This window comes from Rattus rattus, chromosome 11, assembly GCF_011064425.1.
Source record: "Rattus rattus isolate New Zealand chromosome 11, Rrattus_CSIRO_v1, whole genome shotgun sequence".
Classification (NCBI taxonomy): Eukaryota; Metazoa; Chordata; class Mammalia; order Rodentia; family Muridae; genus Rattus; species Rattus rattus.
In genome coordinates this window covers 1,412,526-1,484,028 of record NC_046164.1, presented here as the reverse complement: position 1 = coordinate 1,484,028, position 71,503 = coordinate 1,412,526, and the positions used below count along the sequence as shown (strand labels likewise).

Here is a 71,503-nt window from a genome sequence, read left to right as displayed (position 1 = left end):
TATGACCATTTTCTTTAAGGTACTGTTAGATCTCTTGCTTTGCCTGTAGGATTGTAACAGAAGAGATATCCGCAAGATTTTTTTATGCTATAATGTTTACAAAAAATGTTGCATGTTATTGATACATCTGCTAAAGTGTCATCAGCTTCAACCCTCAAAGACATTTCCAAAATAGCTGTCTCTTATGGATTTGGTCTAACGCTTGTGTTATGTTAATTAGGTCCCCAAAATTATATAGGAATACTCAAGTCTGCATGTAAGATTCTGAGGGCGCCTGCAACCCCCCTCCCCCACCGCATTGGTTATTAACGTTGCTGGCAGTCAATGGCTGGGCAGAGAGATAGAGACAGGACTTTAGATTTCCAAGGCAAGATGGGACAGAACCATGGCTGGAAAGGACTAATGACCAGGTCTGAAAGATGCAGAAGAGAACATACCAATCAGGTAAGAGCAGGGGAAGAGCAGCCCTAGGGACCCTCGATTGGGACTAGGGCAACAAAGATGGAATATAAATTTTAATATGCAATAACTCAGGAATATCAGAGAGGAAATTTTGCCACGTGGAGGTTTGGAAGTACCCAGCCATTGAGCTGTTTAAGGCATATTAAAATATAAGGCTGCTCTCTCTCTCTCTCTCTCTCTCTCTCTCTCTCTCTCTCTCTGTGTGTGTGTGTGTGTGTGTGTGTGTGTGTGTGTGTGTGTGTGTGTGTGTGTGTGAACCACACACGGGATGTGTGTGTCTTTCATTCAGGAACCCAGAACATTGGGGCAGGTAGTAAGGAACATGCCACCACCACCACTGGGGTGATTAGAGTAGCATTAATCACCTACTGTAAGAGTTATCATCTTTAATAAATATACACATCTTAGACTTACCGTTTTCAGAATTCAAGGCAAAAGCTCAATGGAATTCTGAATATGTATCAATAGTATGATGTATTAGCATGTGTATATAGTTTAAATTTTCAAACTCCACAAATGAAACATATAATCTATTGTATGACATTGCTCTATGGTGACTTTATTAAACTGAATCCATAGGTTTACCTCAGTATATTGAATCTCTATGGGTTGCCACTCTAATTTCTTAAGCCTCGGTGGATTTTTCTTAACTGGAACTACCTTTTTTGCTGATATTGTAGATTTTAGATTGGATTCTTTTGACGATTCTTTATTCTGATTTAAAGAATCCTGCAATATCTGTTCTATAATCTCCAATCTAGCATTTAATTTTTTAGTCTTCTTTTTCTCTATGTTTGCTTTGTTGTGTTTTTCTCTTAAAGCTATATAAAATTGTAATTATTACTGGACATATATTTATTTTTATGGTGACAGGCAAAACAAAACTTTATGGGCCCCTAATGCCCTCTTCTACAATGTTTCTCAAATTTTTAACATGGAAAATATTTTCTTCTTTAATCTTTCTAACTGCATTTCAGTTTTGTTGTTGTTATTGTTTTTGTTTTCCTCTTCTTTCTTTCTCTTTCCTTTGGAGACTTTATTTTTATTTTTCTCTCTTTTCTTTGCAGACTTTATTTTCCATGCATATTTATTTATTCTTCTTTTATTGTTCTCTATAATTAATATGTTTTTGTACTTAATTTTCTCCAAAATCTTTCCTCTGGAGATTTCTTTTAGAAATGTTGTTTAATTCTCTTGTTAAGAATTTTATTTTATTATTTTCAAACTAAATGCGTGTTTCTCTTCTGTTGTTTTCAAACTTATACATTAAGAGTTCAGAAATTTGGGACTTTTCATTCCCACTGCAGCTCTGAGAAAATATGTTTTCTGTGCTTTTGAGTGTTTGCAGTTTTCGCAGGCCAGATCGTGTTCGTGGTGGCTAGCTCCACCCTGTTAGCTCAGTCTATCAGACTGCCCTTGCCAGTTTTGGGGCTGGAACATTGTTTGCCCCTCCGTGAGAGCTGAGCCTCATACCTACAACATTGCTGACTCAGCCCATCCACCTCAGCTCTGGAAAGTTTTTCATCTGCTGGGCATACTTTGAGGCTCCTGTTCTCAATCTACTACCATCTCACAGGCCTCCTCCTGCTCTCTTAAAGGGATTTAGCCTCCTCCCAGCTGGGAAATTGTTCTGGGAGGTATTTATTTGCCCTTCTTACGTGGGGCTTTTCTAATACCTGAATCTTGTTTGAAGATTAGATTTTTAAAATTTAATGATGATGATGATGGTCGTGGTGATGATGATGATGACGACGATGATGACGATGACAATGATGATGATGATGATGATGGTGGTGGTGGTGGTAATTTACTTGTTCATTTTACATCTGGATCACTGCCCCCTCCCAGTTACCATCTCCCACAATCCTTCTTCCCATCCCTCCTCCCCTTTTTTCTCTGAGTGTAGGCCTTGCCCTGAGTATCCCCAGGACTATCCCAAAAGTTGTTGCTTGTATGTAGGCTATGTCCTTCTAGCTGGATTACTCTGTCTGGCCTCAGGGGAAGAGGATACACCTGGCCTCAGTAAGCTTGAATTTTTAACTAAATTTGGATGACATGCCTAATGCAATGGATGTCATTTGTAACCATAGACTTTTCCACTCGTGCCGCAGTTAACAAATAATGACTTGGATATTTAATTGTTTATGAATAAATGCCTAGGCCATATGCTTGGGCTTGTTTCCGGTCTAACTCATAACTTATATAACCTATTTATTCTATTTTGTGTGTGCCATGTGGTTGGTTACCTCTCCTCGGCTTTATATGTCTGTCTCCTCTGAGTCAGGAATAAAATCTTTCCTGGGCCTGATACTTTCCCAGAATTCCTATCTCTTCCTGGTGGCAGGGAGATGTCCTACCTTCCAATCCTGCCTGAGCTCGTTGTCATCAGCTTTCTATTGACAGGTGATACTTCCACACAGTACATGATAAATTTTCTCTACACTGAAGACACCACGCCCACAGAGTGGTGCATATCACAACTCCATCAGAGAATATTCTTCCAGTAGATGAGGAAAAAGTTAGCAGACACTCTTCTGGGAATTAGTTCTAAGAAGCTGTTCAATAAACAAAACCAGGGAGGAATAATAAGAAGAACTATTAATAAAAATAATAACGAAAAATTAAAATAATAGAAATAATATGAACATCCCATTTTATATGTAATATAATTAAATGTGTAATGTTTGTGAAAAAGTAAATAAAAGGCCAGATGCAATCAACATGGAATAGTATTAGATTCCTGTCTTTCTTGAGTAAAACTGACCTGTAATTTTATCAATATGTCTTTCTTAACTATTACAGAAGTTGCCTGTAAACCAAATAGTAGTAATATTTCTTGGTACTTTACAGGGTCCTTGAATTATATCTTAAAATTTTCAGTTTAACAGTTTTATTGAACATAACTATTTTGTGAATGCACTTAATGTTGTTGCCTCAATTTCTCCTTCCTAGGGTGTACCATATCTTTTACTCATACAGTAGTTCAATTAAAAAAATCATCTGACAAACATAAAATTCTTGAATAATTTTTACCACTTTATCTTACATTGATTGACATAGTTTCTTCTCCACTAATGCTGCACTTTCCACATCACTCATGAGTTTAACTAAAATAATTCAGCAATTGGAAATTACTCTTTCTGTACCTAAAGGAAAAGAATATTAATATAAAAATTTCAAGAAAAGATATATATGATATTTTATACATGTTAATTATATATTATATAAACATATTAAAATTTAAAGGTGTATAGAGCACACCCTTGGAAAGGTGGTCAATTAGAATAAGTCAGATATGACAGTTGTGTTACAATAGCTTATTGTGTATTTGCTAATATTTTTGTCCATTTGTTCAATCAATTGAAAGATACATTAAAGCATCCAACTTTGATTTAATACTTTTCAAAAGGTGATCAATTATATTAGTAGACACTTGCTACTTCAACTGATGATGTATTTTCTTGTACATTGAAATTATAAGGATAAGTCTCTATCATAATTATAGTGCTATCTTTTCTGTTTCCAGTTTGTCAGGTATGAATATAGAATGATGATATTTAATGATAACTAGTGGGACAAAGAATATTGACTCTTCTGCTCAATATTTGTCTAACCACTGTAGAAAGAGAATCCAGCTACTAATATGGTAGTTCTCGTCCACATCTAGTTATCAGGTGAATAACCATTGTGGCAGTTACAGCTTTCAATTCACCTTTGTCAGAATTGCTCTATGTTCTCTTGCTCAAGTATTTTATGTCCAAAAGAACCCCAAGCCTCTACTAATGGTTACCTTAAGAGGAGTCAGTACCCAGCACTAGGGTATCCATTGCTAACATTTGAGATGCAAATAAATGAAAATTTTGAAATAATTTTATTTGCTCTACCTATTTTTAATTTTCTTCATTTCAAAATTTGTTTTGCTAAATATCAAATGAAGACCCTGACAATGTTAATGATGCCCCAAATAGTTCAATATTTATCTTTATGAACATGGAACCTTGGAATATATATTATAACATATTACACACATCTTACACAAATAATGTAGGTGGGAACCTATTAGCATGTCTTTAAGACTTATCATGTAATACCTAATGTATTTAACAAATGAGTCAAAACAGAAAAGTATTAGTTGTGCAATGTGTTCCTGAAGTAGTTAACTAAATTTCAGGTGTTGTTTTGAAAATAAAATTTATTATTCTCTAAGCTTTGTCCCCTATCTCAAGGGTGTCTGACACCTTTAACCCACATATTTAAATTAAAGATATTTTTGATATATTAAAGACACAACTTTATAAAGAAAGCATTTTGATCATCAGTGTTTATTGTTCGCCTGCAATATAATTAAATTTTTAAGTAAAATAGAAGTGAATGAGTAAAACAGAACGGGAGAGAATTCATGAATTTCATGCTTTCCTTCCTGAGACTTAGCTGATCGGTTGCCAACAGGCATTCCCTAAATATCCTTGAAGGAGCCCAGAAATTGCGTAATGGTAATGAGTTTTCTTCATACCCTCTATGAGGGGCCTTTGCATTTGTAATTTCTCTTTTCTCAACTTCTCTTACTTTCCTAATTTGTACCATATCTCTGCCTATTGAGAAGGATCTGATGTTTTCAAATGTCACCTTATTAGGCAAATATTTTTTGGCTAATTATTACAAGTCTATCACACAGTCATTGACCTTCATTCTTCTTCAGTCATGCCGCTTTACTGTCATCATAGCTCATGATTCTAGCTTAAATATTTCAGTAAGATAAAGCTTACCCTATTTCAGCCTACAAGTTATGCCTGGGAATAGAAAACCTCAGAGAGAAGACATGTAAATTAGGTCAATTTTATATTTTATATTATCTTATACTTTGAGCTATTAAAGATAAGTATCTGAGGCTCTACATAACTTCTTTGTCTTGTTCCCATTTGATAGAACATTGATACTTAATGGAAATTAATTGACTCAATTAATTAATTGATCACCTTTTTAAAAAATATTAAATCACAGTTGGATGCTTTAATGTGTCTTTCAACTGATTGAACAAAAATATTAGCAAATACACAATTGAAACTAATATAACACAACTGTCATATCTGACTTGTTCTAATTGACCACATTTCTAAGGGTGTGCTCTATATACCTTAAAATTTTAATATGTTTATATAATATATAAATAACAAGTATAATATATCATATATATCTTCTCTTGAAGTTTTTATATTAATATTCTTTTCCTTTAGATACAGAAAGAGTAATTTTCAATTGCTGAATTATTTTAGTTAAACCCATGAGTTATGTTGAAAGTGATGCAGCATTAGTGGAGAAGAAATTGTCCACTAATCCAACATTGAGATAATTACTGCAGAAATTGAAAGATAGCTATGTTAATGTATCAATTATGAATATATTTCTGGAAAGCACACGAATAATTATCAGCGTTGCTTCAGAAAGATGTCCAACACTATGTTCATCTTTCTCAAAATTTCTATTTACCATATCCCTTTCTTCAAGAGCTGCATTTCCAAAGGAACTGCATGCCTCTTTCTTATAGTATATAACGATAAACCAGGACCTAAGTAGTAATACATGAGAGTGATAGGGTAGCTCCTTTATAATAACTTTTATCAGAAAATATCTCAAATACTTCAAATAGGCCAAACTTTTGCCATACATTTCAACCAGGTTAATAATATGGGTTATATTTAATTGAGTGGTTGGCCAAAGAGGTTCCATGACAATCACCAAACAACTCTGGCTACTTCCAAGTCTATTGGTCACTCTTCACAAACTGATGGTGATGTCCTGTTGCTGAAGACAGTGCCTACATCATTCATTGAACATGTAAAAGTTAAGCTGGTGCTTACCTAGAGCTTTTACCCTTGTAGAATAGTATTCATGGTACTGGGAGACATTCTGCATGCTAACAGAAGATAAGATAATCCCCAACCCAGTTACAAACACTGATCTGCAAAGGTGATTGGACTGTATAGTATGCTTATTCAGTAATTTCACAAACCTTGTGTTAGTAACCCACCATTCTTTGATAAGATTTAAGGCCCATTCTAGGAGGTAGAAGGTTCGTTCTCTGTCAGTGGATGGGTCGATAAGAACCTGAGACTGGATAGGGCGTGGAGCTGGGGAAAAACAAATATTATTGTTCTGTGCAAAGAAGATGATAATGATCCTAATGATATTCTACTATAGCCCATGATCAGTGTCTCAGCCATCATTAATCATCCTCTTGCAGGAACAAATACAGGGTCCCAAAACTGGGCAATATATAGAGAATGAAAGACTTTGGAAGACTCAATCCTAAGTGAGATGTCATCATAAAATTCTTTCCCTCAAGACTCCGGGAACTCTGTGAAAGTAAAAGCAGAAAGTTTTTAAGAGCAAGAGAGAATAGATGACATCATACAAACAGTGTCTTGCAGATACAACAGGACTGATGCACATATGAACTCATACAGACTGTGGAAGCATGCACAGGGCCTGCACAAATTCAAACAAGATGAGTTCTAAGTGCTCAGAGGTGGACACAAGCTCCCATGCTTAAACAAGAAACTATCTCTAAATAACAAGTGTTGCAAAGGGAAATTGTTTTTTCCCAGTAGAATCTCAGAGGACATGCAAACCACATTTAAGTATAGTCTTCATGCCAAGCTGTAGATGACCAACGCAAAACAAACTCAGTGGTTGTTTTTAGTAGATTTTTTAATTTTTATCTCATATTGCTTTGTTTTGGGCATTTTTGTATTACTGTCTTTTGTTTTTTCTTTTTATTGTGGTGTCTAATTTTGAATTTTATGAATTTTGTGTATTTCTTTTGCTTTTCCCTTGAGGATTTTATTAAGTCTCTCTGTTTTTTTTTAACACAAGAAGTCACGGAGTTGTTTGAGTAGGGGGTAGAAAAGACTTGGAGGAGATGAGAGTGGGTAAATGATGCTCAGAATATATTACATGAATTTTTAATAAAAGAAACATGCCTTGAGTTAATTTAGAACTATGTGTTCAATTTGCTATCTTATAGTGTACTTAGCCTGTTGAAGTTTAACCTGCCATCAAGAAAACAATGAAATCAACCTCAATATGCCAGGTAATCAGCTTCCAAAACTTAAGATAAACATGCAGCTTTAATATTAAACTATGTGGTATTCTATGCCTGTGATTCAGAGTACTATATGTGTGTACCATATATGTATATGTATATATTGTGGTATTCATTTTCTGCAAACAGAAAACAGACTGGCATCAATCTTAACAGACAAAAATATCTTAAATTGAGAGCACAACATATGAACATGGGTTGATAATGTCAATGTGCAGCTCTGGGTTTTGTTTTATGTCTCTTGATATCAATGTAATCAAAGTAATGCCTTTCCTTGTGAAATTCCATTAAAGATTTTTGTTATCATATCCCTAATACTTTCCTATGCCATTTTGTGTTTTGTTCTAAATATAGAACAAAGTCCTTTGTAAGGAACAGACAGGAAATATGGGAAGGCAACAGGGGCAGACTCAGATAAGACACACAACAACCAGGCCAAAGAGCACAAATTATAGATAAACTGAAAGTACAGTAAGAGATGTGGGACATTCGAATTTGGGCTCACTCTTGTTCTAAACTATAAGAAGAAGCCTCTCTCTCTCTCTCTCTCTCTCTCTCTCTCTCTCTCTCTCTCTCTCTCTCATGATATTGACACAATTATTGCCTATGGACCTACAACATTTCAGATGCTAATAAATGCACTTTGAAATAATATTATATGCCTTAGCTATTTCTATTTTCTTTTAATTTCAAAATTTTTTTACTAAATATTAAAAGGGAACCTAAAACATTTCTGCATTATCAGATGCTTTGATGTTGATCTTCATCAAATTGAGCAGTGGAATGTGTATATTTTAAATAATTTATATAAAAATGTAGGACAAAATCTTCTATCAGTATCCCTACATTGTTTACCCTTTACTTGCCTGCATATTTTAAATAGGGGTTAATTTAGAAACTACTAGTAGTGAACCTTGTCCATGAAGTAATGACCAAATTTCATATTTTTTTCAAAATTAAATTCATGATTCCTCATTTGGTTTCAAATCTCTATAGTGTTTGTTTAGTTCTAGGTTTAAGAATTATATTTGAAATTAAAGAAGCAAATGTCCAAGATTTTAAAGATATAGAATGTTACCTTAACTATGGATTTAAACATGACTTCTAGACTGTCTGTTTGAAATATTTTGAATACAGAGAATTTGAAAGTTGCAAGAATCAGTTGTGAAGAAAAATATAAATGCATAACTATTTTTCCCATTAACTAATGTATTTATTGTCTTTACATCCTGATCAAACGGCCCTCCCTCCTCTCATCACTACCCTCACATGACCTCTCCTTCCCACCTCCTCCTCTTCATCTCTGAAAAGTGTAGCCCACGCCAGAAATGCTCCTTTGCCCAGAGCATGTTCAGGAAATCTCAACTTGCTTCTCCTTTTACTGGTAATTTTCCATTTACTAATAGCTGTTCAGCCCTCCTTTATTCCTAACTCAGCACTAAATTGTTTAAAGAAACTATATTGGAATTGCCTAGTTACTAGCACTTATGCAAAAGGAAAATGTGTATGCATACTAAATATTCTAAAGTTTTATAAAACAGACAGAATTACCTTGCAACAACTAATACACAATGCTGAGATAGATAAAATTCTTTCTCTTATGACACACAACCTTAGATCACCCAATAGCTCTCAAAGGAATTGTTCATATTAGTGATTCATCAGTAATAGATCTATTGGTATCACATTACAGAAAGAAAGAAAAGCACTTCCCTTTGGAGTCTTTTAACCAAGAGTGAATTAGATTTGAATACTTTTCTTCAAGCTCCCTGTATTTTCTGTCAGCTGTTGCATGAATCTGAATCTGCCTACCTGAGGACTCTGTCCTTGTATCTCTGTGTCTTTACTGAACAGCATAGCAAACATAACCTTGAAAGGAATGGGATATTTTTAAGAAATGTTTTAGAGTTTTACAAAGATTGAATCACTGGCTCCAACTTATCTCAGCTGATTAGGACAACAAAGAGTACCAAAAATATCATTAGTTATCAACTAATATCTGTTTGTGATTACTTTCAATCTTTATGGTGAGTTTAGGAAATTGCTTTCAACCTCTGTGTTTACTACTTTCAACAAATGATACATACACCTGTGTTGACTGTGTCAGGAGCATAGAAGGGTATATAATTTAAGATTAGAGCCATGTGTTAACTTAAGTTGTAAAAGTTGATTATATGGGAAATCCAAAGCAAATGACGTTAATTTTTTTTCTAAAGTCAGGTTGAACAAACAGGTTTAATACATGGAAGTTTAGTAGTCTTAAGGATTAAGTAACCTCAAGGTGTATCATTAACTCTGCCTGAGTGTGATGTCTAGGAAAAGTTCCAGTCTCTTTGAATGTGAGAGATATTTTTAGAATATTGCATTGCTCTACTCACTCTCTTTCTTTCTCTCCTTCACAGGGTTGGGATAAACAGAGAAGCAGAGTTTTATTTTCCAACAAGAAAGCGTAGCCTGACATACAGACTGGTAGAAATCCAACCACATCTAGGGAATGTTGAGACATAGAGATGCAGCTCCCAGGCAAGATTAAGTAAGGACTGGTGACAGGTGCAAGTAGTGGCTGGAATGATGTCCTTGAGAAGAAAACGTTTTTCTCACTTGGCCTTAAACTATGTTTTGCTGTGTCCTGTTTCTTTGGAAGTGATTCTTATGCTCTCTTGGTTATGGCGCGTATATTTTGATAATAAGAAGAGGGGTGATTTGTTATATGAATATTTTGAGAAGAAACCTTTGTTTAGTCTTATTTCTTTTTTTAGTCTTGCCTCAGTTGTTCCTGGTATCATGGGAAAAATGATCTTCTGGTATCTTGCCAAAATGGAAATTGAGGTAATGCATATTCATATCTATATAAGGATTAATAAAGCTTGCAACTGCGTGCAGTTGCTTTTGCCTTTGCTCTGCATCCCCTGTGTCCTGGTGATATGTGACCACACCCAGGGCCCCCAACTAGATGTTGACAAGGGGATGGGACCGGTACCAGATGAGATTATATATACAAATGGCCCCAGGTGCTTGGCCCCTGCGTAGTGCATGATAAACTCAGTGTAGAAGATGGCTATGTCTAGATGCTTTATAGACTAGATAAAGTGAACGGCTGACAATGATAATGTATTCTCTATTTCTTAAAGGAAAATAAAATACATATCATGTAACATGAATTAGATAATGCAAGGGTTTTTATAATTAATAAAGAGGAGTACATAAAAAGTGTAAAGAAAGTATTCTATCCAACCTTAATTATAGAGGTCTTAGCATATAGGCTTCAACTAGAACACCCAGGATATAAACACAAAAATATACAGAAAACCATTTCTAAGATACAGACTAGACCTATAAGTCTTCAAAGCTAAACAAACAAAATAAGAATGAACTATTGATCATTTGTGGATATAAAGTTTGAGGTAGCGGATAAGAAATCATTAATATACTAGTGTAAAGTTCACAATTCAGAGACAGGAGGCAACTCCCTTTCAAGTTTCCACTGTAGTTTTTAGGCAAGCAAGGATAAGAAGGAACTGGAATTGAGGTTGCACTAACCTCTCACTATAGATTAATTATTATTAACTATAAATGTGAATGGCCTATATTGCTTACAATAAGTGTATGGGATTATAACTTAATACTTACCAACAAAATCAAACAATGTAGACCTTTTTTAAGAAGCAAAAAGAAAAAAATCTTGAAGTGTCAATACTACTCTAGTCTTTTCACATAGCCAGACACTTTGTAAGAAACAAAAGCAAAACAATAATAATAAAGCCAAAGATTTTTTGTTACAGTCCCTCATAGTCTGATTTAACTGTGCCTGTATTTTGGCCTCAACCCTTATTTTTATTCTCTTTTCATTCAGGTAAGAACTAACCAATAACAATTATATAGCAAATAGATAAGGGAATATATAAATAAATAAAATGACCTAAGGACAGAGCTCAGTGATAGAGTTTGCCTATAATGCCGAAAGAAAGACAGACAGAAAGAAAGAAAGAAAGAAAGAAAGAAAGAAAGAAAGAAAGAAAGAAAGAAAGAAGAGGAAAAGAAAAGGAAAAAACAAAAATCTGCGTTCAAACATTGGACAAAAGAATAAGTAGGTATGCAAACACTAAAATGATTATACTTACAAAGGATTGTTAATCAAAACTTTAATGCACTGAGAAAAATCTATAATTCACAGTGCTCTGCTATCGAATCCTACAGCTACTCCTTCAGCCACAATGTAAGCAACATTATCACGTTGGTCCCCAAGCAAAGAATGCCATCCATAGGGATGCCATGGTGGATGGCTCCACCATGAGTTACAAGATTTTTAGTTTTTGAGTAGCCTAGGATCAGAATGAGGGTCTAGGAGTTAGACAGACCCCTGACAGGGTTTTTTTTGTTGTTTTTCCTTTTTTTAAAATTTTTGAGAGAGAAGGAAAATGAATTTAAGTGGGCAGTGGGATTGTGAGGATCTAGCAAGAATTAAGGAAGGGGCAAATGACCAAAATATGATGCATGACAAATGTAGAGGTGAATGTTAGCAGCGAACCATTGAAATGAGAACAAACCCCCACTGGAGGAGTTAGAGAAAGGATTGAAGGAACTAAGTGGGGTTTGCAACCCCATAAGAACAACAATACCAACCAACCAGAGCTCCTAGGGACTAAACCACCACCCAAAGAATACACATAGACAGACCCATGGCTCCAGCTGTATATGTAGCAGAGGTTGGCCTCATTGAGCACCAATGGGAGGAGAAGCCCTTGGTCCTGATAGATGCCCCAGTGTAGGGGAATGTCAGGACTGGGATGTGGAAAGTGGAGTGGTTGGGGAGAGGGACCAACCTTATAGAATGTGGAGTGGGATGGAATAGGGGGCTCATGGACAGGAAACCTGGAAAGGGAATAACATTTGAAATGTAAATAAAAATATCCAATAACAAAAATAAATTAAAAATTCTATTCAATAAAAATATTTTTTGAAAATCAAAAAGAATTCATGCTGGTAATATCTGCAACACTAGAGAAACAGAAAAGTTCATTTTTATTAGATAAGTTTCATCTCACAATACACTAAGTTCCTGTGGTTGTTCTTAGACAATATGATAGGCTTGTGACATTGACTCTAGGAGATCCTGATACATCAATAATATTCATATTATATGCCTTCCCAGAGGTCTAACATATTGTTATTCATCACTTCATTTCTATAGACTATATTTAGAAGTCACGGTTTCCATATCTGAGGAAAGAGAGAGGAGAACGCCTACAAGATAGAAGAATGGAATACACTAGAAGTTAATCATTATGTTACATGTCTATGTTTGTTTCCTGTCTGAAACAGAACAGCTTATTTGAAAATAGGACTAAAGCAGATAGTTGTAGGCTTCTTGTGGTTAGAATTAATATAATGTCACTCAGGACTTTCCCAAATCTAAAAAAGACCTAGTTCTTCTTCTTTCTATTACCCTTTTTCTTCTTTTCTCTCAAACAAAATTTTCTACATGTAAACAGACAACATTTAGTGATGACGAATGTCAGAGTTACAACACAGACCAGGAGGAACCCAATCACGTCCAGAGAGTGGTACTGAAACCAGCTGAGGTCATGTGCAGCCACACGAAGGTGCTTGGCTCCTTTGTGACGCATGACAAACTCAATCCAGAAGACGGCTCTGTCCAGGGGCTTCACTGGCTGATCGTGGTGGAGTCTTGATAGTCGCATGGCATTCTCCTTATAGCTAAAAGATGAACACACAGAACTATTTTGTTGCTTGTTTATGGAACATCAGATAATATACAAACCACGGGTCACATATAAGTTCATAAGTTCAGGAATTGCTTAATAATTTCTTAGACTTTCTTGGTTTCAGGGATCTTCAGGAATTTAAAGGAAATATCGTGGAAGCAATCTGTTCCCAAGACAATGTGGTCTAACGCAGACATAAAAAAAAGTAATATCCAGTATTAAATCAATACTCTCATCTTTTTGAAATAATTTTGATACCAAGCAACTACAGTGTTCAAGATTGTTTAAGATAAAAATAGGGAAAGATGCATGAATATATGACCTCTAGCATGTAGGTAGTTCATGTTACTGACCCAGAGAACGTGTAGTCAGCATAAGTCAGTCAATATAGAGTTCAGAGATCTTTCATTTCTTTAATGTGTTGAGGGCTCGGGGGTTCTTGTACTCACACAAAGCACTAAAAGAACTAGGCATGTTAGTTACACAGGGAGTCTCCTCCAGAGAGGAGATAAAATCAAATACCTGAATTCCATCCAGAAAGCTGAGAGTGGGGGTTGCTAACAACCTGGCGACCATTTTGGTATCTGTGGTGGCAGACCTCACCTTAGTGCCTCAGAATGGTTATTTCAGACTCTTCCCTCCTTAGACCACTACTGCTTCTTAGGGTAGAAGTCACATATACATGTAGCCTGCTGCCTTCTACGCTATTGGCCATAGACCACACTGAATTCTAGGCCTTTAACCTATAGATTTGACCCTCATTGTAGCCCCATGCTATGGGTATGCCTTGTTCTTGGCCCAGTGTAAAAACAAAACTAGAGGGGTTGAGGGATTTGGCTCAGTGGTAGAGCCTTGAAAAAAGGCCCTTTGGTCCCCAGCTCCGAAAAAAAAAAAAAAAAAAAAAAAAAAAAAAAAAAACAAAAAAAAAAAAGAAAAAAAAAAAAAGTCTTGTGTTTTTTTTTTTTTTTTTTTTTTTTTTTTTGTATTTCACTAAACTACAGACAGAGTCAAAATATAGTTTTATAGGGTCATCCAGCTGAATTTCAGGCAAATGGTATTGGTGATAAAATACTAATATTCCGAAGTTGTTTTTCCAACAAGGTATTTTTGCTTACACTCAGGGATTAAATTTCACATTTACATGTATTTGGTAGAAAAAGTTGTGATTCTAAACTTTAAAAGTTCCTCGTCTTATAAGCAAGGTAAGGCCATGCACAATTTATTTCACATTTTAGTTACTAAATGTTTAGTCATAAAACTGTGAAAATATCCTGAGCAATTAACACAATTAACACATGTCCAGTTAGAATGTACCCTCTTTTGCCTCTTTTCCTTGTCTTTACATGTATAGTGTACGTGACAGGTGGGTGGTACATACACATGGAGAGGTCAGAGGCCACTCACTAGGTTTTAGTCCTTAGATTCTCTCTTATTTGAGATGGGCCTGTTGTTTACTGCTGTGCACACCAGCCCAGCTGGTCTGCTTTTACCAATTCTTCTGTCTCTACATCTCATTCCGCTGTAGAAGCCCAGGGATTACAGACTAAAGCTAGAAGACTGAGGATCTGAACTCAGGTCTACATACATGCACAGCAAGAGCTTACACTGTGCCTCCCTTCCCAACTCCCTATTGAAAATTGTAGTTTTATAGAATCAGATAATGGAACAAAAACACTATGCCCTATGTTCTCAAGTCGTCTTAGACGTACTATTTGGTTTAGTGTTAACATCAGGTTATTTTAAGTTAAGTACAAACACCACATACACACACACACACACACACACACACACACACACACACAGGAACTTTCTAAAGTTATTTACATCATATTTTTTTATACATCAATAGATTTAAAATGATGGACTAAATGACTATTGTATGCATTAATGTTTAAAATAATCATAAAATCTAGCCACTCGGATAGTTAATAAAGTTGAATCAAATTACCATCAACTAAAAACTTGGTAATAGTCTAATGTAAAATACATATTAACATTAGTGCAAAAAAGTAGCTTATCCTAAGAAATATCGATAGTCTTAACCCTAATGTGATCTTCTGAAATATACCTTTCTTATAGCCAAAATATTATAACACACTTACTCAGAAATAACTGTTACATAATAAGTAATTGTTGAACGTAACACTATATATTATTTTTGAAAAATAATATTGAACATATTATCAGTTCCATTTTTGTACTTAAGCAGTGTATCTAAGTGCTTATATATTTATTTTTTAAATTGAAACTACAAGTGAATTTGTATAACCATACTATATTTTATAAACATAGATTGGTATAATCTTCAAAGCCAATATTTTTTCCCAGTTTCACGAACTGACTCCAGTACATAGGAAATAAGAAAAAAAAAGTTCTTCTCCCCTTTTTTTTGTTTTTTGATTTGTTTTATGTTATCCTGTTTGAAAATAAGACAAATATAAAATATAAAACACTGGAAATTTTCCAGAATGATGGCAAGGCTAATCAGTGGTCAACAGAGCTTTTCCCGCTGTAATACTTACGAAGGCTCATTAATGACCGCTCTCACGGCACTGAGCAAATCTGCGCTGGTCATCGTGTTGATGGCGACTCTGACCGCTGCTCCCTTGGCCTCCATGTGAGCGATGTTGTAAGGCTGATCACCAATCAGGGGAATGCCCACCATAGGGACCCCGTGGTAAATGGCTTCGTAGATCCCGTTCGTCCCACCATGTGTGATGAAAGCCCTGGTTTTAGGATGTCCTGTTTGAGGGGCAGAGTGACAAGTCGGTGTGGATTTCAAGTTGTCTTATTGGCAGGAAAATGCTTATTGTGAGTCACTGAAGAGGGTAAGCTTCCTCCAAAGGTTGGGAACATGGGGTATCAGTTCCCTAGAATTAACCCCTTCTTCACTGAGTGAGAATCACCACAGAGATGACATCTGATGAAGACTGCTTCTCAGTAGTCCTAACCGAGCAAGCTCTTTTGTGAACCAGAGCAAAAACAAATAAAACAAAACTAACTTAATGAATAATTATTTCATTTTATTCGTCTACACATTTGGAAATGCCATATGGAAATTTAAACTGTTCAATGTTATCCTCTGGTTTGATGTCGGTTGCTTTTCTCACCCAAGTTCTTACCAAGCAGATCATTCTGGGGAATCCAATTTAAAATCCGAGTATTGGGTCCTAATGTGGCTGGCTTCTTGCCTGAGTATCTCCACAAAACCTGTTGAAGATAATGCCAATATTTTGTAGGTTAAAACACACAATGAGGGCATAGAACAGTTACAGTGTTATTTACAAAAAACATAGCCTATACTTATTAGGTGAGACTTGAGAACATAGTATATTTGTGGCAGCTTGAAAAATTAAGAAATGTAGTAAACCTGTTCATACCCACCTCTTTGATAAGCTTCTAGCAATAGTCTAATAAACATAACATTACACCTTGATTTTTATTGTAGGAAAGCTGGCAGAACTAAAATTTAAATGAATCAGAATGTTGGGTTCCGAACATGAATGTCTCACCCATTTATTTCACATGATCTAGTGATCATAAACATTTAATCAAAATGTATCTTTTTTCCAAAAAAATATAACTAGGTTTAATGCTTATGGTAAATTTTTTATTTATGTGATGACTTTCTTCTTCCCCTTCACATGTTTTCCTTATTTGACTGGGTGTCTTCCTTATCTTTCTGTTTCTGCCCCCTTCATTCCTTTCTGTGCTCTCTCTCTCTCTCTCTCTCTCTCTCTCTCTCTCTCTCTCTCTCTCTCTCTGTTTTATTCTGTGTTTTTCTCTGTTTCAAACTAGTTATTTGATTAAAAATTAACATTTTCTGTGGACTGAAAACATTTCATATTACTAAAAGGTAAAAAAAAAATTGTAGAAGAAAACTGAATAAATAAACCCAAGTTTTTAGAAGTATTGTGTATTGTTACTTCATATAACTTTGTTCACTTAGTCTAGCACATAAAGAATGTTATCACATCTTATGAATGAAAGGATATAGAAAATGGAAATATAGGATTCCAATTATTAAATTTATATGAATTGAAAATTAATATTTGTGGCAATATTAGAAGTCTGTATTTGAAAGTATAGAATGTTCAATTTGGAAAGAATCAGAGACCCTAGGTTTCTACTTGTAATGAAGTAAAATATTAATAATATTTATAGTTTTTATTTTTAAGTCTGGCTATGTGTGTAACCTAGCCCTTCCTGTGGACCACTTTGCTAAATCATGATTGAAGTTTTATTTGCTAATATTCAGTGCAACCTACAGAATTTCAAGTGGTCTTGAATCATTCTTTATGAGGGTGCCTAGTCTTACTGTAATTTGTTATGCTATGTTCAGTTGATATCCCTGGGAGGTCTGATGATCTCTTTTTGAAGGGAAGTGGGAAGGATGTGGGAGTGAGGGGAGGTGGTGGGGTGGTCTCTGTGGAGGGAGAGGAAACTGCAGTCAGAATGCAATGTATAAACGAAACAAAACCCTGTAAGATCACCAAAGCATGATTTCCCCTAGTCCTAAGAGTCTGCAGGCAAATGACCAAACGTAGCTAAACCTACCCCTTATATTTGTGGTCAATATTTATTAAAAGCTGGTCAGCTGTGCTCACTGGGTAACACATTTCAACTTCCATTTGTAGAGAACCCTGTCAGCTGTTTGCTGGGGTCCATTCTAAGCTGCACTGCTCCCTGCACAACAGAGTGTACCAACCTTCTGGGGAATCTGGGCAAGGGCTGAGGCAATGAGGTTGGCTTTCTCTTCTGTCAGGTTTCTGACCATTGACCCCAGCGAAAACACTACAACACCGTGTTCTCCAGAGCTCTGAACAAATTCCTCCAGTTCCTGCAAACACAATGTTCTTTTTATTAAAAACATGCACAATCCTCACACACGGGTGCCTGTCTTTAATCCCAGTACTCTAGAGGCAGAGGAAGACAGATCTCTTGTGAGTTCAAGGAAGGCCTAGTTCTAGGCACATGCATACAAACAGATGTTAACAGAAAGACACAGGCACAGACACAGACAGACACATAAACATATACTACCTAAATGATGTTGGGCTTTTCCTTGAGCGAGTGATATTTTTTTCTTAATCTGTATTCCCACAACTGGTGAAAGCCACAACTGACATTTATTTGGTCAAAGTCTCTTTTACTAAACGACATGAATTTTAATGAAGGTGCCCCAGCCATTCCTATGAAATATGTCTAGGCAGTTTGTGGAGTATTCCATACGCAGAGACTCTAGTGAGTGAACTACAACACTGTGCTGTGGATTTCACTTATCAAACAATGTATATGTATTGTATCTAACTGTGTATCATTTAGGTATTGATTAATAAAACCTTATACAGCAATATGACAGCTACAGCTTACAAGAAAAGATTACGAAAATAAAGTTGACATTTAATTTCTCCCTTCACAGCCTATACAGGGATCCAGAACTCCTTAGGAAACACCATTTAATCTTTAATATCTGATTCCATGCTTGATAAATTTGTATTTGTCCCTTCTTTCTCAACTGATCCACTTTTCTTTCCTGCTCTGTTTACTTATTATCTTCTATTCCTCAACAACTTCCTTTTCAGTATACCTGACATTCACTTTTTTTCTATACAAGGTCATTATCAACTCTGGCTAATTTTTATACCAGTGATTACTGTAGCACTAAAGGTTAGCAAGCCCATTAACACCCGAGGCTAAGGTCTGAATTGCCCTGGTTCTGAAGGCCTTCCACACAGGCTTTCTCTGACTCATTAAATCCTAAGGATTTGTCAAGTTCTATCATGAAGGCATCTTCCTCTACCAAGCTGTTGGATACAACAAATTCCTGTTCACAAGTCTGTCAGGCACATGAAGAAGGCTGTAGGAAGGCTCTGTGATGTTCTTCATGGCTCCTTTATTCCCTCAATATGGACAAACAGATACTTTAAATATACCACCGAAGCACTTTATTCTCAATCCTAAATTCTTTAGTAAAATTTGGAAGATCCAGAAAGTTTCAACTAAGAGTAACTATGATGATAAGAGAAATTCTACTGTACAGAGAACTCTAGATAGCAATTATCTTTGCTACTGGAGTTATTGACCTTGAAGAAAAAAAACAGTTGTTGTATGATGGAATAATTAAGATCATCTGTCATAAACCTACCTTAGGCAAAGGCTTGGCAGGTTTGCAGTGCAGTCCTCCCACAAACTCAAAATTTGGTAAATATGGCCGAGGAAATTCAATATCCCAATATGTTCGGATTAGCCAAATTTCAGCTTTCCCCACAGTCTTACAAAATGTGGTGGGTCTTCCTTGAAAACACAGAAGGTTGAGAGAATAAAAATCAACACTCAGGTTTGCTGTGGGGGCACAGGGAGGCTGGAGTTTAGTTGCTGGTTTCCATCAATTTAACATAAATCTTGACATAATTGGGAAGAGGGAATCTCTGTTGAGCAAATACGTGTACCAAATTGGTCTGTAGGAAAACATTTAGGAATTATTCTTGATTGATAATTATTGTGGCAGAGCCCAGCTCACTGTGAAGGCAGTGTCACTCCTAGGAAGGAAGACTTAGAGGGTATAAAGACGTGGGCTGAGCAAGCCATTGGTAGCAAGACATTGTACTGGCTAGTTTTATGTGTCAACTTGACACAAGCTGGAGTTATCACAGAAAAGGAGCCTCAGTTGTGGAAATGCCTTCATGAGACCCAGGTGTAAGGCATTGCCTCAACTAGTGGTCAAGGTGGGAGGACCCAGCCCATTGTGGGTGGTGCCATCCCTGGGCTGCTGGTCTTGGGTTCTATAAGAGAGCAAGCTGAGCAAGCCAGGGAAAGAAAGTCAGTAAGTAACAACCCTCAATGGCCTCTGCATCAGCTCCTGCTTCCTGACCTGCTTGAATTCCAGTCCTGACTTCCTTAAGTGATGAACAGCAATGTGGAAGTGTAAGCTGAATAAACCCTTTCCTCCCCAACTTGCTTCCTGGTCATGATGTTTGTGCAGGAATAGAAACCCTGACTAAGACAGACAGTAAGCACTATTCCATCATGTTTTCACTTCAGCCATTGCCTCTAGGCAGTGTTCCCCTCAAAAGGCTGTGACCCAGGATATGTAAGCCAAATAAACTCTTTCCCTTCCAAATTTCTTTTGATCATGATGTTTCACTGCAACAATAGAAGTGTGTGTGTGTGTGTGTGTGTGCACATTTGTGTAGTTTAAATGAAGTTAAATCAAATGGGATTATAATATTCCTACAAAGGGCCATAGACTAATAAAAAACACCAGTGCCAAGCATGGAAAAACACCCTTTGGGTTATTAGAACCAGCTATAAAGCCTATGAACAACATCTCTCTTTCAAGATATCCCCAATGGTGCAATAATGACACTTTATTAGTTAATATTCACTGTTTAGTTGGACTTAAGACCCTCTCAGCAATAGGGAATTTAGATCTTGAATTATAAGCCTAGGAAACTATTCATGGCGAGTGAGGTCAACCAGAGGAAAATCCACTACTGCTACTCTCCTGAACCTGTATGACTTCAAATTGCATTCTAAGTCTTTATTCCTCTATCTACAGATAAATGGAACTCTCACCTCTTAGAAAATAAACTTTTTTTTCAGCAGAAGTCTATTACAGCAATCTGCTACCAGTCAAAAATGTAGATATCAACAGACTTTTGGAGGCCCAACACTAATTGGTACATTACAACTACCATACTCTTTACTGCTCAGGGTACTTCAAAGATGAAAAGACTGTGTGAGAACCAGAGAACCAGGACCCTTGCTGTAAGATAGTGTTTTTAATATATAACAAGGAAGATGTACCCATTAAGTTTCAATAATTTGGCCATCTGAAGAACAAATACATGATGGCAACACAAGTTGAACAAGCCAATATGGATGGGAAAAATCTCACATGACCATTCTAAAATGAAAACTGAGAGAGGGAGCATCAGTTTTCTCTAGCGGTGAATCCCATGTATGTCATTTCCTGCCAACTGGTCAACCCTAAATATAAATATATGAGCAAACAATACTAAATGTACTAAGTGGGTCTCTCTCTCTCTCTCTCTCTCTCTCTCTCTCTCTCTCTCTCTCTCTTTCTCTGTATTTGTGTGTGTACATACATATATGTATATATTTATTTTTATATGTATCAAAAATAATTTTAAAAGAAGGGGTCAGGAACTTGGATAGAGTAGGGGTGTCATCAGAAGAGTTGGGGAAGACACATATAGACTTGCTCTAAGTACAGCAGTCTTGTATGGAATTCTCAAAATAAAAACAATTAAATTAAAACATTGAGTAATAAGTTTGTTCACTCCAGTGTTGTTTGTGCAAAAAACATTTTTGCTTAGTGATTTTTAAGAATTACAGAATCTGGAATCTTTAACAAGCAAAAACTGATGGTACTTATCTAGTATTTTCCTGTATTGTGAATTGCATTCTCCCTACTAGAAAAAAAATCTTGCAAAGGACAAGTCACAAAGTTCATTGTAAGGATGAAGCTGGAGTGAGTATGAAAATCTTAAGCCAGCTCCCCCATTACTAGGGATTGGATGTAAAACATCTTGCAGAAATGGAATGCAGATATGTTGTTTCCTTTCCTTTTGTTTCCTTTCCTTTCTTTTCTTTTCTTCCTTTCCCCCTCTTTCCCTCCCTCCTTTCCTTTCTTCCTTCCTTCCTTTCTTCTTTTTCAGTTACCTCTGCATTTCAACTGCAAAGCCCCTGACCCAGAAACCTATCATTAAGAAGCCTGCTAATGCTCCCTCTGTGTAATCTTCAGTGGGCCCCCTGCTTGTGGGTTTTTATCTTGTGATGATGCTGTCTTACACATGTTGTTTATAATTTTCGACCCTAAAACCTGTTCCCCCAGAAGAGTCGGTTACAGTATCAGCTCCCCAGTCTGTGCTGAATTCCTGGCTGGTCATTTTGCTGTTCCAATAAATAAATTTGCTCTCGTTAAGAAAACTTGGTGAGTCCTTGGTGCTGAATTTCCATCAAACCCCACAACCTCCATCTGGTAATTGAGCTCCTACAAGTGCCAGGTACCCTGACTTGTGCATGGATTTTTTTTTTACATTGTTTCTCAATGACAGACACTAAAATGAAAATTGTACACCTAAAGAACTGTAAATTTCAGATCATCAAATCTCCACAGACTGTTACTCAGACTGTTACCAAAACATTAAAGCTTCTTTTCATGCTGTGCCATTACAGTAGGATTGTTTGATACAGCAACATAGATTTGCTTACTAATTGAATTTTTCTCTTAGAAGTTTCCAAGTTCCTTAGAAAGGAACACAGTGTGAGAGAAGTAGGCCTATAGTCTACCCAATGCATCACGGTATGTTCAATTAAGGCATCTATGTTACTCTATTGCAGTAAGCAGGTATCAAAAGGCACAGAGGGTTCAGGACCAGAATTGAAAAACAGATTCTGATAGAGCCAGAATGTTCACACTGCGTTATTTCCCTCCAACTTTTAATATAACCTCAATCTTCAACTAATGATACCATCTGCAGATCAAATTACAACATTCCTGTCGAGAATGATTTTAGTTAAAGGCAAATTCAAAGTAAAAGGCTGAGTACAAGGCACAAACATGATTGCATATAACAACAGTCATCTTCCTTTTTGATGAAGATGTCAAAAATACACATCTTCAACAAATGATGAGTATGGAAGGAATGGAATTAACTTGTATCTATCACTGTGCACAAAGTCTTCTCCAAATGCATCAAAGATCTCCATGTGAAAATTATAAAACATGAAACTATTAGAACAAAACAGGTCAAATCCTACCAAAATAAGCACAGGAAGTTAAGTACTTCAGTTGACAAATGGGACATATAAAGCAAAAAGGAGGGAAGAATTTGAGTGAAGGGGAAACCTAGAACATGGATTTGGAATAGTTTAAAACTATCCAACAGATAACATTAATATGTAGAATATAAAAATCTACCAAGAAAATAAACAAAGCAAATAAAACTGGGTTCTGGACCTGGAATGAGACTTCTCCAAAGAAACACAAAACCATATAAAGAATCTCTTTAAAAGTGCCTAACGTCCTTAGCAATTAAAGAAATGAAGCTTAAAGCTATTTTGATTTGATCCTACCCCAGTTGCAATGGCTAAGATCAAGAAACAACGAATGAAAGTAGTGATAGGGAAACAATAAATTATAAGCTTACTCAAAAATGAATAAAATATATTTGCACACATATACATGTAATTATGCCACAAAGCATGCAAAGTGATAATATTTCTCACTCCGGCAAGAAGCATAGACTGTCTAACAAAAATCCTAGGTCCAGGCATGGGAACAATTCTTTCAAGTTGTTGGCCTAGAGTCCAGGAGGTGCCTAACACAACATAACTTGTTGCTATTGCCTTTAGGTACTCGCAAAATCTGAAAGGCCCTATTGATAAAGATACTCTACAACCCTGAAACAGTGCGTAGAGAAATTCAGCTGGAAGTGACCTGGAATCATCTTTCCTGAGGGCTGGCTCTGATGAGCACTGTCATTCACACTGTCATACCACAATGTCTGCACTCACTCTGTCAGGTCACAGTTGTCTCCACTCACGCCGTCACATTCTGTTGTCTCCATTCACACTGTCATGGTGACACGTTTGCTAGAGGAGGTTATATTTCAGGTAGTAGAATACAGAAACATGGAAATAGTATCAATCTCTAAAATACCGTTTTCCAGAGGTTAAAGTACATTAAAAGTTTTCACTTCGCCTGGGCAATTACTTTTTTTTTTTTTTTTTAATTTCATTCTGTTTTCTTAGGAATGACTGGTTTTCGCCTTTCAGCCTGATGTCACTCTGAGACTGACTCAATGATCAGTTTCTATGCAGTTTTATTTTTTTTTCTTATCAAGAATGTTAATGATACATTAAATACCCAACAGAAAGACATGCTGATGGTAAGAAAATATTTAACAGTTTAATTCTTGGTTGTGCTAGATTGCCAAGGTTGCTTTAACCACAGTCTTCCATGACTCATCCTTAATAGGCAGCATACATAAAAATATAAGGTACCTAAATTGTCAGAAGAATGGTATAAATCGAAGGCAAATTGGTGGTTGCAAATAACTGTAGAATAAAATTCAGAAGCAATGCATTACATAGTAAATATTTCTCATCATAAAATTACTTTATATTTCATATCATTAGTGACACAAGAGGTTTTTTATTTTCGCAGCAGTGTATTGTTTACCATTAAGAGACCTACAATTTTTTAAAATGAACATCCCACATCCTGGAATTAATTGTCTTCTGGTATGTAACAAATAAAATCATGTTGTATCCCATTGATATTTATCTGCATATCCCTTCGTTTAGAACTGATAATGGGCTAATAAATTTCAAAATACTATTAGTTTAATGATTATAATCACATGGTAATAATAGCAAAATAAATTCATTGTGCCTCTCTGATTTTTTATCAATAAATGATTTATCACTTTCACTTGCAGAGTTTTCCACGAACTTCAAAATGTATAAAATGTATTCCTTTTATTGTTTTAAAACATCTATTAAGCCTTAAAGTAATGCTTAACAACTAGCTTAGCACGAAAACTAGTCTCTTACCTAGAGTTTCACTGTAAAACTGATCCCAGAATGCAAAGTCATATTGCTGGAGCCAAAACTCAAAAAACAGTGAAAGCATCATATTTTTCACCCTCTCTGTAAAGGTCATATGGTCTGTTAGTTCACTCATGACAACCGGTACATACGAAAGTGGAACTGGAAGTTGGCCGCAGTATTTCTCCATGGAGTAGCCCATGCTGAACCTCAATGTGTTTACAAAAGGGATCTGAAGCACTTCTGCCACCAGCTCTCCACAGGGAACGACAGGGTCCAAAACCATTACATCATATTTTGCGTCCCGTAGCTTGTTCATGAATGTCTGGTTGTACAATGCACTCCTACAGAGATCTTCAAAAATGCCAGTCAGCTGAAGAAAGAAATCTTGAAATGTTCTTGCTGCTTCCCACAGTGACAGGTTTGGCATGACGTTCACAGCTAGGTTTACCATTTCATTTAGATAATTCTCGGCCACCTCACTTTCATACAGCACAGGGATATTCTCGAAGTGCAGTGGAGTAAGTTTACTCTGATCTATGATAATACTGGGATATTTCAGGACTGTCACCTCATGCCCTCTTGCTGCGAGTTCCTCAAGAATAGTCTTGAGATTCAGCCAGTGGCTCATATCACAGGGCCACACAAGGACCTTGCCGCAGATGCCACAGCCACTCCAGCAAAGCTGCAACAGAAAAACTGCCACCGCCCATTTTACAGACACCATGGTGTGCCTCCCCCCAGCCGTTCTGCAAAGACTGAGGCTTGTTCAGTTGAGTAACAATTTAGATATAAGGTAAATTAAATATTAACTTTCTGGGTGCAGGAACACCCAGGTCAAGAGAGGTCTATCTAATAAGATACCCATAGATTACCAGTTTGTAAATTGCAACTATTTACGTATGAAGAACTGGATCTTGTTGTTTAACAACTTTACCTTCAGCTCATTAAGAACTGTGACAAAATGTGATATTTTAAAATTAAGAATGGAAGGAGAGCAGATGTACCAGCTGAGCGTCAGGAAGGAAGCCAGATAAAGGCTACCAAGGACGATGAAGAGAAGAAGAGGTGCTGAAGAGAAATGAGGTTGGAATTATGACCACTGGAGTGGAGAGTTCTCAGTTCAGTATATGAATCACAGAGTGTTCAAAAAGAAACTATGTCCAAGCAGGAGGCTCTGTGGAATGTTGAATGCTATGCTGTGAGTGAGTTTAAGTCTCTATGAAAATGTGTCAGGAGACTATAACCTTGGTCTGTGAATGGAACCATAGGGTTAGAACTCTTATGTCTGATGAAAACTGAGTTAATTGGCTTTTTTTTTTTTAAAGTGGTACAGCAACTGTGGAAATGACCAATTAGTAATTGGTCCAGCATGAGACCCATGCCAAGATAGAGACCCCATCCTTGACAGTGCCTGGAGGGTCAGGAACCAAAGGCAGACTAGCCTAGAGACCTAGGTTAGATCCAAACACTGCTGAAAAAAAAAGGTCAATGAAATGATTCCTAATGATATTCTGCTGTATTTATAGATTGGTGCCTAGCCCAATTGTCCTCAGAGAGGCTCCAGCCAGCAACTGATGGAAAGCAATGCAGAGACCCACATTCAAACATTAGGGGGAGCTTGGGGAATCCTGTGGAAGAGGGGGGAAAAGGGACTGTAGGAGCCATAGGTTAAGAACAGCACAAGATAACCCACAGAACCAACTAACCAGGGCTTAGAGGGTTCACAGAGACTGAACAGCCTACAAGGGAGCCTGCATGGGTCTGACCTGGGCCCTCTGCATATATATTACAGTTCCGTAGCTCCGTAGCTTCCTCTTCCTGTGGAACTCATGGCAGTGAGAACAGAGGCAGTCTCTAATACTGCTGCTTGTCTTTGGGACACTTGCTCTTTCTGGGTTGTCTCATTTAGCCTTAATAGGAGAGGAGGTGTCTAGTCTTACTGCTACTGGATCTACTGGTTAATACCCATGGGATGTCCACCCTTTTCTAAAGAGAAATGGAGGCAGGGGAAGGAAGTTTGGGAGAGGGAGGAGGAGGAGAGAAGGGAGGGGAAACTGTGGTCAGTTGTTAAAAAAAAGTTCCTGGGGAATAATGACTGTAGCAAAGGCATGAAAGGAAAGAAGGCATAACAATGGACTGGTTGGGAGAAAGTAAGGATGCAATAATGCCTCAGCTAAAGACGGATACTTTGTGAAGTGAAAAAGCACTCTTATCTTAAAGAGAAGAGTAATGCGTATGTTGCTGTATAGCATGACCTATTAAGATTTGTGATCATTCACAATATTTGATGAGAACTAGCTGACTAAAATTTCAAATTTCTGGGGCTGGAGGCAGTGCTCAGAGGTAACTAAAGCTTAAGATTTTGCAGAGGATCAAAGTTAATTTCCTAACACCATTGCCTGCTGTCAGAAGGGTGTCTGAAATATTAGGTAGAGGAGCACTGATACCTCAATTCTCTGCAGACATCACACTCATTTGTAGAAACCCACCCACAAGCAGACAGACAGACAGGCAGAGAGATTCACACACACACACACACACACACACAGAGAGAGAGAGAGAGAGAGAGAGAGAGTAAAAAATAAGACCTTTATGTTTATTTTTCTCAAATTACTTTGCAAGTTTTGTTTTGCTAACATAATGTCCTAGAATATATTCATTTATAACTCAAAGTCAAATTATCAGCGAAATCAAAGAATTCTATGAAATTAAAAAATGGTTAAGATAGCCCTTTAAAAGGTTTATTTTTCTTAGCAAATCTCAATGCTTTAAATCATCTTATGTTTTCCAAGTTTTGTAATATTATGTCCTAGAATATAATATCACTTGTAGTTTTAACTACCCAAAGGTGTCAAAAAAATTAAAGTTGTCTTTAGTCATCAAATCAAAAAACAACCCTGAGATTTCACCTCACACCAGTGAAATGGCTAAGATCAAAAACTCAGGTTGCTGGCGAGGATCGGAGAAAGAGGAACAATTGTTGTTGCAGACTGGTACAACCATTCTGGAAATCAGTCTGGAGGTTTCATTGGACAAACTGCCTGAGGATCCAGCTATACCTCTCTTGGGCAAAGGATGCCCCAACATATAAAAAAAGACACGTGCTCCCAATGTATTTATAATAGAGAGGGTGCCCTTCAACAAGGAATGGATACAGAAAAATTAAGAAAAAACAACGACTTTATTTCGTAGGCAAATGGTTGAAAAATATCATCCTGAGTGAGCTAACCCAATCACAGAAAGACATACATTATGCACTCACTGACAAAGTGCTTGAATTACCCTAGAGAACAAATAAAAAGACGGATGATCAAAATGTGAAGGCTTCACTCCTTCTTTAAAAGGGGAACAAGAATACCCTTGGCAGGGAAGAGAGAGGCAAAGATTAAAACAGAGACTGAAGGAACACCCATTCAGAGCCTGCCCCACATGTGGCCCATACATATACAGCCACCCAATTAGACAAGATGGATGAAGCAAAAAAGAGACCGACAGCCGGATGTAGATCGATCTTGAGAGACACAGCCAGAATACAGCAAATACAGAGGCGAATGCCAGCAGCAAACCACTGAACTGAGAACGGGACCCCCGTTGAAGGAATCAGAGAATGAACTGGAAGAGCTTGAAGGGGCTTGAACCCCATTTGGGACTAAGCCACTAAAAGACTATACATGGAGGACTACCTGGGGTAGAATAATATCCTACACCAGTGGAAGGGGAAGCCCTTCCTGAACTGAACCCCCAGTGAACTAGACTGTTGGGGGAGGCCAATGGGGGAGGGTAGGGAACACCCAAGGAAGGGGGAGGAAGGGATGTTTGCCCATTAAAAAATTCAAAGTTGCTTGATTTTGTGAAAAAACTAAAAGTCTAACTCTGGCTGTGCAGTAAGTTTTATTGAAATAGATTTAAAAGTCTAAGTGCTGTGGTGGTTTGAGGTGGCTGGGTGGCCTCATCCGTCAACTGGGAGCCATGCCTACCCACTGGAAATGGTCTCTTCAGGTTCTAGCTCCTCTTTTTTGGGTATTTTGGGACATCTTGAGTCCCTGGCATCTAGAACTTTCTAGTGGCTACACCCAGTTCCCCTTCCCTGACTGCTACATACCTACTATCAAATTCTTGACCCTCTATACTTCTCCCCCATCTCCTCCCATATCTGAACTGTTCCCCCTTTATAATTCCCCCTCCTCCCTCCCTCCCAGATGTCACTCTCCCTCTACTTACCAGATTATTCTCTTCCCCCTACTGAGTAGTCCTGTAGCATCCACACTTTGGTGTGATCTTCTTTCTTCTTGAGTTTCATATAGTCTGTGAGTTGTATCATGGGTTTTCCAGCATTTTTTTTTTTGGCTAATATCCACTTATCAATGAGTACATACCATGTGTGTTCTTTTGTGACTGGGTTACCTTACACAGGATGATATTTTCTAGTTCCATTCATTTGCCTGCGAATTTCATGAAATCACTGTTTTTAATAGCCAGGTAGTACTCCATTGTGTAGATGTACCACATTTTCTGTATCCATTCCTCTGTTGTGGGACATCTGGGTTGTTTTCAGCTTCTGGCTATTATCAATAAAGTTGCTATGAACATAGTGGAGTATGTGTCTTTGTTATATGTTGGATTATCTTTTGGGTATCTGCCCAGGAGTGGTAGAACTATTTTCAATTTTCTGAGGAAATGCCCTCTCGATTGATTTCCAAAGTGGTTGTACCAGCTCGCAATGCCACAAGCAAAGGAGGTGTGTTCCCCTTTATCCACATCTTCTCCAGCATCTTCTGTCACCTGTTTTTGATCTAGCCATTCTGACTGGTGTGAGGTGGAATCTCAGGGTTGTTTTGATTTGCATTTCCCCTGATGACTAAGGATGATGAACTTTTCTTTATGTACTTCTCAGCCATTTGAGATTCCTCAGTTGAGGTTCTCGGTTTAGCTGTACCCCATTTTTCAATAGGATTATTTAATGCTCTGGAGCCTTACATTATTTACTGCTTTTCCTCTTGCCATCTTTGCTTTGTTTATAACAAGGTACCCCCTCCTTTTTCCTCATCTTTCTATTTTGCCAATTGCTTCTTAAGTAACACAAAATATATTCCAAAGGGGATTGAATTGTGTACATGTTGGGATGCTATCACAATTTAGAGCACAGTAAGACCTAAAGTTTACCCGAGTTTAAATAAACATTCTGTCAGTGTTAGATAGCACCTGTTTAAGGCATGATTTATTTGCAAACACTACAAAGATTGAGGTTCCCATGACACATGCTTTTTCAAATATATATCTTTACTTCTATTTCTTTTTCCAATGACAAGGGTTTCTTTCTGATGGGTATTTTATCATTCGGGAGGTTCCCTGTAAGGACAGAACCCATCTATCTCCACCTCTTTTACATCTCCCTACTACACATGTTGGCAAGGCACATTCTTTATTCCCCTTTTCTCTGCTAACATAGCAGAAAGAATACTTGACTTGAGTGTTGGTGAACCTTTGTCTGCCTCTAAATGATTCTGTTTACTCCAAGTCTAGAATGAAGAGGAAGATTGTATGATTAGCATACAATGAATGCTATTTTTTTTCCTAACTATTTTGGATACCATTCAAAATTACTGTGTTGGTGAGGTTATTGATGAAAAATCAAACTTCTTGAAATCTCTTTAATATGTACAATGACCTCAAATCACCCTCAAAGAAAAGACAGATTCTCTGGTTCTTTGTATTCTTGTTTGCAGTATCACAATAATGCTAACGTGTTATACTATGCACATGGTGACGTAATGCCTTTGTCAAAGTCATGACCAATTCACAGCATAGTCTTTACAATTATAGCATCCATTGTGTTCATTTTTCTTTCTACACTTACAAAATAAATTAAAAGTAATACAGACACATTACTTTTTCACAAGGGAGTTTCTCCCATCAAAGCTTTACATATTTTAATATTCTTGAGTAGCAGTGGACTCACATGGGCACACTTTACTTCACACTTTGTGGAAACTATGCAGAGGCTGATACAATTGCATTGGACTTTTTTATGTTATGTTACTAATCATTGATCCCAGAGAAAACACTACCACATGCTCTCCAGAGCTCTGAATAAAGCCTTCCACTTTCTGTGAAGACAGATTTTATTATATCACAAAAGAGCAATAGCAGAGAAATCAGAAGTGTAATTGTTTGAGAAAACTAAGAGAAAAAATATTGAGAATTATCAGAGTGGCACAGAGAAGGAACATGTACAATAATTGTCTACACACTTGTAATCTTTCTCACAAGATAACTCTATTAGAGCTGTCAGCACGTGTTCTTTGTAGTTTCTATGTTGGAATTCTTGGTTCGCTTCCCAATTTCATTAAAATTGTTCAAGACAGCATTAACAAGCAAATTTCCAAATCAGATAAAGCACATTTTATGCAATATTTCTTCCTCTTCAGTATAGTTCTACTTCATCTATTGAAATGATGTTCTGTGTTTCTGACTCACTATAGTCACAGGGTTTTGCAATAGCATTTGGATTCTCTCTCATCTAAGATTATCATCTGTCCAGTATATGTTCATGTTCTTAATTTTTACATTAACTTTGTCATCAACTGCCTACTGGGTACCTAGGCCTCCTATATGTTCTTTCTCTGTCTCAGAAGAGCCTTGACTGTCCAGAAAGTATACACAGGCCTTTAAAAATTATAATGTTAGATATAATCAGTATGTCTAACAAGCCAAGGAAAAAGGAATTTGCCGACAAACACAATACACAAGGCTCTTGTTTGTCTGATATGCATTTCATAGGTTGACAGTTGTATCTACTATAAAGCAGGTTAGACAAATTATTTGCCTATTTGCTGTCAATCTCTTTTGCTGGTCTTCCAGAAAATTGTATAATTCATGTGCAATAGAGCTATGAGGGCCAGAATGGAGAATTTGCTTACTCCACACATTAGATCACCTTACCAAGGCTAGTAGTGTCATTGAAACTGGTGCACAACTACTGTGTTAATAGCAGCTACATTCAAGCAACAACCTAATATGACACTTGTCACGCCCACCCCAGCCCGCAAGGAAGACACAACACGGTCGGATTCTTCTCAACAGCCTTTATTGTAGGACCACCTCATTGTTGATATGGGGACCACGAACCGCAAAGGCGTTCGCCTTATATACACAACAGGCTGTGGTCGTATGTCAAATATCTTCCAGGGATTGGCGGAGCGCGAATCACCCCACTATCACCCCAGCTACTTGTCCTCCAGAGATTGGCGCATCATGAACCACCCCATTAGCATAGTATCACCCCATTAGCATAGTATCACCCCAGCCAGATTGACACCAGGTGCAAATCCGCGCATGCGCAGTACTGTTGTTCACCACAGGAGGGCGTCGGATCACCTCATTATCCTAGGGCCGCCCTAGCAAGGGAACAAGCCTGAGCATGCGCGGTAAGTTGTTTACATTCAGACGGGGCTGGATGTCCACACCATCTTTGCTTTACCTCGCAGCTCCCTACAGACACTGATTCCTACAGCAAGGCAGCCAAATATTGGATGATGCATTTGTTGGTTTGCAGGAAAATAGTTCTAATTTCCAATCATCTTCATAAAGTGTTCACCAAAATCACAATCTTGACTTTAACATTGAACATAGTGACAAATTTATAGCAAAGGGATTGCAGCGATGTCAACGGTTGCAATTTTAAAGGTGCATTATTTAATGTTGAGTGTTTAAGGTTTTGGTTAGGACACTGCCAAGGATTAGCCTTGCCTTAGAGTGGGCTTCCTAGAAAGGGATGCTTGGGAGTAGTAATGGAACGACTGGAAGTCAATCATGGGTACAAGCAGAAAACTCTGTGCTCTGCTTTAGCTGGCACTCCAGACAGCTGTGTAGATGGTTCATCTCTTGCAGATCAAAGCCCAGTCTTTCATTTACATGTCTATTCAATCATTATCCCAGATTTCCATTTGATTATTTCACAAATCAGCATTTTATGATGATAGCAGCTTGATTCTGAGAAAAGGACAGAAAGTACTTTTTTATTTTTTAACAAAGCAAATGATCTCAGAGATCTGCCTGCTTTTCTAAGTACAAACTGTAAGTTTAGCTACAGGTGATCCCATCCTGAGATTACCATTCCTACCATGCCTGAACCTGAACTCACTCTGTTCTAGGATGAACGGGTATCTGCCTACCTGTGTAAGCACAAACAATAAATGTAGCTGGGTGGGATCTTGCCCTGAGATAACCATTCCTTAAATCTCGTTATCTCTTTCCTAAATATCTTTCTGATAAGCTGCCTCATTAGTGCAGGTGTCCGATCGTTTAGGTCTGTGAAGCCACTCGAAAAGTTCATATTGTACCCCTACAGGTTACATAGTTAAAAATTATATATTCGCGAACTCATGTTTTCAGAGTTCTTTACCACAGTGTTTACACTTTTGCTGAGGAACATATTCTTGCCTCCCAGACTCATCCTGTTTCTAATTATCATAGGGTCATTAACCTTAACAGGGAAAGCATTCCGCAAAGGAGGAACATAAATACTAACAATAGTAATAATAGTACATTATTACTAACAAGTCCCACACCCAAGCAACCATCAACACTCATGGAAACCCAAGTCCAGCTGTCTCTGCTTTAGAGTGGGAAACCATGTCATGAAGGACTCAACAGGTACCACACCATACCTCATGTATCTGAGGTGCAATCTTCAAGGATGTAGCATATATTTACATTTAAAGCCAAATGTATGCCTTTTTCTTTTTCTTTGTATTTACAGACCTAAGCTCCAAAGGATTTAGAGTAAGACTGAGACTTCTTAAAAAAGTAGCCTTCTTTATTTCCTTTAAAATTTTTAATAATTAATTCATAATGATGTAATTTAGAGGTGATATTTTGAATTGGGCAGTGATAACTGCTATGATTCACTATTAATGGAAACTATTAGGGTTCTGTTATCACTTTCAGCTAGTAATTTTTAATTCAATATTCTCTTGTAGTCTGCAACCGACTCAATTCTTAAAACAGGTTTAGAATAAACAAAATTTATAACATCCACCATTCAACAACCATGCCAGGAGAAAGTAATGTGAAATTATGAAGACATATTGTTTTAACATGCTGATGTGGAGTTGATAAATTTTAGAATATTAACCAACCTATGAGCTCTTTCCTTTGAAGAGACTAAAAGAACTTTTGAGCAACGTACTTTGTAGCTCCTCCCTACTCTTATACACATCTAAATGCTATGTGATAAGACTTAGCACTAACTCTGCTGATATAGCCTGGCCTCTGTTTCATGAAGCCCGAGTTTCTTCATAGGCCTAATTTCACAAATGCCTTTTATTTTCTTAGTTTGGGTTCTATTGCTGTGAGGAGATACCATGATCAAGACAATTCTTATAGAGAAAAACATTTAATTGGGGCTGGCTTATAGTATCAGACTGTGAATCCGTGATCATCACAGACAGAAGCATGGAGGCATGCAAGCAGGCATAATGTTGGAGCAGTAGCTGAGAGTTCTTCATTTTGATCAAAAGGCATCAGGAGCAGATTGGAATTCCACTCTAGGCAGAGCTTAAACCTAGAAGACCTCAAGCCCAACCCCACAGTGATTCACCCCATCCAACAAGGCCATAACCCCTAATAGTGCCATTCTCCGTGAGCCAATCATTCAAACACATGAGTCTATGGGGGCCAAACCTATTCTAAGTACTGCAGCTATAGAAGTCATTTCCCAGCTCTTCGTTTTGTAATCTACAGATAAAATAAGTTGCACTGATGAATGTGGCTTATATCACTGAGGATTTTCTGCAGCTTCACTTAACTTCTGATAGCACTAAGGCAAAGGAGGAGCAGAAGAAAATATCAGAAGAAAAGAGTGAGAAAACGTAAGTGAGAAGGAAATTGAGTGGTGGAAGTACCAGAGAACAAAAGGGGTTCTTAGGCTCCATGGTGTTCAACCCCAGCTTCTCACATTGCTGGCGTGGCTAGTCCACTACTTCTCAATGTATGACTACCGTACTTTGATCTCACCTGGAAAAAAATTAAAATGTAAAGGGGAGGTGACCATGCATCCAACACCAAAAGTCCTTTTCAAAATGTAACCCAAGGACTAAACCACTACCCAAAGAGTACATATGGGACAGACTGGTGGCTCCAGCTGCATAGCAGAGGATGGCCTTGTTGGGCACCAATGGGAGAAGCCCTTGGTCCTGCCATGGATGGACCACCCAATGTAGGGAAATGTCAGGGTGTGGAGGCATTAAGGGGGTAGTTTGGGAGGGGGAACACCCTCATAGATGAAGGGAGAGGGGGATGGGACAGCAGGCTTACGGACAGGGATCCAGGAAAGGAATAACATTTGAAATGTATATAAAAAATATCCAATAAAAATAAATCAAAATGCATCAATATGAGTCATTTTGTGATAAAGTTGTTAATATTTACCAGATGCTTTTAATGTCCACAGTATTATAGCAATTTATGTGATCCTCTAGTTGTGTACATATACAAGAATATTATATAGTTATTTCTTACACCATCCACCAGCGTTGTTCCTTCGGATGGCTGTTACCCATGTTCATTTGTTCACCTGGCAGAACGCATTTTGCTAATAAGAGCACAGCAGACTGGAGGACAGACCAGCACCTAATGGTGGTTGTCACACTGCCCTGCTAACTGAGCTGCCCCTTGGAGGGATGATCTCCCCTTGGAGTTAGAATGGACCTAATTGCTGGCTGTAAGTCAGAGCTGTCTCCATTGTTATGGCAATGGATCATTTCGTTTTTCTATTGGATATCTTATTTATTTACATTTCTTTTTTTATTGGATAGTTTACATATTTACATGTCAAAATTCTCTCCTCCCTCATCCTCTCTCCCCCTGCTTTCTATGAGGGTGCTCCCTCTCCCTCCCACCCACTCCCAGCTCATTCTCCCACCTTGGCATTCTCCTACACTGGGGAAATGAGCCTTCACAGGACCAAGGGCTTCTCATCCTATTGATGCCTGACTAGACCGTCCTCTGCTACATATGACTCTGCTCCATGTATACTCTTCGGTTGGGGGTTTAGTCCCTGGGAGCTCTGGGGGGTCTACCTAGCTCCTTCAGTCCTTTCTCTAACTCCTCCACAGGGGTCCTTGTGCTCAGTCTAAGGGTTAGCTACAAGCATCTTAATCTGTATCAGTAAGGCTCCGGCAGAGCCTCTCAGGAGACATCCACATTAATTAGCCTAATCAGGGTGAAGAAACAGCCTCTGAGCATCCAAAATTTTGTTGGTCTGCCTTGGCTAGCACATTATTTATCCTTGGGATATTTTTGATGCAGTGCTCCTTTAGCTAAATTCTACTTAGTGTTATTTAATTACTTTTAAGCAAATCTATTAGTAAATTCTTTATAACATCAATTCTATTATTTCAGGCCTCACCTACATCAAGGTAAGTGCCCTGTTCTTTAATTTGGGCACCTATTGTCCTATTCTCAGTAAACCTGGTAAACTAATATATACTTGTTGTTACAACTCAATGATGAGTTTAAATTTATAGAAAATAGAGACTGGAAAAAACACAGTGATCACAATATAAGTTTTTTTATTTTAGCAGAAAATTAAGCACTTCATTATAAATAGTGATTATAGAGTATGAACTACACAATTTTTAAGTATAATGGATTAACACAGATCCAAAGAGCAGTCAGTTAAAATTTAAGAAATTATTACAATATTTTAATATTTATTTTTCTAGAAATAACTTTCAAATATTATTAGTGATGGTTATTTGCAAAAAAGTGGTGGATCCATTCATGCCTTCATTTCTTGGAAAAACTATCTAAAACCGTTGACTGGAGAGTAAGCATGCAGATATATATTTTAGGGAAAAGCAAAAAAATAGACCAGCATAATTTAAATGTACTAACAATTTATGTATTTTTCCTACTATAATATGGTGTCCCAGTTCTGAACTGATCCTCTAATGCCTGTGACACCAGAGAAACACAATAGCTGGCATTTATTTAAAAAGAAAATAATGATTCTTCTCATAATACACTAATCCCTATGGTCAGAGCCCAATTTGTGCGCTCCATGAGGACCTGTATACATGACCCTTGCATGATCCTTAAATAAAATTCAGTATACCCTGTGTGCCTTTTCAAATGATCCAGACTTGTTATCATTATCTTGTTCATACTTAAATGACATTCTAAAAGAACATATTTAAATTAATAGTGCCCCTGTGCCAGGAATATAAGGAAACGATAGGACCGTCATTGAAATAGCAAAGGAAAGATGAAATGTCTTCAGGAAAGTATGTTGCATCCTCCAATTTACCTCAAGCTAAGACAGGAATGGAATGATTGAAAATGGGATAAAGATAGGCGACTGGCGACTCCCTGGGTTTCCAAGTACTATTGCTACTCCAGTTGGTGCTTGACCAAACCCAGAGACCTGAGATGTCTTTCCTTCATCTAGTCCCTTTTATTCTTCTTTCCTGTCTTACCAATTTTTTGAAATACAAATAAACAACATTTTATAACCAAAAATATAGCAGATGCCATACAAGCCAGCAGGAACCCAATCACATCCAGAGAGTGGTACTGAAACCAGCTGAGGTCATGCGCTGCCACACGAAGGTGCTTGGCTCCTTTGTGACGCATGACAAACTCAATCCAGAAGACGGCTCTGTCCAGGGGCTTCACTGGCTGATCGTGGTGAATTCTTGATAGTCTCATGGCATTCTCTTTATAACTTGAAAAATGCACAAACAAACATTTGTTGTTGTTTTTTTAAAGTAAGTATGTGGCACATGTTTAACTAATCAGTTCGTTATTATAAGAGCATTTACTACAGACCTAACAATCTTAACCATCTTCTCTGACAGTATCCAGGGCCCAGCAGGCCAGCCAGGGCTACATAGTAAAACACTATCTCAAAACAAAAGAAAAGAAAAGAAAACAAAACAAAACAAAACAAAACAACAAAACAGAACAAAGCAAGACAAAACCAGATAACATCAAGGAGAGAGCTAAGTATTTGGAAGGTAAAGTATGCTTTCTCTTGAAGTTTCATAGTAAGTAGGGAGAATTAATACATTTATCTTTGGTTTGGCCATAGGGAAAGTTCTGGAATCTATCTAGACTTTATTCATAGAGATAATGGGAGCAATGTGGTTTGTGAAGAGATGTCCCATTGGTTCCAAGGCATCTGTAGGACTAGGAAAAGTGGTTAACACTTGGGTGTTCAAGAGCCACAGTGTGGGCTTATTCATGTGTGTCCTTCTTTGTGTGTGATAGTGGACAGACTATGGGCAGGTGGTAGCTGATAGAGAAGGGAGAGTGAGTTTTCTTTAAAGTTTTGGTCATGGTGTGTTAACACTGATCTAGTGGATAAATCCAAACCTATGTGCTATGGGCAGCACACATCAGACTCAGTGGTTTATTTAAAAAAAGAAGTTAGACATGTTAGAAGTTAGCATATATATATGCTCAAAGAATAAAAATATAGTTTATAAACTAAAATAAAAGAAAACAAATATATAAAATAAAATAGATCAATACAAATTAAACCACCTATTCTTTTTCAATTGCCTTGAGCTATAGTCCCTAAAAAATAATAGTTTGCATGTTCCTTCTAACAAATTTTAGCAAATAATTTTTTTATTTATAAATCAAATTCTAAGTTAAGCTTTTCAATACAAAATTTAAAGCTAAAATTGCATATTCTTGATAGAAAATATTTTAGTGGATACCAGTAAGGTTTTGTTATAAGACAGCGTAATTGATAAACATGTTAGCATAACATTTCATATCATACGTAGCAATGAAGTATGACGCAAAATTTTCTAAGCAGTTAAAATAACATCATTTACATATTAATATATAATCTTTCATACTCTTTAAAGGTTTTATGAAATCTGAGACTGTGATGCAAATATTACATACTTGTGATTTCAGGTAATATCAGTAGTAGTAGTAGGCTTGGAGTTAGTGGGAAGTTGTTTTAAATGACATGCATTTTAGTGCATGAGTGGAGTTTCTGACAGTAACTGTGGTTCTATTTTTTTTTCGCAAAGATGCTTTTCAAATCTAACATAGTCTAATAAACATTCTGGGATGTTGAGCTGAAAACAATCATAGATTTTCTTATATTTAGTAAAGTGAATCAAATCATTAGCCATTTATACCTTAGTAATGGTTTTAGTTGGATAGATTTTAAGGTCAATATTTATGGAAAATGAAAACTCATACTAAGAATTACTGATATTCACAACACATATACAGTTCCTCAATTAAGACATTTTTATAATGTTTAGGCAATAGAAATACTTAGAGGTTACTTATAACATTAATATGTGGAAATACAGGGTTAATAGTTAATTATGCATGATTCTATGCAAGAATATATATGCTGATAATATAATTGGAAAATATGTTTACTGAATATTTAAGTCCGATTTATTTTCAATTTTTGGAAATAGCTTCATTAGTTGAAAATGAAACAAGCAATATTTACATCAGTTTCTTGTTACTTGTATTAAACCAAGTTCAAGAGGATGGAGTTTTTAGAACATTCCAGAACAATGACAGCCTAACCATGTCAGCCATGGCTATACAAGATTCGGTACTTACGATGGCTCGTTGATGACTGCTCTCACAGCATTGAGCAGATCTGCACTCGTCATCGTGTTCATGTTCACCTCCACAGCTGCTCCTTTAGCCTTCATGTGAGCTATGTTGTCAGGCTGATCAGCGAACATGGGAACTCCCACCATCGGGATCCCATGGTAAATGGCCTCATAGATTCCATTTGTTCCACCATGGGTGATAAAAGCCCTGGTTTTGGGATGTCCTATTTTGAGGACAAAGGAAGGGGTGAGCATAGATTCCGTGCTCGTTGTCATCATTGAAGGCAACCTTTTCTACAAATGTTGAGCATGAGACATTGCTACTCTAGGAAATTATCCTCCCAGAGTGGGGAAATGAACTCTTTTTAGCTGTCTGGGAAGGTATTACTGAGGTAGAGATGTCTAACGTCTGATGGGAAATGAAGAAGCTCAAGATGTCTTTTTGTGCACAGGGTAACCATGGATGTTTACAACTCAATTATTTCTTCCTTAAACCTGGAGGTGAAAGACTGTGCTGCAGCTCAGTGGTGGAGTATTTGCTTTGCATGCAAAATGTCCTAGATACCCAATGCTAACACAAAAAAGCAAAACTTGAAGTAATATAAAAAAACGTAAGCAATTTCTTAGCATTGAGACAGTTGGAAACATCCAATAATTTTAAGTTTTAACTTGCTTCCTGACTACACAGAGTTTTCTGGCCCCAGAGTCTTACCAAGAAGATCATTCTGAGGAATCCAGTCAAACAATCTCGTATTGGATCCTAATGTGGCTGGTATCTTTCCTTTGTAGCGCCACAAGACCTGTGGAAGACAATGCTTTGATTTTGCAGCCAGTGGCTGAGCACAGTGTACATTCTTTAGGTCATATTTGAGAAGGGAGTTACAGATATGGGCGTTTGCAAACACAGAGTTGCAGGGTAGGTCCATAATTAGCCACTCTTAATGGATCTTACTAATGGTCAAATAAACATAGATTATTACTTTGATAGTTGTTACTGAGAAGCCATTAGGAACAAACTAGAGTACATATAAGGAGGTTTTTCTTTTTTTCTTTTCTTTTCTTTTCTTTTTTTTTTTTGTTTTTTGTTTTTAAGAGAGAACTATATTGGGCTTACCTGTAAATCACTTTTTACAAACTTATTTTTGGAGTAATGAGACAAGCTTTTAATTTCTAAATGAGAAAGACTGGAAGAGACAAGTGTAGGTATAAAGGCCCCAAGTTTTAAGATACCTATGAATATATTACCTTTGTACGATTATGTGAAAACTAACTGATACAGGGCTGACACTGGCTTAGTCCATGAATAGGAATAAATAGAATTAAATTATAGAATAACAATGATGAACTTTAACATTACCAGAGTGCTATAAATTATAAAATACATTATATTTTAAAATAACATTCAAATTTTGTTTGTACAACTCTAGAATATCCAATTTAGAAAAAATAGTATACTCTAGGACTTCTATTTCTAAAACACCTTTATTTTCATATAATTTTAATGTGATTCAGAATGTTGAAGTATAGCTTTTAGCATGATTTCGTTCTAAAGGATGTATAGTATCTTCTTTTTTTCCATTTTTTATTACTCATTTTTTTTTACGCTGAGGATTTTATTCCCCTCCTGGTCCACCCTCCTGCTGTTCCTCATCCTATATCTCTTCCTGCCCCCTGTCTCCATTAGGCTGTCCCCACCCCACTTACCTCATCAGACCTCTAACTCCCTGGGGCCCCCAGGCTCTTGAAGGTTAGACACATCTTCTCTGACTAAACCCAGACCCAAAAGTTCTCTGTTGTATATGTGTTGGAGCCTCATATCATCTGGTGTATGCTTCCTGGTTGGTGATCCAGTGTTTGAAAGATCTCAGGGGTACAGGTTAATTGAGATTGCTGGTCCTATGATAAGGTCGCCCTCCTCCTCAGCTTCCCCCACCTTTTCCTAATTCAACCAGAGGGGTCAGCAGCTTCTGTTCATTGATTGGGCACAAATATCTGCATTTGACTCTTTCAGCTGCTCCTTGGGTCTTTCTGAGGGCAGTCATGATTGGTCTCTTTTTGTGAGCACTCCATAGCCTCAGTAATGTTGTCAGACCTTGACCCCGCCCCCTTGAGCTGGATCCCCTTTTGGGCCTGTCCCTGCACCTTTTTTTCCTAAGGATCTTCTCCATTTCCATCCCTTCAGTTATTTCAGACAGGAACAATTATGGGTCAGAGTTTCGACTGTGAGATAGCAACCCCATCCCTCTCTTGATGTGCTGTCTTTATGCTGGAGGTGGGTTCTACAAGCCCCTTCTACTCATTGCAGAGCATTTCATCTAGGGTCCTCCCTTTTGAGTCCCGAGGGTCTCTCACCTTTCTTCTTAAATCATGCTGGTAAACCAAATTTCAGAAATTCAGTGTCAGTCAATCCAGATCAAATGATTCTAGAAGTGGCCTAATGTTTTCTTTTCTATCCTATTAATAGATTATAGAAGCCTATTTTTTATAGTAACTCGATAATAAAGGAAATATGAACAAATATATAAAAAAAATAGCACTAACTGTTGAAAACCATCATTAGTCATGTTCAGCAGCTGACAGGTTTTAGCTTCTCTCTACAAATACCACTACCAGTTTCAATCTACTGTCTGAAGCTGCTCTGGTCTCAAAGATCAAGGGTTTTACTGACCTTCTGAGGAATCTGGGCAAGGGCTGAGGCAATGAGATTGGCCTTTTCTTCTGTCAGGTTTTTGACCATTGACCCCAGAGAAAACACCACAACACCGTGTTCCCCTGACGTCTGGACAAACTCTTCCATTTCCTGCAAACATGACATTTGGTTGAAAATGTGTAGAATCATTAGAAGGAAATTTAGTTCACTCACAATTCTAGGTAGAAAACATGGAAATACGAGTCAAAGAAACTTTTATATTCTCCATCCCATGACATGTAAAACCAGATAGGAACTGTATGAGGAAATGTTTTCTGAAAAAAAAATATATAAGGTATATTCAAGAATGAATATGACACCAAATCACCATAGAAGGGAACAGAAAATAGGAACGTCATTTGTCTTTGCAAGTGAACATGTTATACACAAAATGTAACTGAAAGAAAATGAAGTGTTTGTTGACTTGGATGAATATTAGTGAAGCCAGTGAGCTGGACTTTTGGAATTATTATCATGGCTTGTGTGTCGTGTAACAAGGTAGTCCTAATATAATCATTATAAAACTATTATAATATTTGATTCTGTCTATTCTTGTTATTATTTTGCTTGATGTAGATGAGTCTCAGTCTGCATCAAACATTCTTTGTTTGATGTTCCCTAAAAACATCATCTAAACTATCTCTATATATCCTTAATGATATCATGTTAAAATTTACAGTAATCTTCATTATCAGTTGCTGATAGTGGTTTCATACCAATTGTTCCTATGAAAGTACAGGTCACATTGTGTCTAGTAACACACACATAAAATCTGAGAGCTATAGCTAATCCTGAAGGCTCTCAACATGTGCTTTCTCTTGCTCATCAAATCCTAAACAATTCATCAGGAGTTCTCATGGGGGCATTTTTTCTCTACCAAACAGTCAGGGAAGGTGTCACTGTGCACAGCTTTCTCAGGCGTCTGAGGAAGAGTCAGCATTTCCCTGGTGATCCATGGTGCTTTTTTTTTCCACCCCCACTGTAGTATCCACACTACAGAAAAACATTTTTAATACACCCTTTATTCCATTTTTGTTAGTTTCTTTTTTATTTTATTTTTTTTGTACTTAAAATATTCTTCTCACATAAAATACATCCTGACCACAGTTAATCATCCCCCCCCTACTTCTCCCAACTCCCCCTCCAGCTTCCCTCTCCACAGATACACTCTTTAGCTTAAATTCTCAAGTTCAAATGATCCACTACAGTTAATAGAAAAGTAAATATGAGAGCAGGCATTCTCCTGGCAGGGTGGAGTTACTCAGTAATATATCTTTGCTATTAAAGATATTAACCTTAAAGGAAAATCAGTTCTTACACCATCAAATAATTAAGATCGTCTCTGTCATAAGCCTACCTTAGGCAAAGGCTTGGCAGGTTTGCAGTGCAGTCCTCCCACAAACTCAAAATTAGGCAAATATGGACGAGGAAATTCAAAATCCCAATATGTTCGCATTAGCCAAATCTCAGCTTTCCCCATAGTCTCGCACAGTGTGGTGGGTCTTCCTGGAGAGTGCACAGAATATTGATTGGAGGAAATTAGTACTCGTATTTGCCAAGTGAAAAGGTATCATTCATTTCCTTATAAGCTATTGTAAGCTATAAATGTAGACCCCCTGAGATTCTTATCACGACTTATGTCAAAAGAGGAGGACAGTGAAAACTAGAGCATTTAAAGACAGTGAAAGAGGGTAACAGTGTAGCTACAAATGACTGATGAATTTCACAGTTTCTTCTCTCTAATAACTTGCCACCTTTCATTGCTCTCCAGTCTCCAGTTAGGAACAAATTTCTACTAAACACTGTTATTTTGGTTTCAGAATTATGCTGGAAGATTTCCATTATGTAAATAATTCATCATGTCATGGGGTGGGGCAATCTGATTAATTTTCTGAATACAATACACTTTGGGATATGAGATACAAATGTAAGGATCACCAATACATGTCTTTCAACTTACCTTTAAGAAAAAAACTGAAACAAGAAAAATATCAAATTATATTTTCAAAAGCTAGAGAAGACAACTATATTGAAATACTATTATTAGGTGATTCTACACAAAAAAAGCATGAGCTGCAGGTGAGAAAAGAAACATTCAATGAGAATCTTTTTATGTGAATCTGTTGATCTTGTGCAGGCAGGGTAGATATCATTTTTAAAGGTTGTCATTTAGTAGTTTTGACACTTGCATGGCATAGTCAGGTTCACTGGCTGAGGATACTGAGCTTGAAATTTGCATGCAGTGCATTAAAACCATGTCGAATCTCACCCATTAAAGTGTTCGTATCCCTTACTTACTTTTCATTATATGTGCTTCGTCCAAACTTTAGACAAGTTTAGTAGATGAATTTTATATTCATACATTTTAGATTTAACAAACAATTATTTACAAATAGTTGTTTAATTCTATGTTAAAGCATCCATACATCGATCTTGGAGATGATGTAGTTGGTAACATGTTTATCTTATATCTAGAATTTTTGAGATTTTATGCCTAGAATTCTATATAAGTGGTAAATGCTTATAACCTCAGTTTGGGGGATTTAAACAGAAATGAATATGTAGGATGATGTCATCATACAGGTGAGGCAGGTACAGGATAGAACAAGGCCTGTCATTGGAGGAGAAGGAAGGAAGGGCGGGAGAAAAGTTTGAAGGAAGAGGCGGAGACTGGAACGGAAGACAGGAGGGAGGGCAGAGAAGCCACTGCAGAGAATGAACATGGAGGCTGATGTTAAGATTCCATGTTGTAGCTTTACAGGTCATTATGAAGGTTCTTAAGGGATGGATGTGTACAGGGCTTTTTATGTCTAGATGGGCAATTATATCTTATCAATTGGATCAGAGGTTATTATGTTGTGTGTTCTTTCAGGTGCAGATTTAAGTGTAGGAGAGTGTGTGATGGCTAGTCTGGGCTGCCCCAGAATTGGGATGTATGCTTCTGGCAAGATATCTACCAGATGGGTTGGGGATTTAGCTCAGTGGTAGAGCGCTTGCCTAGGAAGCACAAGGCCCTGGGTTCGGTCCCCAGCTCCCCCCCCCCAAAAAAAAAGTCTATCAGATATCGTGGGGCACTGCAGTGCCAGACCTAAAGTGGAATAAAGGATGGCATTTTATTTTTATAATTTTTCAACAACATGAATACTTGGAATTCATTTGCTAGCCAAATTAGCAAAATTGGTGGAATCCAAGCTCAGTGGACTCTCTCTTAGTAAGTAAAGCAATAGCAATATGAGGAGACAGCTGATAGCCTCAAGCTTCCACACACACAACCTCACACACAGGCACACATATACCCGCACAGACCCAAAGCAGTGAAGAGGGGTTATAAATATGAAGTTCTTGTAAAGAAAATTGACCAAATATTTACACTTATTGGCAAATACTTTCTTAATGTATATGTTTAAAGTCCTAGGGGTGAAGAATAATTGTACATATGAGAAGATCAGGGAGTTTGCTGTGATATTGTGTCTACTAGCAATGTTAGAAGCTGCACCATAGGTCTCACCAACATGAGTTGAACAAGGACAACAACAGACACATCAAACTGGGCAGTGGAATGACCCAGAGGCCTCAACCTTAAACAACTGTAGGTCATATTAAAAGTGAGAGAAACAGTCTTTCCCAGAGAGGAACACACCAATGGGTTATCCTTGAACAAGTGGTCATCCATGAAAACATATGTTCAAGTAATATTATGGAGAACGAACACATTGTGTGTGTGTGTGTGTGTGTGTGTGTGTACATTGTGTGTGTATTATAATGAATAAAAAAAGGCCATCAATTTGAAGGAGAATAGGAGGACATATATGGAAGAAATTTAAGGAAAAGCAAAACTGGGAAACTGATAAATAATATAATAATAACAAAAAGAAATAAATTTTAACAGTCATAAGTACTCTAAATTGAATTTATCTATATGTATAAGAAATAGTTTACCACATACAAATTAATAATTATGATATACCAAGTTGACATTTAAGAATTAAAATATTGTGATTAAAAATATATTCTAGTAGATTTGGCTTTCATTCATAGCTTTTGTGTGTGTTGACAACATCTATTCTATTTCAAGTTATCACAAAGCTGGTGGGAACTTCATACTTCCCAGTTGCTAGAAGAATGAAATATTGTGCTTTGTCATGCTGCTTGCAAAGTGGCAGTATTGCCATGTTATTTATAGGTAGGTCTATATTATAGACTCTATCATCTCATCTAGTAAATTCTCAGTGACCTCATTCTCACTGGGCACATGCATTCTTTCAAAGTTCAATACAGTACATTTGAAGTGCTGTGATCTGAGAAGATACTCTGATGTCAGAACTGTCAGCCCTGTCCACTCTCTGCAAGATCCTTGAGAAGAAGCTTTAGGTTGAAGCAATAGCCCATATCCTGGTGACACTGCAGGGCTTTGTCACAGAAGCTGCGATCAGCACAGCAGAGCAACAGCAGAGAATCTTCATGGTCCTTTCTGAGAAGCCGCTTCTGTGGCTCCCCACCCCATTCTGCAGAGGTTGAGTGCTGAATTGAAGTGGCAATTTAAAATATGAAGCAAATCACACACTAACTTCCAGAGTTGCAAAAGCCCACAAACGGGGAGAAATCTGTCAGTTGTTGTCTATATACAGCACCTATAGACCTTATAGGCAGCTTTAGGCTCATGAAATTGGACCAATAGACATTTAAATTTCTTCTGTGATGCCGTGCATCCAATTGTCTCTTCCTCCAGAGCTCTGGTATTGGAAGTGTCTGCCACTGAACCTTGTGTATTTATGTGGATTCTGGTGATCAGTATTAACCCCCCTTACTTGTTAAGCTGGCTTATTACTAAGCAATCGCACCAGCCCTCTTGTGATCGTGTTCATTTGTAGAAGGATTTCTAAGATGACAGGTAAACGTGTTAGTCTATGGTGTTTATCTTAATAAACTAGTTAGTAGTCTCAGAAAATGCAAAGACAATGCACAATGAATTTAAAGATATGACTGAAAGGACAAGGTATTTTAATAACATTGAAAATATGACTTGAGTTCTTTTTTTTTCCACATGAAAGGTTTAATGAGAGAAGAGTAGAACAAGAGAGGAAAAGTGGCCGGCCATGGGCACGTGGGGGTGGGGTGGAGGCAAGATCAGAGAACAAAGAGCAAGATGGGGAAAAGAGGGTGAGAGAATAACAGGGAGTAAGAGAGATGACTTGAATTCTTACGAAAAATAATAACCTTTCTTTAAAGTTATGCTTTATTTTGTGTTCTGTTCCCATAACAAAGTTCATATATATATGAAGTAAATCAGGTTGGCTCACTTTGGGAGGTTAAAATCAGGCAGCAACATGGGTTTTAGGATGAGGGACTTCTGGCTACATCAAAACACAGAAGATGTTTGGATGGCTGACTCATGCGAATGTGAGAAAGCAGCCACTCTAGGAAGATAGGTATGGCAATGAAGAACAGTTGCCATGTGAACTGGAAAGGAATGGTACTGTCATATTCCTGATATTCCTGTCCCATTGCCTGCTAGGTGAATAGAGGTGATCATCTTCCTTTGTAAGATGCCATCCTGATGATGCAGGCTTTGGGATGAGTTCTCTTGGATGTATCCTTATACCCACTCTGTCCCTTTAAAGCATGTATGGTAGTCTTTAACCGCAGTCCAGCTCTCTACTTTTCCCATAAAGAATAGAAGGAAAACATTATAATGGGAACTCTGTAGGAAACCTCTTATTTTCAGAATAATAATATAAAAATAGTGCATTTACATTCTTCCGCTATGAGTTGATTCACACTGGACATCTCTATCATTATAAAGAAAACCACATGATTCCCAGGAAAAGGCATTGCGAATCACCAGTTTCAGACAGTGTACTCCCAATCAAACTATTTCTATCCAAAGATGTTTACTAGGCGAGTGGGTGGGCTCTGTGGGTACATGCATTCCCCTTCCAGCTTACAGATGTGAATTCAATCCCAAGGACTTACCCACGGAGAAACAGATCCCTAACCTAAATTACAACCTCCACCAGCACTCCATGGCGTATGTCTACACACACACACACACACACACACACACACACACGTACACACACATACACATACACACACTCAATCACTCACACACACACTCACTAACACACTCATTCATACAGAGAGAGAGAGAGAGAGAGAGAGAGAGAGAGAGAGGAGAGAGGATGTTTAGTAACATAGGGAACCAAAATGGACATAAGTATTTAACAATCAGCATCTCAAATGATAGGATTTGTAAATCTATATCATTATCCCATTATGTAAGAAGTTGAGAACTTTTATTTGCAAAGCTGTTCACGGGCATTATATGACTGTTATGGCTTACTTTGAGAGGAAAGACTTAGTACCTGCCATAAGTCATACTTTGAAGATTTTTGCTTTTATATTTAACTCTTACCATAACACAGGGTAATAGTTTGAAAAAAAAAGTTTTAATTATCTTCAACTAACCTCATGCTTTATTTGACAATAAAACATGCAGTTATTATATCAAGGAGGATTACAACTTACCAATTTACTACTTCCAAAGATATATAAAAACTCCATGGTTAACCTTCTTGGTCAACTGAGTGAATCCCCTCATGACCTCTATGTGTCTTATACTCACAGAGTGAGTCTTTGTGTCCATCTTTTGAAAGTTTTTTATGACTCATTTTGATCAGATTTACCTCTTACCCAACTCTTCCCAGATATACCCTCGCCAACACTATCCCAACCTTTTGACCTATTTTGTTTTTTCAATTTTCAAGATCAATATCCTTAATATTCTTAAATGTCTAGCCTTCCAGGAGAGTTTGAAGAGTTACTACATCCTCAGCAAAAACTATTTCTCCCTTTCCTAGTAGCTAATAATCGTCAATGGCTCTGGGTTATAGGTATGATTTCATGACCACTATTGTGCACAAATTTCATTCAGTTTTTGCTTGCACGGGTTTTGTTCATATTGTTGCAATTACTTTGTGTTCCTATGTGTAGGTGCCCTGCTGTGTCCAGAAGACGCTTTTCCATGTAGTCATCCATATGTCTCTGTGTATGTACATATGAGGTTACCACAGCCCCTGTGTTCCTCTCTCTATTTATATATGAGGTCATGCATTTCCTCTGCATATGTATGTACCTATGAGGCCGGTTTCAGCTGTTACTTCCTAGGTAAAATTTAGTTTTTATTGTTGTTGTTTCAATTTTCCAAATGGACTAGGCTGGGTGACCAACAACCTTGAGGGAACTGGTATTTACAAGTAGACACAACCATGCCTAGCTGTTTTTATTGTTTGGTTATTTGGTTTGTTTTATGGTTTTGTTTGCTTTGTTTTTGTTTTTTAAATATGTGTACTGGGAATTGAACTAAAAATTTTCTTTTTTTCTAGGCAATCACTTTACCTAACAAGCTATGGTGTTACACCTTCTTTTGCAGATATTTATTAGCAAATTTTTATGTCCAGATCCTCACCAGAGTAAGATCATGGCTCTGCCATTAAAGAGTTAAGGAACAGTGTGATGTAAAAAATATTTAAACTAACTTTTTACAAGTGATAGAGTGCATTCACACACATATACTTCTGGAGTCCAGTGAAATTATTAACTCAATTTACAGAGAGAGAATAAAGGATGCTGACTGAAAGCTTCATTAAATCAAATGCCTCAATCCAGACCACACAAGATGGATCTCTACCCCAAAACTAACATCATTTCCGAAACCTTCAGTATCATACGGTTTAAACGTCTACATTAAGGGAGGTGCACAGTCACTTTATACAGTACTTACAGCACACAGTATGTCCTGCAAACATGAACGATGAACGGCATTTATTACACATGTATCAAAGGCTGAGAAATGACCATGTGGATTATGCTGAAATCTAAATCAAAATGTGTGTTTGAGGAGCTTGAGAGATGGCTCAGCAGGTAGTAACTTACAGTGTTCTCTCAGAATGCCCAACCTCAGTACCCAGCATCGATGTCACGTAGCTCGCAATCTCTTATAACTCCAGCCCCAGGGGCATACTATTCTAGCATACATGGACACACACACACACACACACACACACACCCTTCCATTTAACTATACACACACACACATTAACTTGAAAATGAAAAACATCTAATGAAGCAGTTCTAAGGCATAATGTGTTTAAAATGCCTTCAAAACAAATCCTAAATTGCATTGTATGAAATATAAAAATGAAACTTTTACTCACGATTTTCTAGTTACCAGATCATCAGAGATCATGTGAAATTTTTTAATTAGCCTTCATATTTTACCTAGTATACAGGACATGTAGAATGCCTTCCCTCTATAAAATTTTATGAAGAAATCAAAGCAAATTCGCATGGAAATTTGGATAGAGGGCTTCCAACAGACACACAGAAAAGCACAACATAAATGATTTTGCCTGGGAGAGGAAGAGTTAAAGTCAAGTAGAATTTCAGGACTTATGTCATGCTGTGGTTAACAATTCCTTTTAAGCCAGAAACACTTTCAACACAAGCAAAACCCTCAGCATCCTTGGACCCCTGTTCAAATGTTACTCTTAATTTTGATAACCCCCCCCATAGCCTCTCTGAATAAGTACAGGAAAACATCAGTTTTCTTGTTCTACTACATAGCATATGTCATGGGTTAACATATGTGCATATAGGTGACATATAAGTAAATATTTGGTTGTTTTGTATAAATATACATTGTTATACATGTGATGAATTATTAACTTCGAATGCAAGCTCTAAGGGGGTGATCTTTGTCTGCTGTGCTGGTTGTATTTTCTATACGCAGGAATTTATTAGCCACCTATTTCATATTCAGTAAACATTCCTTTAGAGAAAGAAAAGGAGAGGAAAGGAAGAAAACGAAAAGGAGGTAGAAAGGATGAAAAACTGGATAGAGGAAAATGTTTTGCACCTAATTTCTTCAAGAAAATCTCACTGGCCTCCTCCAGTGTTACTCTGTGTACTAATTAATCCTCCTGAGTATTAACAGAGCTGGAGGAAAGTCATTCAGGAAAGAAAAGAAATATGGAAGTAAATCTCACAAGAGTCAGAAAGAGAAGCAATAGAAAACATCATCCAGAACTGTCTTCTCAGTTAGCATTGGTTTACGGGATTGGTTCTATATGGAAGCTTTAAGACTAGACACATAGAAGACAGGGAAGCATTGCGAGGAGAGAGGGTGAGCACCCCTGAGATATCTAGGATGTACATGTGAGTTTCCCAGTGATGACCTTTTATGTTTCTGATATATTTTTGCAGATAAAGTCTGAGGATAAAGACAGAGAATATATATTATCGCAATACCGACCATTTTGTTCATATGGCTACTATCATATTTTACCTTAGTAAAGTGCGTTTTATTGGTATTTGAAAGTTTATTTAAACATGGGTAAGCTACTAATTAAAATAAGAATAGTTTCTTTCTGGGGAATGATCACTGAATACAAATGTATAACACCAAATCATTTTTGAGGAACTTTCTTAAACAAAAGCAGTAACTAAAGACTTGTAGAGATCTAAGAAGTATGTTCAATCTATTCCGGCTCGTCCGGTGGTATAGATAACTTTAGCTGAGTAACAGGGAAGGTATCTGTGGTCATCAATGGGAAGAGGTGTTAAGACTCACCTAGAACTCTGCTGTAGTATGAATTCCATTCTCCCCAGTAGGACTTAAATATATAGTCTTGCAGAGAATAAGAAATGGTGTTCTTAACCCTTTCACCAAAAGTCATCTGGTCAGTGAGCTCTGACAGGGCTGCAGGTACGTACGAGACTGGTGTGGGAATTTTCCCACAATGCCTCTCCACTGTAAAGGCCGGAGAGAAACGCAGGGTATACACAAAGGGAATTCCCAATTTCAGAGCCACCAGCTCTCCACACATTGTTACTGGGTCAGATATTAACACATCGAAGCCACCTTTTTGAAGTCTTGCCATTAGAGTGGAATTCTTTAGTACACCGTCACAGATCTGCTTATTGATTTTGTAGAAAGCAGCAAAGAGCTTTCCTAGTTCTTTGTAGAAAGTCCACATCGTGAGAGGCGTTGGCCTGTGATCCAGCCACAGTGCTATCATATGCTCAATTATTTCATCTATCTTGCTTCTTGTGTAGGAAACCGGTATCTCTTCAAAACTTATAAAGACATCAGGACTGGAGTTGATGAATAAAGTTTCTGATGCAGCCAGTACAGTCACACTGTGATTTCTTTGAACCAACTCCTCAAGAAGGATCTTAATATTTAGCCAATGGCTGCCGTCTGAAGGCCAAATTACCACATTCCCGCTGAGAACGATTTCAGTCAGAGCCAAAGGAAAAATAAGCAGCTGCAAAACCTTCTTAATCATGGTGACATCCACTGTAAATGACTGGCTACTGTGGCTCTTTTAAGATGGAAAAAGAAAAATTCAATGCATTTAGGTAGATTTCAGGTAAATTAGTTACACCCATTCATAGGCCCATTGTTATATAAGAAGGAACTTATAAACGTAATATACATCAATATGATTATGGTTTGGATAGAATCTTGTCCGAATGTAAAGGTGAAGCTATGAAAGGTGCATCTGTGTATTCTGTGACACCAGATCCACTTTGTAAAATTATATATCTTCATTATAAGGCATTCCTGTCCATTTGACCCTTTCACATTGTGTGTCCAATGTTATTTCTTTCTTTTCATTGAGAACTACAGTTGAGTTTTATTGCATATCCTAAAACTAATATGCAAAGTTTGTTCAACTGGGATCATATTTTCAAATTCATATGGCTCACTGCTGAACTGGCATTCTCACTCACATTTATTAAAAAAAAACTGAAAAAAACATCCACATACTGTAGACTTCCTCCAACTACTTTTAGAAGTTTTAGAATGAAGGGAGTACATTAATTCACTTTATAAAGAGAACGGCCCTTTTGTTCTGAGTGATTCATCTTTCTTACTGCTTCCTTGTTACAACTGTTTTTTCCTCCATATAGGATCTTTTAAAACAATTCACAACACAGTCCCTTGAAGGCTTTTGAAGTAGGGTCTGTTTCACACGATCTGTTTGGAGACTAAGCGAGAGGAACCCAGGAGTACAGTAAGTCCCAACCGAAACCAGTATATCCTTTGAAGGTTTTGAGATGCTGGAGAAATGTCTGGGCTGCCTCGGTTCTCACTTTTCTTCGGTGTAAATGAAGACCACAAAACTAAGATTGGATTGCTTTGTAAGTTAGCCCTTCTCTGCAGAGCGATCACGAAACCTGCCTCCCTCAGAGCAATGGCATAATACTCTTAATAGTTTTACAGATTTGCCCAGGGTTAAGAGATTAAAAAGTCCCGTGATTAAAGATCTAGCTTTAGACCCAGGTGAACCGAGGTTTAGAGGTACCACCTGCAGTTCTGAAAGTCTCTAAACTGAGCAAAGGCGATTACATAACGATGAGACGTGCGCATCATCAAGACGCTAGAAATTAAGGCGCGAGAACAAACAGGATGATAGACAGGATAAAAAGCAAAGTTAAAAACTGAACATTCAAAGTCAGTTACTCCTGAATTCTGGGCCCTTCTCTGACCAGGAACAAAGAGAAAGGGAAACTTGGGAAAGATATGTCAGAATTGTCATTTTTATAATCTCTGCGGAGACACCTCCAACTTAGAGACAGCTGTCGTGATTTTGCAGCCAGTTCAGCTTCGTTACACAGAAGCCAGAGGATAGTTTGAAGCATCTGACATTGCTGGCCATAAAGAATGTCATTTGCAGGGCCGCTAAAGTACTTGGGAGTTTAAAATAGGGAATTTTCGGAGTCAGGGGACCCCTGACAGACAAAACAATAATTGAATTACTCTGCGATGAAGAGCTGTTGCTTTGGTTAACATGGAAGCCGACATTGGTTTTTCTAGATATCATACATGGGTGGTAAAGAGTTTATCTTCATGAGTGTTGCTTTGGGCATTTGAGATATTTGTTTCCTAATTTCAGATATTGCCAAAATGTTTAACAATATTGCATATTCAAAACATGGAAGTATGTTATATTTGTGGAAGCTTGCAAGTATTAACTTATGAACTTAAATTTCCATAAATGGCAAAAGAAGAGCATATCTAATTTGTCTGATTTAATAATGAAAGTGGCATTTGGCAGATAAAATTCTTTATTGATTTCTAATAATTTATTTTACATTAATTATTTAGTCTCTATGAGTACCTAGTTCAAATAAACATCTGAATATAGAATTTAGTTAAATAGCTTATTGTTATTATTTCATATTTCTTAGATTATTTATATATGTTGTACTGTATTATATAATTATATATAGTATATAATCCTGAAAATATAAAAGATGTTCCTTTAAATTCCTGTTTGTTTCCTGGTGCTCAGAATGTAAAACTCATAACAGTGTATAGTAGATTTCACATATTCCACGGACATGAAATTTTATATTATTTTCTTTTTAAAATATTGCACAGTTTGGGTGGTGTTTTAGAAAGTACTCTAAAGATAAAAATTACCTGCTTTAAGTTTGAGCAATCATACTTGAAATACGTAGATGCTTTTTCTTATTTGCAGCTAGAAACTGTTCACAGAAGTCACTTAGAGCCAGAAAATTATCCCAGACAACAAGCCTTATACATCAGAGAGCTATACCTTAAGGAATTATGAATAGCATAGTAACAGCGCAGGCAATTAAGTTGCATGCAGCAAATTAAGAATAGGCAAAAGACAGAGTTACAAAGTTAAAAAAATAAGAATGTCCAAATAAAACTATGTTGACTGATAAATTTCTATCTTAAATTTAAATTGAAAGAAAAAAAATTCTGGAATCTGGTGTAGTAATACCTCCAGTGGGCTCCTTTTTGTTCAGGATTGCTTTAGCTAGTCAGGCTCTTTGTGATTTCATATAAATTTTAGTTTTTTTTCCTTTCTATTTCTGAGTAGAATTTGATGTGGAGTTTGATTAGGACTGCATTCAATCTCTAATTTGTTCTTGGTATCATGGTCCTTTACTCAACATTAATTCTGCTAATCCATGAGCATAGGAAGTCTCATCCTTTAGTGTTTTCATTTATCTCTTTCTTTAGATATTCAAAGTTTTCATTGAAAAGTTCTTTCAGTTCCTAAGTTAAGTTCTTTTTTTGGTATATTTTTGAAGTCACTATGAACTGTAGTGTGACTCCTTTCACAGCATGCTAGTTATCGGAATATACTAGACACTATTTGCTATATGAGGCTATTTATTTTTGTAAGTTGGTTTTCTTTAATGATGAAATTGCTGATCATTTTTATGTTTTCTGCAGGAATTTTTAGGAACTTTTATTTATTATATCATCTGCAAATAGCCATAACTTGGCTCATTTTCCTATTTGTATTCTTCAATTTCTTCATTGCTTTTTTTGCTCTAGCTAGGGCTTCAAACACAACATTGAAAAGAAGCAGAGATAGTGGACAGGCCTCTATTTATCCTGATTTTAGTGAGTTTTTGGTTTTAGTTTTTGTTTTATTTTTGTCCATTTAGAATGATGTTGGCCATGGGTTTATTATGTTGAGATATTCCAACCTCAACTGAAACAACTGCAATGCAATCTACAACCAAGGCTCAGTGAAAATCAAGGAAGAGAGAGGGGAAGGGGAAGGTTGCCAGAGCAGGGGTTCGAGGACACCTCCTACTAGACATTGTCCCCTAGACACAACAAGAAAAATGCACCCATGAAATCTCACCAATATCGTTGCTTAAACAAAAACAGATTTCAACAACCTCAACGGACATGCCAGTAATACAGACAGGGATAATTCTTTATGTTCTTGCATTAGATGAAGATGTGGCCAACAGCTCCTAGGATAATAAGAACTAGTTTCCTTCACTGAGGATTATCTGCCTTGGTTTACAAATCCCAAGTATTGAGCTCTGGACACGTGCACATGTAAGCAGAGCTAAGTAAACTCAGTCAACTTTATATATACTTAAATACATATATGTGCATATAATATAACAACTGACTCTGGAAAGGAGAGGGCAGTCAGAAGAAGTAGAAGGGCAAGAGAGAGGAGGGGATAATACAATAAAAGCATATAGAGTTATCAAAAACAAAACAAAAGTGTAAAAATAAAATAGTACAGGAGTCTTTAATTTGAATACTACTTTTAAGCTATTACTATTTGACTTTATGTTAATCTGCCTGGTATTTTGAAACCTTAGTACTTTCACCTATAATAATGATATTATTATATTGCTTTGAAGTGGAGTAAATTAGTTTGAGAGATGCGTTGCAAAGACAAAAATAGATATGAAGCCTTTCCTACCACACCTAGGAACTGCCTAAGTTAATTATTGCTAGCTACGATTACTATACAGATCAATGAGGTTTAATGAAAGAGTCATGACAGGGAGAAACGGGTAGTTTTGACCTGGGGAGATCCAATTCCTAGCAATTAACAGAGATTAAGGACCCACTCTGTGGTTTTCATTACATTTCTCCACAGAGAAGTAATATCTGGGAAATTTTGCACATTTATTTTCTCAGCTGTGACAACTTGGGACCCGAACGGGAGCTCTTAAAGAAACTTCAATTGGAGCACAGGAGCTTACAGCAGATAACAAACGCACGTGACCCTTTGGTCACATCCACGGCCTCCGTCATTTTCATCACTGTTCACCAAAATGAGTTACTTGTGCCAGAGTGCTAGTATTTTTAATTCTTACCTGATCTTTTAAAACGGAGTGTTCATGTCCCTCAGATCACCAGATTACTATGTCTGGGTGAAAAATACGAACTTATATAGACATTCTTCATCAGAACAAGGGTAATTCAGCTAGCAACATGATGCTGTATATCAGGATCACATTTAAGAACATCTACATAAAGCCTCATTATTTTCTCACTGAGCAAATTGTTAAGAAAGATTAGTCTCTCCTGCCTCGAGTCTAGAATCGTGTGATTCTATAATTAGCACTAACTTGAAAGCAAAGAACAATGGTCTTTGTGATTCTGAAACTCCATCCTGGGAAAGGTTACGTGACAAATGATCTCACAGGTATAATAGACAGTATAGGAATTTTGAGAATTATGATTGTGAAATACTTTTAATAATAGGAGTGAAGGTATTAAGATGGTGTGACCCAAAAGATACTAAAGAGTACATTCTTCTCTCGCATTAAATGAGCTGCCGTGCACATGAAGATTCCTTGTTTTCTACAGGTCTGAAGACACAATGGAGCTTTGACCAACTTCAGAGCTTCATTTCTCCAAGAACTCTCTGCCTTTTTTTGCCTCTCTTCATTTTTTAAGCACTTATTTTGTCTGTGCTACGTGGCCCATCTCCTTGAGTCTCCATAGCTTCACAATGTAGGCATCAGTTCTATCCTTATTTTCTCTAACTATCTCTAGAAGGACTAGGTTGGCATATACAGGCTAAAATAGATCAACACTTTACAAACCATGGGTCAAAGGTAAACAAAGAAGAAGTTAATACCTTTAGTTAGTACAGGATAAAAAGTTAAAAATGGCACCCCAGTTTTCAGTCATGTTCATCGACCTTTAGTACCTTCTATTTGCATTCAGAAGTCATTTGTGAATATTTATTCTGACTAATAGGTATACATTTACGAGTATTTTAGATTAGGTATTTGAAAGAACTCGGGGCTCGACGTGTGATTACAAAGAAACCTCTAGTTTTCTTTCTGAGGTTCCTGTGAACCATTGGCTTGCTCTCTCTATTTTGTCATTTTCAAAGGATACTTGATGTCAACCAATACTTTCATTCATTAGCAAGTAAGCTTTGCTAGACCATACAAGAACTAACTGGCAAACACTGCCACTTCTCCATTTGGACACAATGATGTTCATTACTAATAAAGATGAGTGAAAGCACAAACTCAAATTTGATGTTCCAAAAGAGATCATAAACTTCAGAACACTGCAACAAGACATATGTCTCATCGAATGTGTGATTCATTCCTTGTTTGTCTCATCCTCACTGATAACTGTTCTATTTGGTGCATTGTATCAGGATAACAGAATAAAATATCGACATCTAGAATCCACTACCTATAAAACGAATCACCAACATTACATATTTCGAAAGTATTTTAGGCACCTTCAAATATATTTTCACCACGAAAATCCACTGCTTGATTTTAAATCATTTGGTTTTTTTTTGGCAAATCCAGAAATATGTTATGTAACAAAAAAGAAAAATAGCAAGCAACCTACATGTGATGGGAAATCAGGAAACATGGAAAAAAATATAGTGTCAAAAAACAAATATTATTTTTATATGAGTGGTACTCCAAACTCTAACCATTGCCTTCTTTCTGAAATATTATTCTGTTTTAGTCATTATGTATTGCTCTTTTGCCAGATCTTCTACAAAGCAATACGTACATAAAAAGGAAATACATTATTACCACTGCCAAATTTTCTTTCTTTTATGATAATTATCTCAATTAGCCATGCCATTTATAACTTCCTGAGACCAGAAATACTGAACCTATTTAATCTTACATCTTTTATGAGTCTTCCCAAAGAATCCACCAAGCTTAAGTAGATGTATCTAGTAAGCTAATACAAATTGGATATGTAGTATCTTTCAGTTTGTAACAACTGCATATTTATGATTTTTTATTATTTCTTCAAACATGCCTGCTAGAAATGAGATAAATGAAATGTGGGTGAAAATGGGCAATATTACTTTTCTGTCGTCACACAATTGTAGGCTTGTACTGTGTGTCAACAAACTGTTAACAGTGTTATTATATACTATCTTTGTATATGATTTTTTTCTCCTGTTTTAGTCATCTTCTCAACACATGCTCTTGCCATACTTTTTTTGGAGGATGGAAGTGATACATATTTAAGACTGTCTACTTGGTCTCTGCATCTATCCAGACATTTTGGTAAAACATAAATTTTGTCAAAACAAACCCCTCTAAACACTTCCAAGCTGAAGTTTAGTATAATGTACAAAAAACTATTAAAATATATATTGAGGATTGGGAGAGACTGTTCATTAGGTAAGATGATTTGATGAAGAAGCATAAAGGCCTGAGTTCACTCACTTTGATAACATTTATGAATATGACCACATATGTCAGTAACCCCAAAACTTGCGAACAAGAGTGTCATCAGAGCTTGCTGTTCAAAGAAAGTGTTCAGAGACAAATGGATAAGGCACAGGGTGACAGAGCAGCAAGGCCAATATCTTCTTCCAGACTCTGACATGAACAGGCACATACTTTTGCATATGGACACATATGCCAATACACACACACACACACACACACAAACACACACACACAAACACACACACACAAACACACACACACAAACACACACAGAATTAACAACCCTAACAACACACCAATTTTTTTCTTATCTCCCACCTCTCATATCGACCTACACTGATAATATATCACATGTGAAACCTAGAAAATGTTAGGTTAGTTTTGATTTCTAACTTGAGCATATATTTGCCGGCATAACTAAGAGATAATTCACTTCAAAAACATTCATTTCTCATCTGCGACATCTGTGCTTGATGCCTCCCACTTTACCTCATTACAGTGGTAAGCTCTGTTCTAAGTCAGTGTTTGATGAATGTTAGGAAACCCATGGAGAGTAAGCCTAAACATCAGAGAGAAGTCAATGACTTCTTGACTCTGAGACTATCTGTTGGTGCAGTGATGCTATCATAAACAGGTTGTGAATAGACAGCTTCCATAGGTGCTCACCAAATACCCTATACTTTATTAAGCGCTAGTTAGAGACTATGTGTACATAAGGAAAAATGTATAGATGTTGGACTATAGAACAGAAGACTTCTGAAAAAACGTAATTTCTCCCAGATACATTGGCACAAAACAGAAATTTCTAGGGAAACTTTATTCTTGTGTTAGTGCTAAACAAGGTTTAGTTTTACTTAACAATCCAACTTATTTGTCAAAGATTTTATCCATCTAATAGTTGAAACCTTAAACCCATAAAATTAGCAAATTGGTCTGATAATTCTGCAGCCTAAGCTTGTTTAAAAATAGTCTCTCCCTCTTGTATGCGATAAAGCTAGACTCCTATGCAGACTTTAAATTATAGACTTACACAATCAAAGATGAGTCTATTGGAAGCCTTGCTTCAATTCAAATGATAAAATGAAAATGACTACATACCTAAGGCTTTACTGTAATAGGAATCCCATTGCTTCCAAAGAGTTTCAAACATGTAGTCCTGCATTCGGTAGGAGATAAAGTTCCTTACTCGGTCAGCGAAGGACATCTGGTCTGTGAGTTCTGACAAGATTGCAGGAACATAGGAAGGAGGAAACGGGACTTTTCCACAGTGCTTTTCCACTGTGGAGGCAGGCGAAAACCGCAAGGAATAGATAAATGGAATCCCTAGTTTTAAAGCTACGATATCGCCACACGGAAATACTGGGTCTGACAACAGTACTTCAAACTTTCCTCTCTGCAGCTTGGTCATCAGCTTTTCATTCTTAAGAACGCCATCACAGATCCCTCTGGACACCAGGTGGAACTCCTCGATGACTTTGGCCATTTCCTTATAGAAAGTCCAGATAGTTGAAGGAGACGGCCTGTTTTCCAGCCACGTCAAAACAAAGTCCTTGATCACGCTTTCGATTTTTTCCTTGCCGAAGGGCACTGGATATATTTCGAATGTCAGAGATGGGCTGACCGACGGTGTGATGAAAAGGGCCCCGGATGCAACAAGGACAGTCACGTTATGCTCTTTCCTTAGGAGTTCGTCTATTATGATCTTAACATTTAGCCAGTGACTGCCTTCCATTGGCCAGATGAGAACATTCCCGCCAAGACTCATTCCTAGGAGACTTAGCTGAAGAGACCACAGCAGAATGTTCTTCAACATGACTGGTTTGATGTAAACTTCTGAAAATGTGGAACAAACAAATTTCTCTACTTTCCTGAAGGAAAAAAAAAAACAAAAATAGGACTCGCCTTTAACTTACATAATTGATATTTTAGAAATCCCTTCTCTTCCATATGTTATTAGCAGTGATAGATTCGTGTTTAATGGAATCAGGTTTAAAGTAAGGTGTCTGGCCTTTCGTTGTGATTCCTACTTTTTGATCCTTCTGAATTTGATCTTTTAACCATTTTTTTAAAAACATATCCTTTTTGTTGATATTTTCTCCTTAAACTGATTAACTCCTTGTACTCTTGACGCTACCTTCAAGCCTAGATAATGTCAGTGGGGAAGCGCTAGAATCTACTCACATATGTAAGGACCCTAACAGTAAGTGTCATTTATTTGTTTATTTATTTATTTACTGGCCTTAGTAAGTTCATATGCTTACATTACTAATGATAAAGCTCTTGTTTTAATGATATAATCATGTTTATGACAAAAGCATAATATTAAAGTCAAATGCACATGGTACATTCATATTTATTAATACTCTACCATTACATTGGAGAAATTATTTTTAGAATTACTGAGAGAAATATAAGTGAATAAAATATGCGCTAAAAGATATGCAATGGGCAATGAATGGTCTCTGGGGAACAGGCTCTATTTGAAGAGGTAATTGCTTATTCAAGAGCAACCTGACAAAGTTACATTGGAAATCAAGCTAACCCAGGCCAGGAACAGCAGTCTTCACTCTGAAGTCAGCCTCTAATACTTGCTAACAGTTGCTACTATGAAATCCCAGGGAGAGTGCTTGGCATAAATTAATCTCATACTTCACTGGACTGGACAATTGATTGTGATTCACTTCACTTATGTTATTTTTTAGCAAGAAGTCTGTCCCAGTTTCATATAGTAACTTCTAGCTATATTTTTTTACCTATCAGGTAAAATGCTTCATTAGTTAGAAAATTAATGCAAAGTATGTTTTCACATTTATTTTATACTAAATAAAATATGAAAATAAAGTACATAAAACGTGTTACTATGTTTATAATTAATGTATAATTTTAAAACATAGAATCGATATGTATATAATCACATGTACAGCCTGAATGAATACATAAAAAATAAAGCCATATTTATTAATTAACCAGAATTGTGTCAGACAATCTGTTTCTCTTAGAATCCTTCTCCCCTTCTCTGCTTTTTTTTTTAACTTATTCACTTTATATCTCTCTTACTGCCCCCTTCCTGGTCACCTCCTTCCACAATTCTTCCCCTTCCTCCTCCCTTTCTCCTCTGACAAGGTGGGGAACTTCCTCAGTATTCCTTCCACCCTTGCACTTCAAGCCTCTGCTAGGATAGGCTTCCTCTCCCACGCAGGCCAGACATGGCAGTCCAGCTAGTAGAACATAGCCCATGTACAGGCAACAGCTTTGGGGGCAGCCCCATTGTTCAGAACCCACATGAAGAACAAGCAGCACATCTTCTACACATGAGCAGGCAGGCCTAGGTGCAGCTGTGTATGCTCTTTGATTGGTGGTTCAGATTCTGAGAGCCCCGATTACTTTGAGATAGAATGACATATGTCACCATGTCGCACCCATTCAGGACAGGGATTGTTCCCAGGATGTTGTTTTTGAGAAAGGATTACTGGAGGAGCAGAGAATCGCTATGGTCTCATGGGGGTTCTGATTTTCAGCATTATTTTGTGTTCTGGGATACTTGGTGTGTGAAATTAGCAGGGTACGCAAGAATGATCTGTATCATGCCACAAAATAAACTTTGATGTTCATGTACACATTTCAGGAATATGGCAAATATTAAGAAATTTTTTCAAACGTTGAGATTAAGCTTTAGATTAACATTTGTTCCTGAATTAAACTGGAGACTAAACCAGACATTGTACTGATAAATATGTAAAGAAATTAAAAGTAAGTATTGCCACAAACAAGAAGAATGACATTTTATTTGTTCTGACCTAAAGCTCATTGTAAACCTAAATTTCTCTTTCGTAGGAAATTCTGAGAAAGGATACAACTGAGCATGGTAGTATTTCCTACTCCTCCAGCACTAAGGAAACTGGAGTAGAAATATCCTAGGTCAAAGTCAGCCTCGTCAATGTCTAAAATTAAAAATATAAGAAAAGACCTATTGCAGAGCAATACCAAACCCAAAACAATGGTTTCTATGCTTATGCCATCTGGCATGTGCTAGGAAAGCTAATATAATTGAAAATAAGCTACAATATTTAAATTGTATCCTAGGCAATGGAAATAAATTAGACACTTGGATAATTTGCTCACTGAGGGATTAACTATAGCATCTACTGGAGTATATCAGTTATCCTTTTTACACCTGAGATTTCTATATAGAAATTGTATTCATTTCTCATTTTAATTATCTTTTCATGGAGTATATTACATTTATATTTGAAACACGTAAAAATTAAAATTAACTGGCCATAGTAGGCGGATATTGTGCCCCATTTGTGCAGGTGTGTCATCAGGACTAGGTGGGCCTTTGTGAGGCTCACCTGCCTTTTGTCATAAGCTCATGTGAACCTAATTACAGTATGTTTCCCCAACAAAGAGGCAAGTTAATGGCTCTGCTGCAAATAGCCAGGGATCTGAGAAAATTCCTCAAATAAGCCAAACTACATTAACTTCCCCCTTACACATCTCCTTTAAAGCTCTAAATCAATCTGAAAGGCACAAACTCAATAGTACAAACAAACAAACAGAAACAAATCAAAGAAAAAGGCTTAGGTTGTTACTGAACTTAATATTTTCAAGAGGAAGCAGTTTAAAAGCATATTCTTCGGTCTCAGTATAAAAATCTTGTTATTGGTGATTCTCTTTTAAAAAACTGTGGGACAAGTCCAACATATATTATACAGTATAGTAAGAGGATTTAATATATTTTCAAAGAACAAATAAAAAATTCAAGTTACAAAACTCCTCCCCACAAGACAAATTTTTAAAAATCTCTTTCTTTAATAGGTCATTATCTGTTGATTATTATTATGTTTATAAATCTCTTACCAGTCCTCACAGCAGTGTTGGCAGGACTCATTTGCCAATATGAAAAAGTGGAATTTAAATAAAGTCTAGCTAGACAAGGCAATAGGATGTGGAATATGATCCTGATGGTAAAGAGATTAAGTAGATCTGCTTACACCCAACCAACCTACCCATTATACCTTTTGTTGAGGTATATCTTTCCATAGCTTTATAACTATTTACAGTGACTGCTGCCTATGCTATGTCTACTTATGTCTACTATAAGTACATTTTGAATAATGACAATGATTAGTGATCTTGGAATTATTATTGAGAATAATAGAATATTAATATTCTCAAATTCATGTAACATAATACAGTTTTTGTAATTAGTTATAAGACTATTTCAGTTGTAGAGTCCCTAATGTATCACCTGACTAATTTTCTTAAACTTTATGATGATGATAGCGAATCTTATTAGTCTTCTCCTATCTCTAAAAAGATTATTGATTATTCAAATATTTTGACTTTAAAAAGATAACATGCTGAACATTGTTTAGATATGGTTTCCTAGATACTTATTAATAACAAGTGCAGCTAAGAATGTCATCACTCATTGTTTTATTTAGTTTTTATTCAAATCTGGCAATAGATTTCATACAGACTTCATGGGAAAAAACTTTTTCTCTAAGAGACGTTCCGTGGTGATGTTGGAGGCAGAAAGGTAGAGTAAGAGAAGCACATGCTTTCTTCAAGTTCAGCTGTGCATGAATTGCACACACCTGCTTCATGATGCTGCTGTCATGGGATGAGTTCCAGCTAGAATTCGTGCGTGTTCTACGGACATGTTTCTTCACTCTTGAACTGCTAGTATATGCTGCTTTTCAACCAGAAAAAGTTCAAGAAAGCATTCCCATGAGCTGGCAAATTAAAATCTCCTCACTGTGCACATCTGTTCACAGAAGACAGCATGAGCAAGAATCAATTTCTTTATTCCCTTCCTTTTTCATGGAAGATCTGTCAAAGCATATTCCGTATTTGTCATCAAATATAACACCGAAGTCAACACCTTGTTTCTCCCAAATCTGTGTGCATTTGACTTACATTATTTCTAGCAATCGTTTGCCTATATTATGGGAGCTATACATAATAAGCTCATTCAGTGTAAATGCATCCTATTTATTTAGGAAAAATAGTAACTTTGATTGTAAATGTTTTGATGACCTGGAGAAATGGCTCAGCAGTTAAGAGTAGTTGCTGCTGTAGTAGAGGACTTGGGGCTCGTACCCAACACCACATAGCAAAATACGACCTTCTGTAACTCCAGCTCTGTGAAATCCAGATGCCCTCTTTTAGCTTCAACAAGCACCAGGCACACATGTGTTGTGTTCCACATACATTAAAGTAGGCAAAATATTCATTCATAAAATAAAAAATGTAAATCTTTTAAAAATACGTTGGGTGCCTCTACATTGATTTTCAACTCATATGCTGTTCATCAGTGTTTGATAACTTCCTATAGAAAATTTGAGTGTCATTATTACACAATTAGCTTCTTTATTGATTATCAGTTTTCCTGAAAAAATTATACAATCATTAAAAGTTTCAAAGCAAAAGGAATCATTTCACCCACTGTCAGTTGTGTGGGTGAGGGTTCTGGGCTTGGTCAGGCATATCTGCTGATCACTTAGACATAACCTATGTGGCTTAAAATCATGTTGATCCCTCTGTGTTAAAGCCAGACTGATCAGCTCCACAGAGATTTTCTGAAGTGCTCTCACTTAACCCAGTGAAGCTGCCAGCCCCTTTCTCTTACAACATCAATGCTGTCAGTTTCACTGGGTGAAATGATCAGATGTATTGTTAATGAAATGCAACTAACTTTTAATGTACTTATATGATTTTAACATGAACTTTTATTTTTAATAATTTTTTTCTTTTAGTAGTGTTCCTCATGGTTGCATGTGTGCTTGTGTGTGTGTAGTGTGTTTTTATAAAATATATCGATTTATGTGTGTAAAATATTGCTATCTTGATTAATTTTTAAAAAAACTTTCTTTTCCTTTTTGAGATTATAAAGAAATTTCATAATTTCTTCTTCCATTTCCTCCCTCTAAAGCCTACCAGATACACCTTTTATCTTTTCCTTTTCATTCTATTGTTATGGGGTTGGGGATTTAGCTCAGTGGTAGAGTGCTTGCCTAGCAAGCTCAAAGCCCTGGGTTCAGTCCTCAGCTCCAGGAAAAAAAAAAGAAAAAGTGAATCATTCTATTGTTATTGTTTAAAACAGTTTATTTCCATCTTTATTAAATTGGGTATTTCTTATTTACATTTCAAATGTTATTCCCTTTCCTGGTTTCCATGCCAACATCCCCCTAACCCCTCCCCCTCCCATTCTATATGTGTGTTCCCCTCCCAATCCTCTCCCCATTACCGTCTTCCCCGCCCCCCTGACAATCCTGCTTAAAAGTTTTTAAATGTAAATATATTTTATCCTATTCTTCCCCTTCCCTAAGTCCTTTCAGATCTTCTTCTTCTATGGTCGGACCCACCCAGCCTCAGGGAGAGGCCATTCAGAGACCGCCCCATGGTGTGAACCCTCCACAGACACCAAACCTCAACATTACTGCAGATACCAAGATGTGCTTGCAGACAGGAGCCTGGTACGGCTGTCCTTTGAAACATTGTGCCAGCACCTAAGACAGATGCAGATAATCAGAGCCAACCATTGAATTGAGCCCAGGGACCCCAATGGAAGATCAGGGGAAGGTCTGAAGGAGCTGAAGGCAATTGCAACCCTATAGGAAGAACAAAAGTATCAATAACCAGGACACCTCAGAGCTCCCAGGGACTAAACCAGCAACCAAAGAGTATATATAGGTGGGATATATACGTAGGTAGCAGAGGATGGCCTTATCTGGCATCAAAGGGAGGGGAGGCTCACCCAAAGGAAAGAAAATAAAGCAACACACGAACAGAAAAAAAAAGAAGAAACTGTAACAAAATAATAATAAAAAAAAACAACAGAGAGAGAGAGAGAGAGAGAGAGAGAGAGAGAGAGAGAGAGAGAGAGAGGGTCCATTATATGCTAGTCAACTACTGAACATAATAAGGCTTCACTTGGATAGGAACACGAGTATGGTGTTCCCTACTCAACACCATAGGGTTTATATCTACAACATCCACCTGGGGGCAGCACATAGCAAAAACAGATAAGGACACTTAATGTTCCATCTCTGACAGGATGGATACGTGTTTGAATTAGGACTTTGAAAGTTCTTGTCCTTTTCCTTGAGTCTTCACAAAAGTTTTGGAATGAGAAAGGAAAGACTACAGAAGTTGAGAATTTCTAGGGAACTGAAAGGTTCAATTACAGAAAATTCTACTATTCATACATTTCTCATTTCACTACCTTTTTGGACTATGAAAAGGTACTTCCAAAAGCGTGAGCAGACATGGTTAATTTTTTTCTACTGAATCGTCATTGTTGAGAAATATGGACCATGATTAAAAGCTTTGCATACACAGAAGAAAATGAAGACGCATAGGCTGGTGCGACTGCCCTGCAGGTAAAACTGCTTCTCTGCCTAGACAAACAGTGTGAATTCAATCTCCAGGATTCACAAGGTGGAAGGAGAGAACAGACACTCACACCTTGTCTTCTGACCTCCATGTGTGAACCATGCCCCCATATATATAAATAAACAAATGAATGAATAATTTTCATTTGAAATTACTTTCTGTTGGAATTAGGTCATTCTGATTACATTCATAAAGACCAAGGAAGTCACTCTGAAATTGTGGCTAAAGACTAAGTCAAAAAACAAAACAAAACAAAAAAAAAACACACACACCATTTTCTCAACTTTAATGATGGTATTTATATTATCACCATTTTCTCAACTTTAATGATGGTATTTATATTATTTAAGAAATCCATCCTGGTGGATAAACAATGAAATAAATGTATGCTTTGGAAAATGTGATGCAGTTCAGCAAAGAGTAAAAGATCAGAAAGGGGAAAATGGATCAGGAGGAGGTTTTAGGTTTCATAGGGCGATCAGGAAAATATTATGAAATGAGTCATTTACATATCTGAGGGAAGTCTGTCATAGCAGAGAGAATGGCTAACTCTGAGTCAGGATCCCACTGCAGATGTGTTAAGAACACTCACTAGACAGAAAGGGTTGGGGATGACAAGGCAGTAAGAAGTAAGAGAAAAGGAGATGGCTTGGGCTCTCCTGTAGCCATTGAGAAAACGTTGGTGTTGATTCTGGATGAAGGGCAGTTTCCTTCAAGTATTAGCATGGAGCTACACATTTCTGGTTGCTAGACTGAGGGTAGATAATAAAGAGCACAGGTAACTCCACACCAACCCTTGTTGCAAGCACTAGAGTGTTTGGCAGTCTTTAGTCCATTGGTAAATCCATGTGAATAGGTGGACATTTTATGCACAAAAGAAAATGCTTCGAAGTTCAGAAGTTATTGGAAACAATTCTGATTTTGTTTGTTTCATTTTCCTTAAACAACCAAAGTTTCTCTCAAGGATAAGAAGGAGGTGTTGAAACAATAAAGATTTGCTTGCAATGTATGAAAAAAAAATGAAGACTTTTACAGGAATTTCCTAGAACCATATGAAAAGATAGTAAAACCTTGTTCTAACCATGTTTGGGTCTCTCTGTCTCTGTCTCTGTCTCTCTGTCTCTCTGTCTCTCTGTCTCTCTCTGTCTCTCTCTGTATCTGTCTCTTTGTCTCTCTCTGTCTCTCTCTGTCTCTCTCTCTGTCTCTCTCTGTCTCTCTCTGTCTCTCTGTCTCTCTCTGTCTCTCTCTCTGTCTCTCTCTGTCTCTCTCTGTCTCTGTGTGCATGTGTGTTGTATGTGTGAATTTCAATGGTATTTTAAAATAATAATGACAGCCAAATCACATTTGAGAAGCTGTGAACTTGGTACTGGGTCTCTGAGAATGAGTGCCTCAAAAGTTGGAACAGTCATGGAATAAGGACCATTACTGAGAAGAGATGACCAGTAGTTACCCAGTCACAGAGCTGGTGCCTTAGCGCATGTTCCTGAAGAGCTTCTGGTCATGATGATTCCATGATGAAAGCTCTGAGACACTGATGCTGGTTCAGTACCAATAGCAACAATAAGGCAAATCAACTCAACAGAAAGAATGCAAGAGGAAAGAAAAACTTCATTTTCAAATAACCTTTCAAAGAAATATGGATTGCAACCTGAACGTACTTTAAACTATCGGGGTGGCTCGTCCCTTATCAGGTTTCTAATTTGTGGTGCATTGCCATTAAAACTGACTGAAGTCTCGGAGTCTCACTGTAGAGTATTCATGAAAGAGAGAACCTGAAGACAGTGAATATTATAAAGACTGAATTTGATTCAAAGGAAGTAGGAAAACAAAATGGATATGGGGGACCAAAATCAGTTCCATATTCCAGTCTCCTAGTAAGTTTCTTTATATTAATGAATTCAAATTAAATAATTCTATTTTAATAATATGATTTAGGTAATAAGCTTGATTTTTCTCAAATTGGGTACAACTAAAAATTTTAAAATTGGTCATCAAGAAATGTACTTGAACATCATATGTAGAACTTACTTTTGATTTTACCTGCCTCACAATTCTCATGCACTTCCAAGCAAAACTGATGCCTAGACCCGGGGAACTCCACAGAGTGCTGAACTCCAGCTAACCTATGTGCACCAAGAGCTCTTTGTGCACATAGGTTAGCTGGAGTTTCTTTGGAATGTGAACTCAGAGTTCTAGTTTGTGTGCCAAGGGCACTAAGTGCTCCTCTTGGTGACTGTACACCATGTACCTTTTACTCAGGCTGATGTTAACACACAGAGGCTAAAATAAATTAACCTTCCCATCCCTACTATCTCATCTGTCAGAAAGCAAAATTTATAATTCAGTAGAGAAAATAAAAAGTAAGAAAAACTGCATAGCTTACACTTTTATTTTTTTTCTTTTTCTTTTTTTTACAAAGCAAACGGCCTTCATTTGACCCACTCGTAATAGTTGTCAGGTCAGAACAAAAGGGCAAATGGATTCCTTGGCTCCATATCCTGCCTAGCTCCATTCACAGCTCAAAAAGTCTCCACTTAGCAAGTACTTGGACAGATTGATTGCTATTAGTTGCCCGTCTTTTAAGGGCAGGAATGCATATCCCTGCGCACAAGGTACATGCTTAGGAAGATAGTGCTGAAAAGAGAGCTTCAGAGGACGGATGCTTTTGACTGCAGGTTTTCAGACATCTGAAAATTGTTTGGGTAGCCAAGAATGGCTGGTTCTCCAACTCTTTGTCCCATACCACTAAGTACAGAGACCGGTCAGAGTTGAACCAAAGCTATGGCTCTCAGTATGGGAGTGGCTGAGAATACAATCCTTTCAATTAAAAAAAGAAAAGAAGAAAAGAAAAGAAAGGCTAACCCAGAGAATATAAATTCTGAAGAGTAGAAGATAACATGGAAAGAGCTGTAGGTCACAATGCCCAATAGGTCACCAAGTACAGTGAGTCAGCATAGCAGTGAGGGTCATTTAACCTTGTGAAACTCTGTTCTAACAAGATAACAGATTAAGTTTTATATTAACAAAACAAAGAAAGTCACGAATCAATACATTTTTAAAATATAGTGGAGGAGGGTTTGGAAAACCAACTCGGTCATTAAGTGCACTTACTGCTCTTACAGAAGATCCGAGTTCAGTGCCCAGCATTCGTGCTGGGTGGCTTAGAACCACTTAATTAATTTTAGAGTCAGCGGGACAGATATACTGCCTCCAGCCTCCTGTGTATCTGCACTTCCATTCATTGTGCCCCCACACACCATCATAAGTAACATAAGTCTTTAAAAATATATCGGTGGGAATATTAGAAAGGTTAAAGTAAAGCAGGGATGTCTCCTCTATTATCTTAGAAGCTGTCACATTGCATCCTTAGCATTTTTTGGTGGTAGAAGTTAGTGCTGGTTAAGATAATACAGTCTAAAATATTTTACCTGATAGTCACAGGGACGTTAAGTCAGGCATGAAAATTGAAAAGGAATGATTATCAAGGGAGCTAGATACAGTCTCCAATAAATTACTATTATGCTCTGAGCCTACAATACTCCAACCTCTCCAAAATCAAAATTCTAACCACCCTACCCACAACTCTTCCTAGATCCATCCTACTTCTTTATCCCACCAACTTCATGCTCTCTCTTTTCCTCTTCCTCTCCCCTTGCATCTACCTCTCCCCTTCTCCCTCTCCTGACCCCTGCCTCCCCCTCTTTGTTTTTATTTACCCCTCACTCTGACATCTGTCTCTGTCTCTCTCATTTCTCACCATAAAGTTGACACATTGCATTAGCCAGCAACTCTTGATGGTCTATATACTAGGGATCACACCATTAAAGAAAAGCCCTTCTATTTCTCATTCTTCCAGAGGCCCAGAAGCTACTCAAGGTCCATAGCTCTTCAGCTG

General features: G+C 37.2%; 2 protein-coding genes across 6 annotated transcripts; both read right to left on the bottom strand.

The window, feature by feature from the left end:
* Positions 1-12,987: 12,987 nt before the first annotated feature.
* Positions 12,988-25,597, bottom strand: LOC116912256 (UDP-glucuronosyltransferase 2A3). Its single transcript, XM_032916241.1, has 6 exons — positions 24,877-25,597; positions 19,439-19,587; positions 17,999-18,130; positions 16,413-16,500; positions 15,813-16,032; positions 12,988-13,282 (listed from the first exon to the last, which is right to left on the bottom strand). The coding sequence occupies exons 1-6, from the start codon at positions 25,595-25,597 to the stop codon at positions 12,988-12,990; spliced, it is 1,605 nt and encodes a 534-aa protein (XP_032772132.1).
* An 11,723-nt stretch (positions 25,598-37,320) lies between these two features.
* Positions 37,321-61,021, bottom strand: LOC116912286 (UDP-glucuronosyltransferase 2A1). Of its 5 annotated transcripts, none has more exons than XM_032916281.1 (6): positions 60,307-61,021; positions 51,797-52,426; positions 43,523-43,671; positions 40,189-40,276; positions 39,481-39,700; positions 37,321-37,600 (listed from the first exon to the last, which is right to left on the bottom strand). In XM_032916281.1, exons 1-6 carry the CDS (start codon positions 61,019-61,021, stop codon positions 37,321-37,323), a joined length of 2,082 nt encoding a protein of 693 aa, XP_032772172.1. The 5 variants fall into 5 exon arrangements, with proteins under 5 accessions (XP_032772172.1, XP_032772175.1, XP_032772177.1 ...); XM_032916284.1 differs by lacking the exon at positions 51,797-52,426 and adding an exon at positions 42,145-42,276; XM_032916286.1 differs by lacking the exon at positions 51,797-52,426 and adding an exon at positions 42,145-42,276 and having other exon boundaries at positions 60,556-60,631.
* Positions 61,022-71,503: the final 10,482 nt, after the last annotated feature.

Bases quoted from the DNA above. Each gene is read 5' to 3' on its own strand.
- LOC116912256 (XM_032916241.1), bottom strand. From the start codon at position 25,597: ATGGTGTCTGTAAAATGGGCGGTGGCAGTTTTTCTGTTGCAGCTTTGC. The intron at 19,588-24,876 runs GTAAGAGACTAG...TGTGTTTTCAAG, and splicing joins GTTTTACAGTGAAACTCTAG to GAAGACCCACCACATTTTGT. The intron at 16,501-17,998 runs GTTGGTACACTC...TATCTTCAACAG, and splicing joins TTGCCCAGATTCCCCAGAAG to GTTTTGTGGAGATACTCAGG.
- LOC116912286 (XM_032916281.1), bottom strand. From the start codon at position 61,021: ATGTTGAAGAACATTCTGCTGTGGTCTCTTCAGCTAAGTCTCCTAGGA. The intron at 52,427-60,306 runs GTATGTAGTCAT...TTTGGCCTTCAG, and splicing joins CTATTACAGTAAAGCCTTAG to ACGGCAGCCATTGGCTAAAT. The intron at 39,701-40,188 runs GTAAGACTCTGG...TCCTCAAAATAG, and splicing joins TCCTCAGAATGATCTTCTTG to GACATCCCAAAACCAGGGCT.